The sequence below is a fragment of the Pinus tabuliformis genome, chromosome 3_1 (assembly GCF_031772625.1).
Source record: "Pinus tabuliformis cultivar Carrire ecotype Pingquan chromosome 3_1, CPIR1, whole genome shotgun sequence".
In the NCBI taxonomy this organism is placed as follows: Eukaryota; Viridiplantae; Streptophyta; class Pinopsida; order Pinales; family Pinaceae; genus Pinus; species Pinus tabuliformis.
Genome location: NC_142301.1, coordinates 185,982,019 through 186,054,107, shown reverse-complemented (window position 1 = coordinate 186,054,107; position 72,089 = coordinate 185,982,019). Strand labels below are relative to the sequence as shown.

The 72,089-nt window shown below is 36.6% G+C and overlaps 1 pseudogene; it reads right to left on the bottom strand.

Annotated features, from left to right (window-relative positions):
- Positions 1–52,256: 52,256 nt before the first annotated feature.
- Positions 52,257–54,602, bottom strand: LOC149186422 (G-type lectin S-receptor-like serine/threonine-protein kinase At1g34300; annotated as a pseudogene).
- Positions 54,603–72,089: the final 17,487 nt, after the last annotated feature.

Below are 72,089 nucleotides of genomic sequence, written 5' to 3'. Positions count from 1 at the left end.
TGGGAAGTAGTTCCCAGACCCTAGACAAGACAATTGTTACTTCAAAATGGCTTTACAAGATAAAGCATGCAGCAAATAGAAGTATGGAAAAGTATAAGGTTCATTTTGTTGCTCATGGTTTATCCCAGAAGGGAGGTATAGACTATGATATTTGCACCTATTGCCAGATGTACGACCATGCGCTTGATCTTAGCACATGTGGCTTCACTAGGATGGAACCTACATCAGATGGATGTCAAGACTGCGTTCTTGCATGGCTCGATCAAAGAAGAGGTCTATGTGGAGCAACCCAAAGGATTTGAGATTTATGATCGAAAATCTCATGTATGCAGGTTGAAGAAAGCTCTCTATGGGCTGAAGCAAGCACCCCGAGCATGGTATGAGAGGATCGATAGCTACTTGATGAAGCTGGGATTCACTAGGAGTGAAGCTGATCCTAACCTTTACTTTAAGGTTGAAGATGACAAGCCTCTCATACTGGTATTGTATGTGGATGACCTCTTTCTAACAGGTGCAAACCCTCTCATTCACAAATGTTAGAGGGAGATGGTTTTTGAATTTGAAATGAAGGACCAAGGACTTGAAGTGTGGCAGAAGCCAAGGGAAATTTTCCTATCTCAAGGAAAATATGTGGTAAACATATTGGAAAGATTCGGTATGATGGACTGCAAGCCTGTGACTACCTCGAGGATCTTAACTTTTAGAAGTTATATGGTACTGATGTCGGACCAGACTTGGGAAATGCCTCTGAGTTTCAAAAACTCATTCGCATTGATGTTCTTGGTGAACCTCCGTCTGAACATATGTTTTGCAGTTAGCATTGTGAGCTCATATTTGGTTGAGCCTCACTGGATTGATGCCAAGAATCTTCTGAGATGTCTTCAGGACATAATCTCTCATGGATTAAGATACACTGCCGGAGATGTGAGACTACTTGGATATACTGGTGTTGATTGGGCAGGCAGTGTGGTGGACTGTAAGAGCACTTCTGGGTACTGTTTCACCTTGGGATCTTCTTCAATATCCTGGATGAGCAGGAAGCAGAAGTCGGTAGCTTTGAGCACCGCCGAAGCAGGATATATTGTTGCTAGCATAACCTCGTGTGAGGCAGTCTGGCTGCGAAAGCTCTTCAGTGAGCTGTTTGGATTTACATTAGATACCACTGTGATTCTTTGTAATAACCAGAGGTGGGATTCGATTATTGAGGAATCCCGTATTCGTCAATTTCTCTAGCAGATAGACATCATCTGGGATATGGTAAGTTGATGAGCAAGGAAGCTCCATCACATTAAGATGATGTACAGGTTGATACACCTTGTCAAAGCCCTGAGGAAAGATCTAATCTGTGATTTTCCAAAACGACTTGGAGTCGACAAGAAACCTTTGTACAAGGGTCCTGCATGTTGCATACATTGAGCTCTGGGAGCTCTAAGGGCTTGCGGTTCCTACTGGAGCAACATATGACCACAGGGTGACTCACCCTCCCCTGGTGGTGCACACTGGAATAAGATGATTCGCTCTCTTGTGGGACAAGATGATTCGCTCTCTTGTGGAACAGGATGATTCGCTCTCCTATGTAGTAGGATCATTAGTTCTCCTGTGAGGCCTGGATTGATGTGTTCTCCATGGCAGCTTGGATTGATGTGTTCTCCACGGCAATTGTAGCAGGATTGATGTGTTCTCCTGTGAGGCCTGGATTGATGTGTTCTCCATGGCAATTGTAGCAGGATTGATGTGTTCTCCTATGAGGCCTGGATTGATGTGTTCTCCATGGCAATTGTAGCAAGATTGATGTGTTCTCCTGTGAGGACAGGATTGATTAGTTCTCCTGTCGAGGCATCCTACCCATGCAGTCTGGGACTCATGGGAAGTACCTCTCATCTGATCAATGAGCAGGGAAATGAAGTTAGGGACCATAGTAGTACTGATGGACGCATCGTTGTAACTACCATACTCCCTATGCTAGGATGACCTCCATTGATCTAGGATCAATGATACTGGTCTAGGACCAGTGGTAGGAGTTGTACCATACTGTGACGCTGACTTTCGGTCGGTTGAGACTGGTCTGGGATCAGTGGTACATACTATGAGACTGACTTTGAGTTAGTGGAGGATGATATTGGTTTGGGACCATTGGAGTTGTACTCACTATGACGCTGACTTTGGGTTGGTTGAGACTGGTCTGGGACCAGTGGTAAATACTCTGAGACTAACTTTGAGTTAGTATGATACATCCTCGATCATTTCTTCTTCTTCATAATTCGGACAAAAGCAGAGCAGAACAAAACAATGCAAGAGCAGAGCAGAACAGAGCAAAACAGTACAGATCAGTGCAGGCAAAACAAGACAAAGCAGAACAAGCAGAATAGAGCAGAGTAGGGCAAGGGTCAGGCTGTACAGGGCAGTGCATTTGATGGATGAATAGTAACGACTGATAGACAGATTGCAAGTGAAGTTCTCCATGGTTGAGAGGGAGTGTTAAAATTGGCAAACAGGGAAAAACTTCATGTGGGTCATCTTATTCATGGCTGATAATATTTTTATTAGATTCCTCTCGTCGAGAGGTGTAGGATTGATATAAATATCATCCAATTCCGATAAGTATTCATGGAGATATGAATTTATTTTGATTATGGAATTATTATCAAGCCGACCTACAACTCATGTAGGCTCAGAAGCCCAACAGTCGCATCTAATCACCCACCAACGTTGTGTATAAATATAAGAGGACTTTTCCTCATTTAGACTCACTCATCTCATCACATCTCTCTCTCTCTACTGCGCAGATATGAGTCTCTTCTCTACTGCGCTGAAATGGGTCTCTCTCTCTCTCACACATGTGAAGCCGGAAACTGCTGAAATTGAAGCTGCAACTGCAGAAGTAAAGATTGACTTGCGTGGCCTAGAAGATCTCCTCTTTGGAACTGCGTTGTAGGTTCATCTAAACCTCCTTTGAAAGCCGCAACTTTTGGTGGTGGAATGAAGTCAATCCGACAAACGGTTTGCAAGATATCGACTGCCCTAGCTTGAAGCCGGAAACTGCTGAAACTGAACCTACAACTGCAGAAGTAAAGATTGACTTGCGTGGCCTAGAAGATCTCCTCATCTGAATTGCATTGTAGGTTCATTTGAACCTCCTCTAGAAGCTGAAACGTTTGGTGGTGGAATGAATTCAATCCGACGGTCGGTTTGTGAGATATCGTCTGCCCTAGTTTGATAATGAAGCTGCTAATGCTGATGCTGCTGATCTAGGGTTTGCTACTGCTGATATGAATCAGATTTATTGTACTATTTCTCTCTGCTGAATTATTGAAGATAAAAGAAGATTTGATCAAAGGGTTTCCCCACACATTGTGGGGTTTGTCCCTGGCTAGCCGCCACATCTTGTGTCTCTTGTCTTGGCTTGTTTTCTGTCGATCGTTTAATGTTCTATATGCACTTTACTTTATGTAAATGTGATTGATAATCAGTGGAATATAATAAGAAAAAGAAGTAAACTGTTATAAGCATAGAACATACCATAACTTAACAGTACTGCTGTCTAGTTCCCAGATTGGAGATCTTGCCTTTAATTGATTTTCATTCACATCAGTTGACAGGGGAAAGAGTTATCATTACTGCATCCTTGACTGATGATTGTTGTAGTTTCTTAAGTGAATGATTTAGTTACAAAGCATTTAAGTTTCTTGCCATTACATTTAGAGTTTGTTTCTAGCATTTATTTACTTTTGTAAAGGACTATACTGCAAGAATTACTCTTGAACAAGTGACCGCCTTAGACTGAGTACACTCTTGAGATAAAAAAATCGTACCTGGATTGATGATTAATGTAGGGTAAATAGAGGTTAAAAATACCCTTTTTACTGCTCAACAGCTTGCAGGAGGACCTAAACATCCAGAGGCTAGAGACGGAAGCACGGGAGCTACAACAGTGCTACGATGAAGTTAAGGGCATAATGCGAACCGTCATGTTGACACAAAGGTTAGCCAAGCTACATGAAGCCAAGCAGCTGAAGGAACAGGTGGACGCAGTGCTGCACAAGGAAGCAGTGTTGAAGGCACGACTAAATCCATGGCTGGAGGAATCTTACACAGTCATAGGAAACATCGAAGGCAAGCTTACGAATCTGCAAGCGATGCAACAAAAGCTTCAGGCTGATAGTGCAGGAGTAGTAACTAAGAAGACAGTTAAAGATACAAAGCAGGCAACAACTCAGGGCACGATTGAGGTTGTGGTCATCTGGGTCAAGCTAGACGGGCTTCGCACAAAGAACTCTGCAGCTATCGAGTGACTCGAGGGTGAGTCACATTGTTTGTGTTGGGGGATTGTTGGGAGGGGGATCGCCCAAGGGCTGTTTTGGGGCTAAAAGCCCATGTTTAAGTCAATTTTTGTAATATAATTCTAAAGATTCTGCATTTTGTGGTCACGGAGCATGAAGGTGTTATGTGTCAAAAAGGGTAGTCCACCCTTAGTTTTGTAAAATAAGGTTGGTTGTAAGAGATCTACCTATGGTCCATGGACCATGGGATTGTATAAAAAGAGCTAAGATCTAAGTTCAACATTAAATAGCCAAACAAATCCCTACACTATTGGCCCTTTTGGCATCAGCTCATGGAGCGCAGACTGAATTCTCACCCGAAGTAGTATGGGGGGATGTTGGAACCAAGTTTCCGCACCCTGAGATGGTTGTGATGTTGTTTAATTCCCTCTATTCCTACCTTTGTGCAGGTTGCTTCGCTCTAGGGCTTGCAAGATGAGCCCTCTATTCCATCCTTCCATACCACTACAAAAGGGTACAATCGACCTTCACGTAGCCCTAACCTGTTTCTCAAGTACTTTTGCGCTGTTATGGTAGTGTGCCATGTAGATTCCCTAATTAGTCTAAATGATTTTCTTATCTCATCAAATACTTAAAGTTAACACTGAGTAAGAATATACTCGTAATTGCGTTCAATTATTTAATGTAATTGAATTCATTCGTGCATCATATAATCATAATAAAGGAAATTCATACATAAAATATCCAAACGCATCAACATAACAAAGACACAGAAATTGCAGAACATCTCCTTTTATTAATATCTTCCAAGTGTTACAACCTTTGTCTGCCCTGCGCACACAAGTGCAGGAGTCTGCGCACTCAGCTATGAACTTCTACCCCGGGTCTCTGTGCACTCAGTAGCAGAGCCTCTACTTACGCTACAACCCAAGACTTAGACTTCTTTCTTCCAAGCTATGACTCCATTACATCGTGTGTCATTCTATATTCTTCTAACTACTTAGAGCTTAGCTCTTTTATACAATCCCGACTTTACTTTACAAAACTAAGGGCGGACTACCCTTTTTGACACATAACACCTTCGTGCTCTGCGACCACAAAATGCGGAGTCTTTAGAATTATATTACAAAAATTGACTTAAACATGGGCTTTTAGCCCCAAAACTACCCTTGGGGAATCCCACTCCCAATAGTCCCTGATGCCTCCATGAAGATGAGGAGTACCTCTTTGATGCACCAAGCTTCACGAAGCGACTAATTAGTTTTTATTTTGATTGAAATATTCTCTTAATTAGTTATTAGTTTTTAATATGGTACTTTATCTTAAGGAAATTTTATATATGTAGTGTTATTTGATGTTAATAAATGATTTAATGTAGAGTTTTATTTTGTGTGTGGGAGTAATGTATATTTTTATGTTTGTTTATGTGGTATTTAAGTAGGGTTGAACTTAACTCTACCCCAAACATATATGTGATCATGGTCTTTTCGCATTGCTAGTTTTTTTTTTTGTAACTAGCACAACCACACTTACCAATGTATTTGATACATGCCGATAGGCATATATCAACCACATTAATTATTACTAAATATATCTTGGTAAAGACTAACTATTTCTTATTATTATTAACAATATAAATAATAACAACCATATTATTGTATATTTATAGTTTAATTTTATATTATATATTAATATAATATTATGTTATTATATAATATTATATTAATAATTATCTTTCAATCTATAATATAACATATAACATAACAATATCATTTATTAATTATTAATAATATTGATTTATCTCCCAACATTATGCTATGGTCAATAATGATTATTTATTTATTAATATAATTGTACATATCTTTTATATATATATATATATATATATATATATATATAGATATATATTTATATATATATATATATAATTTGAGTTTAGTGATAATATAACTATACAGGAAGCTCTTCACTCCATTAAGATGAAGCATTTAAAAGAAGCCATTCTCAAAATTGATCTCTCTAAGGCTTTTGATCGGGTAAGTTGGCTTTATCTTAGAATTCTCCTCACACATTTAGGCTTCCCCCTCTCATTCATTCAATGGATCATGTGTTGCATTACTACTGTATCTTTCAACTTTCTTATTAATGGTTCTACCTCCAATTTCTTTCATGCTGAGCATGGTCTCAGACAAGGGTGCCCCCTTTCTCCTCTCCTATTTTTGCTCGTTATGGAAGGACTAAGCAGATTGATATTATAGGAAATAAGGGAATGGAATATACAGGGACTCAAGATAATAGACCAATGTATAATCACTCATCTCCTATTTGCAGATGATGTGCTTATCTTCCTTAATGGTGGCATTCATGATTTCTCTACTTTCTATGATCTCATGCTACTCTTCAGTGCTGCCACTAGGATGGAAACTAATAGGCTAAAATCATCCATTACTTTCTCTGCATTCTCTCCACAGGAAACTCGATATGCATATCAGAAATTCCCTTTTCAAAGACACCTATTGGAAGACAGACTTAAATACCTAGGGTTTCGCATCAAATCTCATGGGTATAAAATTGCAGACTCGATTTGGCTTGTGGCCAAGGTAGAAAACAAAATTCTCAACTGGAATCACATATTTTTATCTAGAGCAGGGAGATTGGTACTTTTTAATTCTGTATTGGAAGCTACCTCGATATATTGGATGTCTTTGCCATGGATCCCTCATGGTATACTTTCTCGCATCTAAAGAATATGTTGTAAATTCCTTTGGAATGGTCACAAGGAACGAAAGCCATTTTCCTGGGTGAGATGGAGTTGTCTTGCATTGCCCAAGAAATGGGGAGGATGGGGACTTAAAGACCTTCCATATTTTGCACATGCACTAGCTGCCAAAATGGGATGGCTCATTCTTAATTCCCGCAGTCTATGGACAAAGGTGGTATTATACAAATACATAAGGAAATTAAATGTTATGGAATGGATTCGACTCCCATCACGACATAGACAAGGAATTCTGATTATATGGAGGGTTATCCTTCACACTCTTCGTATCATCAGGAACGACCTTACTTAGCATATTAAAGTTGGCACATCAGTTAGCATTGGTTTGGACGTATGGACTAATTGCAATAATATGTATCTCCTTCTACCTGATCTCATACATTTTCTCAATGATAGGGGTATTGCTACAATTGCTCATATTGCAGACATGGAAAAATCCACTATTTTCTTGTAGGCATGGAAATCTGCAGCCCATCTTGGTATACCCGACCAGTGGTTACAAGAATGAGAGGGATACATCTCTACATTGATCGAATCACATGTCTTCATAACAAATGATGATGACGAGCTCGTCTAGGCACATTCAACACATGGATCATACTCCCCCAAGGATGGATATCCCATCATACATGTTGCTCACAAGCCACCTATTTTGGAGGGGTGGTGGTGATCACTTTGGAAACTTAAGGCTCCCCCTCGAACCTGCCTTTTTTATGTGGAATATTTTAATGAATAAGACCCCCACTGGAGTAGTTATGAAGAAACAATCCCACTATGGTCTGACCTAGTGCGTCATATGCCATCAAGAAGAAGAATTGAATGAGCATCTCTTCCTTCTTTGTCCTATTGTTAGTCTCATATGGGAACAAGTCTTGTCCTCCCTAGCTATCACACAAGGATGGTTCTATCATAATATCTTGGATGCATGGAACCACTAGTGGGCTGGGTCCACAAATTTGAAAAATCAAAATCTCCCTCTGATTACATGTTGGTCTATTTGGTTGAATAGGAATAGTATCATCTTCAACAAAAAAGAAATTCGGTGGCCCTTAGTAATTTCTCAGATTATCAATGCATTTCCTGAGGTTCCTAATGATGACCATACTCCTCCTGTCCGTTTAGTGATACCTGAAGCTATTAACCATAATCAACCTTGGGCCTATTTTGACGGATCTGCCCAAGAACATGGATGTGTGGGGGGGGGGGGGGGGGGGGGGATTTTACTTCACTTATCAGATAATCATTCTTACTGTATCCGAATGGGATTAGGTGCTTGTACTAATAATTTTATTGAACTCATCACACTCAGACACCTATTACATGTTACATTGGCTCATGAATGCAGAGAATCACAGATTTTCGGGCATTCCAAAATCATTATAAATTGGTTCAATAACACATCTACATGTCATGTGCATTCACTCAGGAACATATTGGATGATGCCATGCATTTAAAAACACAATTTGATTATATTTCTTGTCTACACATTTACAAGGAACACAATTAGGTTGCAGATCAATTATCTAAGGAGGCCTCAAACCATCCCAGAGGTCTATGGTTAATTCGAGAACAAAGGGAGGTAGAGCATTTTCAGTACTAGCACAAGCCATACATCGATCAGTTTCATCATAGGGCTGATAGGCCCTAATTTTATAGCTATTACACTGCATTACATATCAGCTATCTAGGCATTATATATTTTTGTATAAATCATTTTTACTGAAAATTTAGTGTATACCCTCTGTGGGTAATTTTTGTATAGACTTATATTTTTTAAGACTATGGCCACAACATATAGCATATTCCTTTAGCCATATACAACATGTAATTTTCCAATTAATAGAAAATTATGATTTTTCCCTCGGATAAAAAAATATTAACTATATATTAAAGTAATATAAAATATAACATTACTTATATCTATATCTATATATATGTATATTAAAAATAAAAACCCAATATTTTTACAACAAGGTAACTTTATGGTTATTTATTACATTGTAATAAATATAATGGTTTATAATATCTAATCTATAGCACTAGTATTAATATAAGTGTTTATAATATGGGTTTTTCTAATATCAAGCTTCTATAGCATTTATATATAGTTTACACTTAGGAAGAAAGAGGAGAAATGATTGAGCTCCATATCATTGTAATATATATATCTTCAAAAGACACTGTTAAATTTCCATAGTTTTCAAAATGTATGAATACTTTATAGTAATTTTTGTTATAACTTTCAATACTTTCAAAAGTTTCCAATAAATTATCCATTGTATTTCTCAATAAATTTAATCAATTTTTCATCACTCTACACTTTGAAATAGGTTGTTTAATGTTTTGCCAATAATTGTTTTTATATATATATGTTTACATACATACATACATACACACACACACACACACACACATATATATATATAGATATATAGATATATCTTAACTATACATATACCATATTATAAACCCAAAGGATCAATAAACATAATGGATTTTTAATATTATAAACCATAGGAATTAATCAACCCAAGGGATTAACATTATAAAACTCAGGGACTATATTCTAAATTCAAGAGATTAATATTATAAACCCTTGGTATAATATTAAAAATCTAAGATAATTAAGGCTCATTTTTGTAACCCCCATGTTTGGCAAAAATTATTCACCAAAGCTTTTAATGTTGGCCCACCAAATATTGACCTATCGAGGTTTAAGTTCTGCTGGGTTTGTTGAAAAATGTAGCAAGAAATTCTCAATTCGATTTTGCCTTGATTAAATTGAGAAAATTCGAATTTCCACATCAAAAAACAACTTGGATGATGTTAACTTGTGTGACATGGCTTGTGTTGCCCAGTTTACTCATTAAATTTGAGTTGGAGGAGTTAGAATTCAGTTCAGCATGTGTTATTACTAATTTTTAGAAATTAAGGTCAGTTATCTTAGGTTGTTTTCAGTTAAACTAGTTCCAACTTCTAGAGGAACTAGTGGAAGGTCAGTTAAGCAATGGGACTTTTGTCAAACTCAGTGATCATCCAGTTAACTGATGAACCAATCTAAATATCTAGTCCATCCAGAGAATTCGAGTTGCGTAGTTGAGATGGATATTCCAAGGTAGTGTAACATCAGTTGCAGACTAGTCTTGAGTGTACAAGTGTTGCATGTAGTTAGAGGATCAACCTAAATGAATTGCACAATCAGTTCGAGGAATTTACTAAATAATAGGGGCCTAATTTATCAAGGAACAATGCAGGAAATAGGAGCTCAAGAAGAGGAAAATTTTGACTAAGTTTGGGTTAGAGCCTTTCAGTGATTAGAGAGATAGGTTATGCACTTGCAAGGTGTGCTCAGTTGAGCAAAGAAATTGTAATACATATATATTCTTCTTATTTAATGTAAGCAGGAATTGGGGTTTTTAGAAGTTTTCTTTCCCTGCAAAAAATACTTTTTGTATGTGTGTTATTTCTTATTCTGAGTCAAAAATTTTTATTCTAAATTGTGAATTAATGTCCGCAGAGCAGTAGAGTAGGTTTGTGTCTTGTGATTTTGATTAAAACTTCATAATCAATTGCAAAACTACATCATAATTTATACATGGTATCAAAGTAGGATTCACATTAGAGTAGGATTCGAATTCGTTCTCAAGAGGTTAAATTTTGGAGCTTAGTGCAGCAAGATTTATTCATTGCTGAAAACATGGCCTTCAACGGACTAAGCCTAGAGCATGCCGTGGAAGACACCTCTAATTTGTTTTCATGGAAGGATCGCATGGAGGAAGTAATGGATGACAATGGATTGCTAGAATACATCAAGTCAGATGTTGCAAACCACAAGCATCTGATGCCTAAAACCTTGATGAGTGGAAGAAAGATGTAGCCAAGGAGAGGAGAATAATATTGGTAGGAGTACGGGATCACATTGTCTCAAATCTCCATGGAAAATAAACTTCATTCTCAATGTGGAAAGTACTGACATAATTGTTTAAGAATAATAGTGACCACAGGAAGTTGGTACTCAAGGATAAACTTTGAAGTATAAAGATGTAGAAGAATGACATAATTCTGCAACATCTAAGAAATTTTACAATGTTTTATGGTGAACTTGGTGAGGTCAGTGTTATTTTCCATGAGGAAGACTTGGTAAGCCTAGCCCTTCTAGGCTTTCTCACGAGATGGCATAACTATCAAGATTCAATGAATGGGAGGGATAAACTGCCTAATTGGGCATGCTTATGGTCTGATTTGGTACAAGAGGAAATAAGGTAGAATACCAGAGATGGGACTTCATCCAAGGGTGGAGATGAAGAAAAATTTGGATTGCATGGAAAGGAAAAAGGGGGAAAGGGAAGAAATCTCAATCCAAACTAGAATCTAGTTAAGGGTGAAAGAAGAAAGATTTCTCCAAAATTAAATGCTTCCATTGTCATGAATTCAGGCACTATGCCATGAAGTATCCACACAAAAAGGCAAGAAAGAAGACCTCAGGAGGAGTAGTAGGTGAAGCCTTGGCTTCATAGTTCGAGCTTGACTTTAACCTCATTGCATGCATGTTATGAAACCATGTCACAAAAAAGATAGAAAAGAAAGATCAACGTCTTAGAATTTAGCCGCTTCGAGGGGGAAACCTCCTTTTCATTACAAAAATCAACAATTCTTGGATGATACAAATGATAAAACCTCCTTTCTATATATAGGAGTCTAAGGGGTCACAATATAATCAAAGCCAACATAACAATAATAATTTAAGGGCACAACAATAACAATAGGGGCTATAATGACAATAGTAATGGGGGAATCACTAGTATTAAAGGGACCTAACATGTTCCTCTCCTTCAAAAAGGTGTTGTCCTCAACACTTGAGTAGTTCTAGATGCTTTTGTATAAAATAATCATCCTCCCATGTGGAATCTTCAGCGGGTAAGTTCTTCCACTTGACAAGATACTCTGAAATTGATCGATTTCTTGTTTCTGTGACTGCTTCAGGTTCCAATATTATTTTTCCTTCCTCATCAAGTTTTGCCAATATTGTTTGAATTGGGATCTTGTCACCAATAACCTTCTTTAAGCATGAAACATTGAAAAGTGGGTGCACTGGAGGAGTTGCAGGAAGCTCCAATTTGTATGCCATAGTACTAATATTTTGCAACACCTTGTACGGACCATAATACTTTGGTGATAATTTATTATCCTTCTTAGCCTTCTTGAGGGACATTTGTTTATATGGTTGTAGCCATAGAAATACCCAGTCACCTATATCAAAACTTATTTCACTGAGATGTTGATATGCTTGTTGTTTCATTCTATTCTATGGAGAACTTGTTGTTCATGCTCGATGTGATATTCCACTGCTTGAAACTTAGAATTTTCTCTTAAATATGATGTGATGGATGGTGGGTGATATCCATAAAGTGCCATAAATGGGGTCATTTCTTCTGTAGTATGGAAGGAAGTGTTATACCACCATTCAGCCAAAGGCAGTCATTTGACCCATTGTGTCTGTTTATCAGATACAAAGAAACAAAGATATCCTTCCAAACATTTGTTTACTATCTTAGTTTTCCCATCAGATTGAGGATGATAATATGATCTATGAGCTAACGAAGCACCAAGGCAAGAAAATAATTATATCCAAAAATTTCCAGTGAAAATGGGATCTCTTTCACTTACAATAATCTTTGGGTTTCCATGTAGCTTTTGAATTGTTTCCATAAACGCAATAGAAACTGTATTGTCTTTAAATGGATGAGATAATGCATAAAAGTGTGCATACTTGGTAAGTTTATCAACTACCACCATGATGACACTCTTTCCTTCGGACTTGTGTAAACTTGTGATGAAATCCATTGAAACCTCCTCCGTTGAATTGGAATGGATAAAGGTTGTAATAAACCTAAGGTATTAATTGTTTCAACTTTATTTCATTGGAAAACCAAACATTGTGCCACAAACTTTTGAATATCAGATTTAAGGCCATCCACAAAAACTCCTTCTTAACCATGTGGTAAGTTTTTAAAAATCATGACTGCCCTCCTAAGGGATAGGCATGCAATTCCATAAGAATCTTTTGTTTGAGTTGGTAATTCTGACATAGGTATAAGCAATCTTTTCACCATAACAAATCATTTTTCTAGCTAAATGTATCAAATGTACTGGGATCTTGTTGTAAATTTTGGATGAGTGCCTACACTTCTTCGTCATTCTTCCATTCACGCCTTGCTTCGTTTATCCAATCCGGTTGGATAACAGAAATGGCATAAAGAAATGCTTCCACATCCTCATCCTTTCTTGAGAGTGCATCTTCCACAACACTTTTCTTCCCTTTTTTGTATATCATTTCAAAGTCATAACCCAACATCTTTGTGACTCATTTTTGTTTCTCTTCTAAAGATAATCTTTGTTCTAAAAACTATTTAATACTATCATGATCTGTTTTTAAATTGAAGTGTCTTCCCATTAGGTAGGGTCTCCATTTCTTGAGTGCATGTAGTATTGCCAACCTTTCCTTCCCATAAATTGCTTTGTGTAGATATTTTCCTTTGATTGGACGACTTTCGAAAGAAATGGGCCTTTCTTCTTGCATTAAAACAACACCAATTCCATTTCCTTATGCATCACATTCCACAATAAAGGTTTTTGTGAAGTCTAGCATAGCTAAGATCAGTATTGGGCACATTGCCTTTGTAAGATTTTCAAAGGCCTTTGTTGCTTCTAGAGTCCACAAAAATGCATCTTTCTTCAATAATGTTGTTTGAGGTGCTGCTATTCTCCCATAATTCTTAAAAAACTTGTGATAATACCCTGTCAACATGAGAAATCCTCGCACATGCTTTATGGATGTGGCGATTATCCATTCCTTAATGGATTTAATTTTCCTAGGGTCTACGTTAACACCTTCATGAGATACAATATGACCCAGATATTCCACCTCTTGTACTCCAAAGAAACATTTGGATATTTTCGCATATAATTGCTTCTCCTCCAATGGTTTGAGAACCCTATCAACATGTTGAACATGATCCTTCCAAGACTTGTTATAGATTAGTATATCATCAAAAAATACCAACACAAATTTTCTAAGGAATGGTTTTAAAATGGAATTCATCAAACCTTGAAATGTATAAGGTGCATTGGTAAGACCAAAAGGCATGAAAAAAAATTCATAATGACCCTCAAAAGTTATAAATGTTGTTTTCAGAATGTCTTCAGTCTTCATTCTGATTTGATGATATCCTGAATGAAGATCCAACTTGGTGAAGTAAATTCACCCATGTAATTCATCCAATAGATCATCAATGACAGGAATGGGAAATTTATCTTTGATAGTGAGCTTGTTGAGCTCCCTATAATCCGGACACATGTGCGATGATCCATCCTTCTTGTGCATCAATACTACTGGAGCAGAGAAGGAACTTTGAATAGCTTGAATTATACCATCCTCTATCATTTCTGCAACCATATGTTCAATTTCACTCTTTTGGGCACAGGGATATCTGTAAGGCCTGATGTTGGAGGAATACTTCCTAGAATCAAACGAATAGCATGATCATGATCACGAATAGGTGGGAGACCTTTGGGAGTCTCAAATACCTTGGAATGATTGTCCAATACTTCTTGGAGATCTAGAGAAATAGATGATTTTGATGTGGGAACCTCTAGCGAACATAATTGTGCAATTAGTCCTCTTTGTTCTTTCTTTAACATATTTTTCATTCCATTAGAGCTGATTATCTTTCCTAGTTTCCTTGCGATACCTCTTAATTCAACTTCCTTTCCTTCTTAAGAAAATTTCATGAAAATTTCTTGAAAATTAAAAGCTATTGTACCCAAGGATTTTAGCCATTAGACTCCTAGTACAACATCAACACCATCCATTGGAATGGAAAGCATTGGGATATTCAATACATATTCTCCCATGGATAGCTTGATATTATGGAACTTTATAGAGCAATTTATGGTTCCTACACTTGAAACCATCACTTGACACTCTGGTGCTAGATATAGGAAGCAATTCAATTCCTTGGCTATATTACAATGAATAAAATTATGGGTACTTCCTGAATCAATCAACATTATTACCTTTTTCTTCTTGATATTTCCTTCTATCTTGATAGTTTGAGGAGTGATAATTTCGGCCAATGAATTACAAGATATGGTTGGATTCATTTCTTCTTTCTCTAGGGTTTTTTCCTGGTGTATATCCTCCTCTTTTGACATTTCTTGTTCCTTTTCTTCCTCCTCTTAACAATCTATTTAAAAAAATTTCTTCTCAACACACTTACGACCTTTAGTGTATTTTCTATCACAACTGTAACAAAGCCCTTTTTCTCTTTTTTATTCCAATTGTTGGGGTGTCAACCTTGTAGGTTGTGGAAGGCTAGGGGAAACAACACCTCCATCCTTATAGTTGTGAGTGATAGGCTTCCTTGTTACCATAATTTTGCTTTCCATTTTTCTTGCCAACCTGAATGCCTTCTCCAACGAGTCAAGTTCCCAAAGGCGACCTTCATGTTGGATGTTATCCTTTAAAGTCCCTATGAACACATAAATCATATGCTCCTATGGAATATCTTTTACCCTTATATTCAATTTTTGGAAGTCCTGAATATGCTTCATCATTGAACTCTTTTGTTTGAGGTTTATCAATTGGCTAAAAAAAGTGTTTCTTTCTGTATCCTCATAATGTGCTATCATTTCTTCCATAAAAAATTCCCAAGTGACTATTTGTTTACAATAGCAAAGCCATCGATACCATACAAACTGATTTGGCTTCAAATATAAAGTTTCAATGCGTACCTTTTTTGTGTTTTGCACATTATGGAGATCGAAATATTGCTCCATCTGTAGTATCCATGTTACGGGATCCTTGTCATCAAACTTCCTCATATCTTTCTTTGGAACATGGTGGGTCTTCAATCCAACATTAGAGTCTATGAAATCATGATTAACATTTCTTTTGTTCTCATCATGAGTTTCCTTTACTACCCTTTCACCATTAGTAATCATTTCTTGTAGCAACTTATTCCAATATATATTCAAATCTTCCATCTTAGCATCCATGCCATTCATCTTAGCTTCCATGTCATCTATCTTAACTTTCACACCATTCATATTAGCTTCCACACCATTCATCTTAGCTTCGATTACCTTTTGTGAGAGTGAAATTTGGTTCACTTTGTCTCGTAATTTTGATATATCATGTTGCATTTCTTCCTCTTCTTCATGACTCATTCTAGAGCTTTCAGGTTGCTTATTAGGTGTTTCCATTTTCTTTCTTCAGGGCATCAATTAATGATAATTATGCTACACTAAGCCCTTTGAACTTCACCCTAATTTTTCAACCCAAACTGATGCAAAATTTTAAAAAGACTATACACCTTTTTTTCGATTTGTAGAAGCTCGATATTGAATTTGTTGCATCTCTGTAATTGTGGGTCTACAAGGTCTGTGATTTTTTCCTGTGGTAGCCCTCTAAGTCCTCTTTGTAATGTCACTAGTCTGATAAAAATTGGATTCTCTAAGAAAGAGTGATGCCCAATCTCCCAAGATGACCTGATTATATAATTTTTCAGTAGAGCGAACTTGTACGACGTACCGCATGTCACTATTTCAACCTTCGAATCTGAAAAAGATATACAAAAAACTACAGTCCGTCCCATTTCTGTAACTTCTTACAAAATTTCAATATGATGCTCAAAGAGAACGTTATGAAGATTTTCCCAAGGTCACCTGTTTGGAATGTAATTTGGGAGTTTGCGAAAACCATAACTTCCTTAGATCATATCTACGAACATATAATGAGACAAGATCGTAAATTCGGACCTGAGGTTTAGAATGATTTTGGCTCAAATGGGTTTTTTTTTTGCATTTGAAACATTGCATAACAAAATTGATAGTGAAAATGCCACGATGACTTGTTTGGAGCAGAAAAACCCTAGAATCCAAACCTCTGATACCAAATGTTATGAAACATATCACAAAAAGATAGAAAAGAAATATCAACGTCTTAGAATTCAGCCTCTTCTAGGGGGAAACCTCATTTACATTACACAAGTGAACAATTCTTGGATGATACAAATGACAAAACCTCCTTTCTATATATAGGAGTTTAAGGGGTGACAATATAATCAAGGCCCACATAACAATAATAATATAAGGGCACAACAATACAATAGGAGCTACGATGACAATAGTAATTGGGGAATCACTAGTATTATAGGGACCTAACAATGCATGGCCAACACAATAATGGGGAGCATGTGGTACTTGGACTCAGGTGCATTTTTCCACATGACAGGATGTAGAGACTTTTTTAGTGACCTCGAAGAAAAAGATTTGAAAATGCACATCAAGATGGGGGATGATGGAAGGTATGGTGCGATTGGGAGTGGTACAGTCACCTTCCAGAGGGAGTCAAGGTCCCCCGTCAAGCTCAAGGATGTCATGTTCATTCTAGGACTAAAGAAAAATCTCATCTCTGTTGCAGTTTTAGGAGACGTGGTTATGATGTCATCTTCAGCAAAGGAAAAGAATTTATGAAATACATAGCCACAAGATGGGTGAAGCAGAATGGGGTTCGTGTGACTAACTTGTATAAGCTAGATGTGGAAGATTGTGATGCATTAAGCACAAAGGCAGAGAAGGTGTAGAGCCACAATGTCGGTGAACTTTGACACAAAAGACTTTTCCATTTTCATAATGACCCCTTGAATATCATGCAGCGGATAACCACAACCCCCCCCCCCCCCCAACCCACCAACGGAGCACTTGAGCAGTAGTATGTATGCAAAGGATGTAATTTAGGGAAGTACAAAAAATATACATTCCATGATCGAGACAACAAAACACATGAAATCCTTGAAAGGATCCACTCTGATGTTTGTGGACCTTTCTTGACATCCTCCACTACCAGGCACAAATATCTTGTCATTTTTATTGATGATTTCTCACATAAGTGTCATATCTGCTAAATGCAAAAGAAATATGAGACATTCTCCAAGTTTGTAGAATTTAAGGCACTAGTTGAGAAAGAAACTAACAAGAAGGTGAAGGCTCTCAGGAGAAATAATGGAGGTGAGTATGTGTTGAATGAATTTAATAATTTCTGTGCAAAAGAAGGCATTTGACCAAATTTTGACAGCATGCCATAAACCACAATAGAATGGGGTGGCTGAGAGAAAGAATCATAGCATTATGGGAGTAGTGAAGGTGATCTTGCATGACCAAGGCCTACCTCTTCACTTGTGGGCCGAAGCATTCAACACAGAAATCTATTTGCAGAACCAAAGTCCTCATCGAATTCTGGTCCTGATTACACTAGAGGATGCTTTCTTGAGGAGGATGTGGGATGTGTCACACTCTAGTATTTTTGGAGCTTATGTTTACTACCATCTCTCCAAAGAATCAAGGATGAAGCTAGAGTCGACAACATAATTGTGGTATTTGTGGGTTACACAAAAACTCCCCACAACTACCATGTCTACTTTCCGTTCCTCATAATCAAAATTGTGTGAAGGTATATAAAATTTGATGAGGAGAAATCCATGCAGTGCTCTCTTGAGAGGGAGCTTCAGATCCCACGAGAAGGGGAGATTTTAGCTCCAAAGGAGAAACCTCAAGAAGTTGTGGAGAAGCTGCAAACTGAGGAGCGGAGAGGGGAGACAACCACTCATGCAAAACCATCTAGAGAAGGCAAGAAAAGAACCATGGAAGCTGAGAGACTTGTGTAGGGTGTGAGGGAGAATGTGGGTGCTCCTTCAAATCATTCTAGATAGGGAAGGTTACTAGTTCAATACACTAGTTATATGTTTCGAATGACTGAGCTTGTACAAACTGAGCCATCCTCTTTTGAGGAAGCAATAGAAAAACTTGTATGGGTTTATGCAATGGTGGAGGAATACGAATCCATTGTAAAGAACAATGTTTGGGAAGTGTTCACAAGACTAGTAGATAAATCAGCTGTGGGTTCGAGATGGATCTTCAAGGTAAAGTAGGAAACAAAAGGAGCATAGAGAAGTACAAGGGAAATTTTTTTGCCAAGGGGTACTCTCAAGTTCAAGGGATTTATTATGAGGATATGTTTTCTCCCATAGCAAGGTACCTAGCCATTGGATCAATTCTTGCTCTGGCTGCATAGATTGGGAGGAAGATCCACTAGATGGATGTAAAAACAAAATTCCTCAATGGAATTATTGAGGATGAGGTCTACATTGAGAAACCAGAAGGATTTGAGACTTTTTATTGAGAGTCTCATGTGTGTAGACTCAAGCAAACATTGTATGGTCTCAAGCAAGCACCCCATCTTTGGTACATCAGGATCGATAGTTATCTCACTGGTTTTGGCTTCACCAAAAGTGAATCATATAGAAACCTCTATCATGTTTTGGTAGAAGGTAAATTATTGATTATTATCTTATATGTTGATGACTTGATTTTAACTAGTGATGAGCAACTGATCAGATCTTACAAGAAGGAAATTGCAAGGGATTTTGAAATGGAGGACATGGGTCTCATGCACTACTTCCTCAGTTTGGATATATGGAAAGGAGATGGGGAACTATTTGTATCTCTAGGAAAGTATGAAAATGTGATACTACAAAGGTTCCACATGGAGTGCTGGATAGGGGTGGTTGATAATCCCTTTCATGCAGAGGGGGAGTGTTAAAAAATGCAACAAGAAATTATCAATTTCATTTTGCCTTGATTGAATTGAGAAAATTCGAATTTCCACATCTACAGGCAACTTGGATGATGTTAACTTGTCTAACATGGTTTGTGTCACTCGCTTTACTTAGTAATTCAAGTTGGAGGACTTAGATTTCAATTCAACATGTGTAATTGCCAAATTGTAGCAAACAAGGTCAATTATCTTAGGTTGTTTTCAGTTAAACTAGTTCCAACTTTTGGAAGAACTAGTGAAAGGTCAATTAAGCAGTGGGACTTCAGTCAAACTCAGTGATCATCTAGTTAGCTGATCAATGAACCCAAAATAACTAGTGCATGGAGACAATTTGAGTTACCTAGTTGAGGTGGAGATTCCAATGCAGTGTAACATCAGTTGTAGACTAGTCTTGAGGGTACAAGTGTTGCATGCAGTCAGAGGATCAACCTAAACGAATTTCACAATAAATTTGAGTAATTTCCTAAATAATAGGGGCCTAATTTCACAAGGAACAACACAAGGAAATAAGAGCTCAAGTAGAGGAAACATTTGACTGAGTCTGGGTTAGAGCCATTCAATGAGAAGAGAGATAGGTTATGCACTTGCAGTGTGTGCTCAGTTGAGCAAAGAAATTGTAATACATATATATTCTTCTAATTTAATATAAGAAGACGTTGGGATTTTTAGCAGTTTTATTTTCTTGGGAAAAATACTTGTTACATGTGTCTTATTTCTTATTGCATGTCTAAAATTTTTGTTCTAGACTGTGAATTAATGTCCATGGAGCATTAGAGGAGGTTTTTGTCTGGTGATTTTGAATAAACATTCATGAGAAATTATAAATATACATCGTAATGTCTACAGGGTTTGCAAGTCAACACCAACATTCTACAGGTACATGCCATCAAATCTTACCTTAGCCTAATCTGGATGCAGTGTCTCCCCATAGTGAGAAGAAAGAGTAATGAAAGGTCGTCATCAAGAGTGGGAGGCCCATGAGTGGCTTGGGGAGGCCTCCTCTTACAGGAATAGGGTAAATTTCTCAAAGATTGTTGTTGGTGGTGAGATCATAATTGTCCCAGGAGGATCCAATATAGAAGAATCATCGGTAATGGGGGTTTAATGGCCTGAGGATGAGGGAACTTCTTGTGGAAAGCAACCAAAAACCCTAAGTTCATGATCTCCAATAATCACCAATAGTAAACTTGCCAATTTGTGAAGGATCATGCCTTGGTCTATAAATTCATGGGCATCTACCTAAAGGAATAAGAGACTATACAATGGATCCAAGAAAAATGGAACCTGAAAGGATGAACGGAGTTGTGTTTATGAGCTAAGGGTTTCTTCATAGTTATCTTTTCAAATATGGAGGAATAGAAATGGGTGTTTGAGAATGATCCGTAATTCATGAAAAATGAGGGCTTATTTATCAGGTACTTGGAAGAGTGCTATAACATAGAAAAGGAACAATTTTTTGCAGCATCAGCATGGGTTAGACTATTCTCCTTACTATAAAGATTTTGGGAGTAGGATATTGTTGAAGGTATAGGGGATGAAATTAGAGATTTTGTGAAGATCTTGGAAATTAAAAAGTGAAAAAGACATGCAGCCTTTTCCCATATCTATGTGCGCATAAACATTTCTCAACCCTTGCCTGATTCAATAGATCTGGAATACCATGATATAGTTTGGATGTAGCCCATTAGCTACAAACATGTTCCAATTAAATGTCATCATTTCCATGAATATGGCCATCTTTTCAAAGATTTCCCACTCACAATATCTGAGGAACAATGAAATATGACATCTAAGGATGAAGAAGGATTCCAACTTGTGGATACAAGACGTTGAAGAAATTTACAGAACCAACAACCTAAAAAAATCAACCACACAACCCAACCTTCCAAAGAAACTATGACTCCCACTACAGCTCATATGAAGTTGCATAAAGCTATGGGAGATGGAGAAACTCAGACAGGACAACTGGAATTACAAATCATGGAAGTGAACCAACCAAACAACAAAGACATAGAAAGACTAATGTCCAAGAGAATAACACTGTAGGATCTGGAGGAGGACTGTAGGCTCAAGGAGGTTCTCATACACACCAGCAAAGTTTTAGAGGTAAAAGAGAAGAATAACATATTAGGAATGAATGAGAAAACAATGATAGAATTTTTCTGAGTATGGATAAAGGTAGATATTAAGGATATTCCTTCCAACTAGTTGATCCACTTTCAAAACCTCTTTGGCTAATGATGCGCTCACCTGGAATACCTAGAAGCAGATCTACTAGCCCAAAACGATGGCAAGGAGGGGTAGCAACAAATTCTATCCCAACCATACCAACCCATTGTTGAAAAAGGGAAGAAGGGAGAAAGTCGACAAAGGAAGCCATAAGGGATGAAGGGGAATTATCGGTCAATTCTATGGAAATGGGTCAACTGATGAATTACTTCCCTAGAACCCTTCATCTTCCTCAATGAAAATTTTTTCATGGAATATTTGAGGTTTAAATTGTGAAGGAAAGCTTTGTTCTTTGAAAATAAAAATAAAAAAGGAAAAATAGGATATTGTGCTTCTTCAGGAGACTAAAATTGTATATGGAAAAATGAAATAGGTCCTTTAAAGGTGTTGGGAAGGAGATGAAGCCATGACTCTATATGTGAAAGCAACAATGGGGGTAATTGCCATTTTTTGGGATCCACAATAGATCGTATTTCAAGATTGGGTAGGAGCTACACACAACCAATCGGGCAGGTTCAAATGCATTAGATCGAAAGATTGGAATCGCTTAACGACTCTATATGGGCCTGTAATTCTCAGCCTAAAAGCCTAATTCCTAAAAGATTTACATGTTATCTGGGACTCCCTCTAGGTTATTGCATGGAACGTAGGGGATGACTTCAATTTTCTCTGCAATCTGGAGGAGAAAAAGGGCGAAGTTCAACAGGAAAATTTGATTTCAGATATGTTCATTGACACAATTTAAAATATGCAACTCATGGATGTGGAGACATGAAATGGAGTCTACACATGGAATAGAAGGAGGGGAGGTAAACACAAATTCACCAATAGGCTTGATAGATTCCTTATCTTGGAAGACTTATTTATCCAAGATCACTACATGGAGGCAGTCATCCTTCCAACTCTAGGATCAGATCAATGGTCGATTAATTTGGACATAGACTTGAATTAATCCTCAAAAAATAGACCATTCAGGTTTGACATCTTCTGTCTTAGGCACCCAGGGTTCGTGGAAAAAATGGAATAATGGTGGAAGGAAATAGAAGTACAAGAGGGGAAAATGATGCAAACCTTCCAACATAAGCTCAAGGAACTAAAGCGAAAAATGAAAACTTTGAACAAAGAAGATTTTGGCAACATCTTCTCCAAGAGTAAAATGATAGAAGAGAGTGGAATTAATCTAGAGCCAAATCATAAAGGAAGGTCACAATGAAGCCCTAGCAGAGGAGGAAGGAATACTTGTACATGAGAAAGAAGAGCATCTTCAATAAGAAGAGGTATTATGGAGATAGAAATCACTCATACAATGGTTGCAAGAGGGAGAAAGAAACTCCATATTCTTTCACCAATCTATCATTAGACATAAATAAAATAGTAGATTATTTCTCTTACATCAAGGGAGGGAGTGAGGCTATAAAATCACCAAGATATGGCTCAAGAGTTGATATTTTACACCTCCAATATTATGTCTGAAGGAATGCATGATAGATCAAAGGCCATTTAGTAGATTATCAAGCACACCCCCCGTTTGATCTTAGAGAAGAAGAATGTGATGCTGATGAGGTGAATCTCATCTGAAGAAGTAGAACCAGTAAAGGATATTCCCATTAACAAATCACCAAGACCACATGGGTTTACTTCTGAGTTTTTCAAGGCCTGTTAACACTTCGTGGAGGAGTCCCACAATCTAAGGCATATCTAGTCATGTTTGAATGCAACTTTCATCACTTTAATCCAAAAGAATAATGAAACCAGTGGCCATAGATGATACTGTGCTACTTCTCTATGTAATGAGATCTATAAAATCATATATTTAGTTATAGTTCATAGTTTTAAGCTCCTCTTGCACCATATCATTATCCTTGAGTAATATGACTTTGTGGAGAGAAAAAAAATTATTTACAGTATCATTTCTGGCCAGAAAATCATCCACCCTTTAAAAAGAAACAAAAAAATAGGCATGTTGGTTAAACTATATCTCTCGAAATCTTTTGACCACCTAAGCTAAAATTTTCTCTCGAGCATTTTTAAGGATTTTGTATTCACTGAAGACCAGATCCATTGGATTCAATCTTTGATCTCGACTCCTTTATTTTCATTTATCTTGAATGGATCCCCCACGAACACCTTTTCGTCATCCATGGGGCTGTGTCAGGAGGATCCCATTTATCCTTTCTTGATCATTATAGCAACTAAGGAGTTGGGTTGCCTCATCAATGGAGTAGGCCACACTGGACTGATCAAAGGCCTCAAAGTTCAAGGATCTCAGCTCTTAATGAATCATCAATATTTTGTTGATGATAACTTGTTATATGGAGAGCCAATGGTCCGAGAAGCTAATTCCCTGGGAGACATCTTACAAGATTTCCAAGAAGCTTCAGGTATGATCATTAACAAAGAAAAAATAATTTTTTATTTTTTTAAAACCCCTAATCAAATTTAGCACCATCTGGCTTGAATTATGGGATTTTATATAGATACACTCCCAACAAAATACTTAGAGGTTCCCCTTGTGGAAATTCCCCTAAGAACTGGATGCTGGAGGGAGATCTATAGTAGGTTCAGAAAGAAGCTAACAAATTGAAAATTCAGATGCTTAATTTAGTGATCAATGCCACTCTACTAAAGGTGGTTCTCTAGGAAATTACCATATACCAATTGTTGTTCCTCCTCACCCCCAAAATTTTTTACCATGTCATTGTTGCCATTTTTCACAATTTTTTGCGATAGGGAGCCAATATAGAAAGGAAGTGGGTGATGGTAGCGTCACATAAAATTTTCCTCCTAAAACCAAATGGGAGTTTGGGGTTGAGTGATCTAAATGTGCTCAACAATGTCATGGGGCAAAAATTATGGTAGTGATGGATTTAGGGAGGTAATAAATAGTGGAAACGCATATGGACTAAGAAATATGGTTAGGGGTGGAACCCAATATAAATTCTAAGAATGCAAAAGATACCAATGGCATCGACATTATGGAACCTGTCCTGATGGAATGGTCATCTCATTAGAGAAAAATTCTTATGGTAAATCCATGATGGGACCTCTGCTTACATCTAGGGGGGTTCATGGTAACAACTGCCACGTATGCACAGGAAAAATACTTTGTTGGGGATAAAAATAGTGCTAAGCCATCAAAGAACCTGGCCTGATGGAATGGTAATCTCATCAAAGAAAACTTCTTATGGTAAATCCATGATGGGACCTCTACTTACATCTAGGGGGGTTCATGGTAACAACTTCCACATATGCACAGGAAAAATTATTTGTTGGGGATAAAAATAGTGCTAAGCCATCAAAATACAAATATATTGATCAATTACTTGAGAGGAATAAACCCTCGGGATGAATGGAGAGTTTGGTAATCTGAAGAGGACTAGTAGCTCAAGGAAACCCTTGAGAATTTGTCAATCTTTAAAAAAATGCTATAGGCCATAAGAATCCTTATCACCTCCTCCCCTGATAAAATAAGATCGATATATTGGGAATTAGAGTCATTTTCGGTCAAGGAGGCCTATCATATCATGGTGAACTATAGTTCCTTTCCTCAAGAGAAAATCTATGAAAAAGTTAAGGGGTTGAAACTTTGGCCAAAATTTTCATATTTTATAAGGTTAGTTGGGCACAAATAGCTTCTAACGTGGGACTAATTCCTCAAAAAAGGGCACGTTCATCCATTAAGATGCCCAATCTATCAAATGAGTGAGGAAAAAATATAACACTTATTAAATACATGCCCGCAGCTGACATCTTATGGAAAGAGGTGAAAAACACCTTTGGCAACTTGGATTGCACATGAGACAACTTGTTTAACAATATTGAGAAATTGAGGTGTTAGATTCAGTATTTTCATACTGCCATCAGTGATCAAAACTCCACTTTTATATCATATTAGTGTCCCATGTCGAAAATTTTATCATTCCACCTAGGTCATCATGTAAAAATTTACTCACTGATGGTAGCCCTAGTAAAAAAAAACCCACTCACCTACACTCCATATGCCTCCCTTGAACTTTTCCCATGCACTCTTGGTAATTTTACCCTCCCTTCCCCAACTTCCATGTCATCTCCCACATCCAAGTCATTCATTTGTCTCATGATCAGTTGAAACTATGCTTTTTCCTATACGCCATATTGATTTCAAACATGGTTTCCAAACCAATGAGGACGAATTTTCAGAAATGGAAAGAGTTTTTTTCTTCTAACATCCTCATTTACAAAAGCCTTTCTCATTTTTCTAACATCTATTGTGGTTTGGGATATAAAAATGAAGTTTTGCAGACATATTTTCCAAATTTGACTGTTTAGACATATGTTTGCAGAACATATTGTGGCCAATAAGAGATGAATATTGAGACATTGGAGGAGGTTTATGTTCCTAATATGCCGAAGTACAATAACCTACTTCACAGTTTACATAGATATTATAAAATTAGAGATACATGTACATCTTTATGGCCTATTTTTCACACAGTGTAAAGTCCTATTTTAGTCACCTTTTTGCAGAGAATATTGTGAACAAATGGAGTTGACTGTTGGGAAAATGAGAGAGGTTTATCTCAAGAATATATTTATCTAAAATAACCTCTCTCACATTTTACATATCTATCTCGGATTGAGATATGCAAAGGGATACCAAGACCCTATTTTGCAGGATTTCGGGAGGAAAATGTTGAAAGAGAGTTAGCCACCTGATCAACTAAGAGTTGCAATAAAATTCGAATTTCTCTTCCTTTTCAACAAAAATACATAATGATAGTGCCAAGTAGATACATTAGTTTTGAATGTCCTACATTTCATTTCTATTTGTGTAAAACAATTTAGGATATTTGTAAAAAGATCTTGAGATTTATCAAGATATTTTAGTTTAAAATTTGTATAAATACTTCATCATTCGAAGTAAGAAAGGGTTGGAAAAAGTTGGATGTTTGGCTTTTGATCAAAGACACTAGTGTAATCAATATTGGGAAGAATTTAATAAATGATTCGCAGCAATTTTGATGGAATACCTTTGGTATGGAATTTTGACTTAGTTTCTTCTTATGTTGTGTATGTTTGAATCTTTTGTACTCCCACGTTGCATTTCACTTCTATGATATGTTGATTTTCAAGTTGATCAGTAGAATACATTTTATATGCTCTGTTTTGGGGAAATCTACATAGTTTGTCCATTTTCTTCAGTTTAGAAAGAATACATGCTTGTCTTTCTCTTTCTAGCACCTCACTAGTCTTATCCATCTTACTTCATAGCCTTAAAGTGTTTCAATGCCTACCTACCTTGCTCCATCACATGTCTGCAATCATACCCTCATTTTCCCTAACCTAGTCTTTTGACCTAATCCTCTTCCAACAACCAACCAAAATCAAATCAAACAACCCTTTGCACTTTACATCTAGCCTAAAACCTTAACCTATCCAGCGCTCTTGGTTGTGATCCTTTGGAGAAAGCCCTCTCTGGCTTGGTAGGGCTAGATACCAAGCTAAAAGATTGGTATGTGGTTACCTCAGCTGGAGTCTTCCTCAGCCTTGGAGATCCAAAGGAGTGATAACATATTGGCGTTGTTTCCAGGGACGAAAGCTCTATCTTCCCTGGGAAAGAATGACAATGACTTAGATCCGATTGTTGATGGTGGACAACAGTCGAACACAAGAAGGTTGAATCATCCACTTGTCAACTCCATTGTTCAAGATCTCTAGCTTCAAAGTTCAGAGCAACTTCACTACCAAAGAACCTAGAATTCAGAGCATTGATGGTAATCACTCATGACATGGTATGTGGAAAATCCTTAATCTGGTGAAATATTACTATCTTTAAGGAATGAGTTAGCAGAATTTCAGATTGATCACAATTTCTCAACATCAATCTTTCGTTGTTTCAAATCCAGCCGACTCACACCTGAAGGTAAAAATTGTTTTCTTGGTTTCATTTCTGAAAGAGTAGAAAATGTGAACAAACTATTAGATGTTCATATTGAATCATATGATTTCCAAGATCCTAAACAGTTCTTGGAAACTCTCCCTCCTCCCAAAGAAGAAAAGGTAAGGGTTCCCTTGGATGGTTGGATTAACAGATGTTTTGATTTATAGAAGGGATGTGACAATCTCCAGCTGAGAGCATATGTTAATGAGTTGGGGCAGCAGATAGAATTTGGTTTTTGTGATCCTATAGCAGCATATATGGAATATTTTCTTAATTTGAATGAGAAACTAGATTTCCTTTTACAGAGCTAGAGGTATTATGTGTATATATTGCTGGTGGAATTTCCAATTATGTTCTAGTTCAAGCACCGTCAAACAACCTTATCATTACAACAACTGTTGGATTGGTTGATTTGGAACTTTAGTACCAATTGATTAAGGGATTTTGCAGTAGATTAGTGTAGGATAAGTTTGCAATAAGCTTGCTAGAAAATCATCCTTCAACATCTAGTTTATAGTTTGCAGTGCGTGTTTTTCAGTGTTCAGTTTGGTTGTATGTTTTTTACGGTATTGGCCCACGTGGTTAAGTACTTGGTCTACAGTGTTCTTGACACCTCCAAGGAGCTTCCATCCCTAATAAGGCTTATGTTAGAGTTAGTATTTTCATACTGCCATCAGTGATCAAAACTCCTCTTTTATATCATATTAGTGTCCCATGTCGAAATTTTTATCATTCCACCTAGGTCATCATGTAAAAATTTACTCACTGATGGTAGCCCTAGTAAAAAAAACATCACTCACCTACACTCCACCCTAACTCCCTTTACCTTTTCCCATGCACTCTTGGTTATGTTACCCTCCATTCCCCAACTGCCATGTCACCTCCCGCATCCACATCATTCATTTGTCTCAAGATCAGTTGAAACTATGCTTTTTCCTATACACCATATTGCTTTCAAACATTGTTTCCAAACCAATGAGGATGAATTTTCTAAACTTGAAAGAGGTTTTTTCTGCCAACATCCTCATGTACAAAATCCTCTCGTAATTTTCTAACATCTATTATGGTTTGCGAAATATAGATGAAGCTTTGAAGACATATTTTCCCAAATTTTCCTATTTAGACATACTTTTGCAAAACATATTGTGGCCAATCAAAGATGAATCTTGAGAAAATGGAGGAGGTTTATGTTTCTAATATGACAATGTACAAAAAACTACTTCAAAGTTTACACAGATATTATAAACTGAGAGATACATGTACATCATTACAACCTATTTTTCATACTGTGTAAAGTCCTATTTCAGTCATCTTTTTGCAGAGAATATTGTGAACATCTGGAGCTGAATGTTGGGAAATTGAGAGCAGTTTATCTCAAGAATATATTTATCTACAATAAACTCTCTCACGTCTTACATATCCATCTCGGATTGAGATATACAAAGGGATGACGGGACCCTATTTTGCAGGATTTTGGGAGGAAAATGTTCAAAGACAATTAGCCACCTCATCAACTAAGAGTTGCAATCAAATTCAAATTTCTCTTCCTTGTCAAAAAAAATCCATAACTATAGTGCCAAGTAGATACATTAGTTTTAAATGTCCTACATTTCATTTCTATTTGTGTAAAACAGTTTAGGATATTTGTAAAAGGATCTTGATATTTTTATCAAGATATTATGTTAAGAATTTGTATAAATACTTCATAATTTGAAGTACGAATGGGTTGGAATCAAGTTTATGTTTGGCTATTGATTAGAGACACTAGTGTAATCAGTATTGGTCAGAATTTAATGAATGAGTTACATCTATTTTGATGGTATACCTATGGTATGGAATTTTGACTTAGATTCTTCTTATATTGTATATGTTTGAATGTTTTGTACTCCCATAATTCACTTCACTTCTATGATATGTTGATTTTCAAGTTGATGAGAAGAATACATCTTACATGATCTGTTTTGGGGACATCTTCATAGTTTGTCCAGTTTCTTTAGTTTAGAAAGAATACATGCTTGTGTTTCTCTTTCTAGCACCTCACCGGTCTTATCCATCTCACTTCATAACCTTAAAGTGTTTGAGTGCCTACCTACCTTTCTCCATGAGATGTCTGCAATAATACCCTCATTTTTCCCTGACTTAGTCTTTTTGACCTAATCCTCTTCCAACAACCCAACCAAAATCAAATCAAACAACCCTCTGCACTTTACATCAAGCCTAAAACCCTAATATATCTAGCCCTCTTGGTTGTGATCCTTTGGAGAGAGCCCTCTCGAGTTTGGTAGGGCTAGCTACCAAGTCAAAAGGTTGGTCTGTGGTTACCTCAGCTGGACTCTTCCTCAACCTTGGAGATCCAGAGGAGTGATAATAGGAGGAAGGCCCGTTTCAAAAATCCAATCATACATAGAGGCTAGGTGTTAATGTTAGGATTCCTCCTAGGGAACATTTGGAAAGGTCATAACAAAACCATCTTTAAATATCAAGAACCATCGATGTAGAAAATTCGGCAAAAAACCAAGGAGAAAATTTGCGAGACCATACTGACCGATAGGTGGACAAGTGAAGACTTGAAAGTAGTCCGAGAGGATGCTATGATCCTTCACAAATTGAACATTTTTTAGGCAATTATGTTCCATCTGCCTCCACCTAAAATGTATTTCCAAGTAAAGTTCACCTCCATTTTTATCCCCCTCCCCTGAGGGTTTTGTCAAAATTAGCTTTGATGGGGCCTCTAAAGGAAACCCTGGGGCAACAAGATATGGTGGAATAATCAGTGATTCTGATCATAACCCTTTGGGTATCTCTCTAGGGTATTATGGATCCACGACGAACAATGTAGTAGAGTGAACTGCTTTGGAAAAAGGGATCCTCCTAGATTGGAAGCTCACTTTTCCAAAGATTCAAATCTCAAGGGATTTAAGCCTTGTCATCCAAATGCCTCAAAATATTATCAATGGCTCCCCCTCTTTAAAAATAGTCAACAATTGATGCTTAGAATCCTAGGCCTCAAATATTAAGGATATTATTCATATGTTTCCATAGGTAACCACAGTGTATAAGAGTAGGGAGCAAGGTGGTACATTGGATTTCCATCAAGATATCACAACCTATTGACACTTAGCCTTGAGCTCGTTAGACCTAGACCTAGGAGACATATATGATATTACTCAATCGGTGGAAGAAGATAAAGCTTCCCCATTGGGGGTGAAAGAATGGGAACATGTACCATCTCGGGGCACTCACACCCTCATACATGTCAAGTAGATGGGTACAACAGGCCGAGTGGTCGAACAATGAATTTTTTGGAGGAAAGGGTATTTTTTATTCCAATAGGTGATAGAGGTAGGGAGCGAATTCATTAGCTGAGAAATGAGTAGTAGGGTCTCTGATGATAGTTCTCACTTTGTATGTTAGGAGGGCTCCACTAGTGATCCAAATGGGCATCATGCCATTGGAGAAGGTAAGACACTTGGGAAGAAGTTGGAATGCAAAAAATTCATGTGTTTATCTTGGACCCAAGGTCAGGATTGTGTCAAGTTTTGTTGTCCTTTCTTAGTTTTAAAGTTATTAATCATATAGCTGGCTTTCTCTCCCAATATTTGTCTCAACCCTTTGTTGTTTCAATATGTATAGAGATAAACTTATTTTCTTAGGCTCTGTTTAAGGTTAGTGCCTTTTTTTTTCCTGTAAGGTGGTGGAGAAGAAAAATTAAGGCTTCCTTGATGCTCATGTGTGTGTATTGGAGGATTAGGTATGTTTCTAGTATTTTTGGTTTGTGCATAGACAGGGTGGTGGGGTTTATGATTCTTTTCATAACTTGGTTGTTCCTCGGTGAATTGCTTGGGTCATTCCCTCCTTTATTTTTCATGGGTACTGAGGTTATAAGTGAGTTGTAGGTTCTTCCAACGCTAGTGTATTTTGCGAAGGGTGCCCCTTTGTTGGTGGTGAGCCTTTTCACGGTGTTCACTTATCCTAACTTGGTCTATTTCGAGTAGTAGGGGCTCACCAGACACTTTCGCTCAAGCCTCGCTTGATGCTAAGCCCTAGGCTTGGAAATTAAGGTTGGTTTATTAAAATAATTGTAAGTGGGTCTTGGTGTTGTTTGTTTCATGTAGGGATTATTCGTTAATGCGACATACCTCGTAGTGGCAGTGGCCACAGGGGGCAGCAGGGAGCACATGTGGAAAGGGAAGGGGAACAAATCAATGATGAGCAAGGTGGTATGGAGAAGGAGAGTGAAATTACATAGGGTCCAACCCTCTCTCTAGGATACATTATTCAGCCTCCCTCCCTTGGTATGCTCATTGACCAATTGAGGGATGTCCAGGAATAATTGGAAACCCTTTGTGAGCACAATTATGAGGATCAAAACAAGCATGTGGCATATATTAATGACATCTAGTACAATCAAAATGAGATATTGGAGTAGTTGTTGTCATTTTGATACAACCAGCGTTGGGAAAATGGAAGACTAAACAAGATAGAGGTAATAATGGTGCACATATACTTACATGTCCATGAAGGCCATGGGCCAGTGGTTGCTCCAGTTGATCCAGGTGGATATTGGTGGCCACCTGCCTATTCCACTATGACCCCCAACACTGTCTCTTTCAGTTTTTTGGTTTCCTTAATTGTAGCACAATTTACTATTTTTGGCATTTTTTTGCGTCCTAAACATCTGGAGCCATTTTGAGGCCCTAAACGATGTTTTTAGGGAAAATGAAGAGACCGAAAACATCCCAAATCGGCTTACCCATTTTACTTTAGTGTTCTCTTCAAGATCTTCGAAACGAGGTATTATGATAACCAAACAAAGATCGTATGACAAAGTTACGACCCCAGGAAGTTGATGTACCAATTTACCCAAATGGGGCCCATAGTTTTGGTGCTTCATCTCCTAGGGTTGGGTTTCTAGATGTTTAGGGTTTTCCATTATTTCTCAATAATAAATAGGCCTTTGAGCCTCATTGTAACACAATTTAGAGGCATGTAGCCACCACATCTCTCCTCAGAGATAAGCTACCATCACCTGAGCTATCTTATTTCCACTTTGTTTGTAAGCATAGTTCAATATTTTTCCATTAATGAAATGAAGTGTTTTTCTGGCCCATCTCTGTGTTTATGATTATATATGTAAGTTGTTGCATTCTTGTTTAAGTTCAAATCAGTAATGATCTAGGTGGATATTGGTGGCCACCTACCTATTCCATTTGGATCACCCACTCATCAAGCTTTTCCTCCTCCTCCTTGACATGAGATTTATAGGTTGCTTGTTGGTTTTGTATGATTTTTGCAATGTATGGCTTTTTTCCCTTGGGAAATAGGAAATGAATGGACACATCTTTTCCACTACTGTCTGGGCCCCCTTGCTAAGAAAACGACTTGGAGTGAAGCAGGGAGAGTAGTAGAATAATCTGCATCTTTATGATAATATAATGGTAGTTATTTTATTGACAAAAAAATTATTAAAAATATAAGAGATTAATATTATAAACCCAAGGGATTGTTAATAATATAAACCAATGGAAATAATATTATTAACCCATGGAATTATTAATATTACAACCCAAACTATTGGTCAACCCAAGGGATTAATATTTTTAATCCAAGGGATTAATAAACCAAATGGATTATTAATATTATAACATCAAGGGATTAATATTATAAACTCAAGTGATTAATAAACCCAAGGGATTAATATTATAAATCCTATGATTATAAACCTTAATATTATAAACCCTAAAGCCATATTATAAACTAGAATTTTAAACCCTAATTCTTTCAATGTTGCAAGGTGACATTGAATAAACTGAAATTTAACGAATCATTGTCACAATGATTGTCATACTCCTTGTTGCATTACGATGATGCTTGTCACACTGCGTCGTTAGTTATAGTTTTGCACCATTTCAATGTTACAATATTAAACCCTATTATTAAACTAAGTATTATAATCCCTATGATTAATATTATAATCCCTAGAATTAATATTAAAAACCATAGGTTTAATATTTTAAATGTTAAGATTATTATTATAAACCCTAAGATTATAAAACTCAATATTAAACCTCAATATTAAATCCAATATTATAAACACCATTATTAAAAACCCTAATATTTAAAATTCTCATACCAAACATAATATTATAAACCCAATATTAAACAAAATATTATAAACCCTATTATTATAAGCCCAATATTAGAAACCCTAATATTAAACCTCAATTTTTTAATGTCACATTGAGATGTTGAATAGATTGTAATGCAATGTAATATTGTGACAATCATTATCAAATTAATTGTCACATTGAGACAATTATTGTCATAGTGCAATGTTGTACACATTTTTGTGTCATTCCAGCATCACGATATTAAATCCTAATATTAAATTGAATATCATAAAACCCAATATTATAAACCCTGATATTAATATATTAAACCCCTAAGTTTAATATATTAAACCCTAGGATTATAAACCCTAAGGTTAGTATTATAAACCCTTGGGATTAATAAAATTAGCCTATGGTATTAATTTTATAAACCCAAGAGATTAATAAACCAAATGGATTAAATTGGATAAATTGAAATCTAATATAACATTTTGAAAAATATTGACATAATGTCACATTGCATAGATTCATGTAGAATTCAAACATCACATTATTATTATTATATTATTTTTAATAAACATTTTCAAATTGCCATTGTCACCATGTGAGTATGAATTTTTTCTATGCAATTGATATAAACCATATGTATTAAATCCTATATTATAGCCCTATCAAAGCCTAATATACATTGTAATATTAAACCCTGATATTATAAACTAAAATATTAAACCATAATTATAAATCCTATTTATTAAAATCTATATTATAACCCTATTAATCCCAATAATAAGTGTAATATTAAATCCTAATATTATACCATATACTAAAAACTGAATATGATAAATCCTAGTATTACAAACCTAATATTATAAACCCTAATATTGTACTCAAATACTAAAAACCCTTATATTATAAACCCCAAATGTTATAAACCATATCACAACCATGGTAGTAAATGAGGTTGATATAAATTGCAATGTAATGTAACATTGTGACAATGTTTGTTGCAATGTTAAACACTAGTGTTATAAACCCTATATATTAAATATTATATATTGTAGGCCCTATATTATAAACTCTAATATTAAACTCAATATTATAGACCTAATATTATAAACCCTACATTATAACCCTATCAAAGCATAACATACACTGTAATGTTAAACCCCAATATTATAAATCCTCATATGGAACCCTAATATTATAAACTCTATATATTAAACACCCAATATTATAAACCCTATATATTAAACACATAATATTATAAACCTTAATATTAAACCCAATATTATAAACCCTAATATTATACCTAAATATGAAGGGTAGACGAAGAACTGGCTAGGGTTCGACTGCTAGGGTTCTGACCACAACACAGACGGCGCAGTCTGCACAGATCAAGTTACCATCACGTGCCTGACCTCTAGCTCTGATTCGACTGAGCAACTCAGGGTTCTATCGAAGGACAATGGACTCACCCCAGGGGGGTCGTCAATGCCCTCCCCCAAAGTAAACTCCTCGCAGCAAGGACCTGAACGGACGATTCTGTTTGGCTTTGTTGATGAGGAAGTGATCAAAAAGGAGAACCTACAACAATATGGGCACAATGAGACAGGAAGTCAGGGGGACAAGCCTAGTGTCACGCACGGAAGGAAGGACAAACCAGAGGAAGTTTCGAAGGTCTCTTCCACTACATGCAAACCAATAGCCACAAAACGGCCCAGAATAGAGCTACCGGGATAGAAGATAGATGAAGGAATACAATACATGAGGGATCATGCCCTCATTGGGAAATTTATAGGGTTCTCGCTGTAAAAAAAATCCCTATATGGTTGGATTGTAGCGAAGTGGAAACCCAAAGGAGATGTGACTCTGCAGCTAGGACCAAAAGGTTTCTTCACCGCGATTTTCTTTTGCCTTGAGGACAAATACAGAATCCTGGGTGAAGGGCCTTACTTTTTCAACTCAGCTGGTCTATATTTAAGGGAATGGATAGCAAGATTTAATCCGGACAAGGAAGACCTCACCTGGGCGCCAGTCTGGATAAGAATGTACTCTCTTCTAGATGAATACTGGGATGAAGACATTCTCAAAGACATAGGAAATGGATTAGGGGAATACATAAAAGCAGCAGAAGAAACAAAAATGCGTAGATACACTTCCTACGCTCGCATCTGCGTCTTTATGCGCCTGGACAAAGCCCTGCCAGAATCGATAAGTCTCTCTCACCGTGACAATGAATGGATTCAACCCTTGGATTATGAACATGTCCCTTTTCGATGCAGAAAATGCCATGCTCTCGGGCATCTATTCAGGGACTGTCCCCTAAATGCCAAAGCTAATGCTCCTGAACCCTATGACTCCTTGACCCAGGATGGCTTCACCAAAGCTCCTAGCCGCAAGCGAATGCACAAAAAACCTTCAACCGGGAAAAAGCCCCAGCAAGAAAAAGCTCCCAACCCTGCTCTGACGAATAGCTTTGAAATTCTAGCTCAGACCTCGGAAGAGCAAATCTAGTTCTCCAAGCCCAGCTCCGTTCCCCCTTCCTCCTCCTCCCAGCCTCCTTTCTCAGCCTCCCACTCTGATCATCAAACCCCTAAAGTTGCACTGGCGAACCCCAAGGAAGGTCGAAAGGAACTAGCAGAAAAAGAAAATGAAATGGACGTAGATGGAACTCCAGACCCCCTCCAAATCTTAGATATTTACACCAAAGGAAACAGCCAGGTGCAACAGATGGATGAAGAACTATAAAGTATAGATCTGAATGGACTAGACATTTTAGAACTAGAAGTAGCATGCAAAAAGAAGGCTTTCGACAGTATCCCTGAGCTTCAACTCAACAAACTGGAAGTGGTCATCTCAAGGGCTTACCAGCAGCAACAGCTAGGCATCTAGCCAGGAAGTCTATGGGATGGAGGCCTTCCCCCAAAAGACTCCAAAAAGAGGGGAAGAAAAACTGATCTCCAGCGAACAATAACTAGGAAAAATCCTGGTGGACTCAGGCAGGTATGCTAAATTGACAAAGTACTATAAACCCTCTACAAATAGTGAATCATGAAGCTCATATCATGGAACCTAAGGGGGCTCAACAGCCTAGGAAAACTTAGAATGCTAAAAAACATGATAAAAATGGAAAAGCCGCAACTATGCTTTCTCTAGGAAACCAAGTGTAACAGCTCTACACTAGGTAGTATTCTCTCTAAAGCATGGCTAGGTTGTCAATTGGTGGCAGTGGATGCATCTGGAGAATCAGGGGGGCTTGCCATTGCATGGAACACACAAGTGCTTACTCTCTCTAATTTCCACGCCTCTCACCACCTCATCCAAGCTGCCTTCCACATTTTAGGCACCAATATTCATGGAAACCTCTCAAATGTCTATTTCCCACAGGAAGCAGGAAACAAAATAGCTCTTCTCAACACCATAGAAGCTCTGAATAACAATAGGAGGAATCATCTTTGGATTATTGGAGGGGATTTCAACATGATCACTAAGTTGGAGGAAAAGATTGGGGGAAGAAACATATTGGAACAGGAAAACACCCATTTCAAAGACTTCATCCAGAACACCTCTCTTATAGATTTACATTTCTGCAATGGCATTTTTACTTGGAGCAATCGAAGAGCAGGAAAGCATCAAATCACTTCCAAATTGGATCGTTTCCTCATATCAGATAATTCGGTTCACTTAGGAGGAGACAACACAACTTCCATTCTTCCCCACTAAGGCTCGGATCACTGGCCAATTGCCCTCCAGTGGCAACGACCAGGCAACTCCATCAGAAGACCCTTTCGCTTCGAAGAGTTCTAGCTCACTCATCCATCTTTCAAAGACTTTGTAAAAACAACTTGGATAACCTTCACTCTGCCTGAAGGCTCCAAGATGTTCCAGTTCCAACAGAAACTCAAATATTTAAAAAGCCATCTAAAATGGTGGAACAGTGAGACCTTTGGAGACATCTTCAAGGCACAACATTATTTAAATAAGGAAATGGTGGAACTCCAACAAAAAATAAGCACAGAGGGTCACACTGAGGGAACCCTGGAGCAGGAGCAGCGCATCCACAACCAGCTGGAGGAGAGGAGAAAGCAGGAGGAGATATACTGGAAGCAAAAGTCCAGGATCAGATGGCTGAAAGAGGGTGAATGAAACACCAAATTCTTCCATCGAACCATGGTTCAATGAAGAATGCACAATAACATCCCTTTCATTCAAAAACAAGGAGGGGAAAAAGCAGAACAACATGAGGAAATTGAGGAGGAGTTCCTTCATCACTTCAAGCAAGTTCATCTAGAGCCCAATGCAGACAGGCGACCTGCTATAGATAGAATTACACATAATGTGCCAAAGTTAATCACGGAGGAACATAATGAACTTCTCCTCTGCCCTATCCTTACTCAAGAGGTGGATACGACCATGTCACAGCTCAAGGATGGAAAAGCCCCTGGCCCGGACGGCTTCACCACAACTTTCTTTCACGCTTTCTGGGAGCTGATAAAAGAGGAGGTATGGAAAGTTGTAGAGGAGTCAAGAGCTGCTTCCCTCACTCAATTCTACCTTCATTGCCCTTATACCAAAAGAGGCAGATTCAATCACCCCGGACAAATTCAGGCCAATTACTCTTTGCAATGTCATATACAAAGTCATCTCCAAAGTAATCGCCAACAGGTTAAATCCCCTCTTGCCACTACTCATCTCTCCGGAACAATCAAGATATGTGGAGGGGAGACAGATAATGGATGGCATTATCCTCTCACATGAGATCATACACTCCCTAAAGCAGTCCAAAGAGGCAGGTATGATTCTAAAACTTGATCTTTCTAAAGCTTTTGATAAGCTCAGTTGGACCTACATACATCAAATGCTAATTTTCTTTGGATTCTGCCCCATGTGGATCCGATGGATCATGAGTCTCATTTCCTCCTCTTTCTTCTCTATTCTCATGAACGGGATCCCTTCACGCCCCTTCAAACCATCCTGTGGAATTAGGCAAGGTGATCCCCTCTCCCCGTCCTCTTTGTTTTAATGGCTAAAGGCTTAGGTCGTCACATTAAACAAGCCCTCCTCTCTCAGCGGCTAAAAGGTCTCTCCATCCACCTCTCCCCAACCATATCCCATCAGCAGTTTGTTGATGACACCATGCTCTTTGGTTACCCTTCTATCCAGGAAGCCTCCTGCTTTAAAGCCTTGCTCAATGAATTCTCTGAAGCCTCCGGAATCAGCATCAATAGCTCCAAATGGTAGATCTTTTTCTTTCACACCCCTTCTGTCGTTAAGACAGCTGTTGCTCGAATCTTGGGTTTCCCCATTGCATCTCTCCCCTCTCATTACCTTGGAGCCCCCCTTTCTGCGTCTGCCATAAAGCACTCCTCCTGGCATTCTCTCATTGAGAAGCTCGATTCCCGGCTCAACCTCTGGATGCACAGAGCTCTGAACTTGGCCAGTCGTGTAGTGCTCATAAAGTTAGTTCTTCAGGCAATGCCACTATACTTATTCTCAATCCTAGCGGTGCCAAAATGGGTTCTAAAAAGAATTAGGGCTGTTCAGCGAGGTTTCCTATGGGGAAACACGGCAACAAATCACAAATGGGCCCTGGTAAAATGGATCACTATCTGCACGCCCAAAGAAAAAGGGGGCATTGGTCTTAGAGACCCTGAGCATAGCAACACTATCATGAGTGAAAAAATCTGGTGGCAATGGCTCTCTAACCTAGAAAAACTTTAGGCCACAATCTGGACAGCCAAATACGCCAATCACAGACCCGAGGAGGAGCTCATCAGGTTCACTCCCAATGACAAAGGCTCGCTAATTTGGAATGCGGCCAAACAACACTTCCAGCTGATACAGCAGCATAGTTTCTGGGAAGTAAGAAATGACAGAAATGCACGATTCTGGACAGATGCTTGGAACCAAATGCCATAGCTCAGTCGTATTCTTAATCCACCTCCGAACTTCATTGGGGAGGAGCAGCAACAAGATAAGATTCGGCATTATTGGACCCCGGAGACAGAGCAAGGCTTCAGGAAATGGAAACAGGGCAACCAGTTAATCACAATTGAAAATCACCAAATCGTTGAGGAGCTGGAAAGGGAGATGCGTAAAAGAAGCATCAGACTTGACGAAGGCAGAGACATTCTATGATGGGGGTATCAAACTAAAGGAGCCTTCACTACATCTGAGGTCTACAAAATCATAAGCAATAACCCTGCTCCCCCTGACCCAATTTGGAGCAAAATTTGGGGGTTAGGATCATGGCCCAAAGTCTCCTACTTCCTTTGGTTGGTGGGACATCAGAGAATCCTCACATGGGATAAACTCAGGCGCAGAAATTTTCATGGCCCTTCCATCTGTTTTAATTGCAATTCCCATGAGGAAACTCTCCAACACCTCCTGGACTCCTGCACCTTAGCCAATCAACTATGGGAAAAGGCTAGCTTCAGATGTCAAAGAAGATGCAGACTAGAGGGCGATATCACCAACTCTTTATGTCATTGGCAACAGAATCCTTACAAAAGTGAAATTATCAACCATTTATGGAACATAATCCTATGGTTCCTCCTATGGAGCATATGGAAGGAAAGGAACAAATGCATATTGAAAGATCAGCGATCTTCGATAGATAGTATCTGGAGTACGCTTTGTGGGAATCTCAAAGAGACGCTGTTGCTCCGCTCATGGACTGAGAAGGACTTTCCGACTCTAGACAATGAGAAAGCCATTTTATAAAACTGGCAAATGCATCTTCCTCAAGGACTTCACAATAACAACCCTTCTAATGGCAGCAACCTTAAAAAAGTCTCCTGGACTGCCCCCCCAAAGCACACCTTCAAGCTTAACTTTTATGGGGCCTCAAAAGGAAATCTTGGAATTGCAGGCTTTGGCGGAATTGTAAGGAATCACGAAGGCACACCCCTACTGCTCTACTTTGGGAACATCGGGTGGGGTACCAATAACTCAGCTGAGTTAGAGGGGCTCTGGAAAGGACTCCTTCTCGCTTGGAAACACAATTTCCAACCCTTGGAAGTGGAAGGAGACTCCCAGATTCTTACAAATATGGCCAAGAATATCCTAAATGGATCTCATGCAAGGAAAATAGCTACCAGTTGGAGGCTCGAAGCGAGACTGGAAGCCTTAGAGCAAGCGCTCCACAGCAACAGGGCAATCACCTTTAATCACATAAAAAGGGAAGGCAACAATATCGTTGACCTCCTGGCCAATATAGGGGTGGAAAATGAGAATACTCTACTCACAGGGAAACTGGATATCATATCAAATCATGATCAAGCATAGGAATGCACTCGTCTGCTCCAAAGAGATGCGACTCCCCCGGATGCGGGTGACATCTTGGATGGGACGTGCGTTTAATTGTGGCCACATGCCAGCCATGCGTCGTTGCAAGGGAAACACATGGGCGCAGGCCTGTCTTTGGCCGTGAGGGAATCAAATGTTTGATATTCTCCAGAAACGCTTAAATGCTCAGTCCGGCACTTCACCTTGCATGGAGGTCACAGTAATGGCGAACGGGTTTCGAGGTTGAGACAGCTATGTCAAAAGCAATGGGGGGTTGGATCTCACTACGCTGGTTCAGGGTATGTTCATGGTTCATCCCTAGGGTATGTTTATGCAACCCCTGGAGCTGCGAGCAGCTCCAAGAGGCTATCTTTCTGTCTGGGTCAATTCACCGTCGGTCTATGGTATCCCCTGGTCTGGTTTGTTCCTCAATTACGCACTGTGTATCCTCCATCCGGACCCTGCAATTATGTTCAAGTCTAGACTACGTATGCTCAGCCATCGCAGCACCTCCCGTGGGGGGTCTTCTTGCCTTCCTGCAGAAGCTTCCTATCCCCATTGCTACCGTTGCAATTGTCATCATTCCCTTGATGCCCACCCCCTTCAGACCAGTCAATTCCTGGACTCAAGTGCTTCTGATTCTGCTTCAATGCCCGCCTTCAGCTCTGCCATTTTCAACTTCAATAGTTCTATGAACCGCCCCAGGATCAGTGCCCATGTCTCGGTTCTCTTCATCGAAGCCTCACAGGACGGCAGCGACTCTCTTGATGATCGCTGGAAGCGGCCTACGGACGGTTCGGAGACAATCATGGAAACGCCTGCGGCTACACGAGAGGATGTCTCAAATCGCCCTCTAGCTAAGAAGGAGATGATCAGCACAGGTAGACGCTAACATGGAAACTGCTCCCACTGCAGTGGAGGTGGAGAAATACGGGTGGTGTCGGGTGGTTGAGGAGGAACCAGATGAATAGCGGCGCCATCATTCAAGGTCTCTGTGGCACTTCTGTTTAGCCTTTCAGCCTCTCCAACTGCTCTGTTTATTTTTAGTCTGAAGTTTTTGTTATGTCGACAAACTGTCTTTGTGTGGGTCTTGGGTACCGGGCTCTTGTTCTTTGGGTGGGATGTGTCTGTTTTCCCCTGCGCAGGATTATCCTGATATTCTGCTGGCGCCCCTGCGAGGGCTGGTTTATTTTTGGTCTGGTTATGTTCTCGGACATTGTAGTCTCAGTTGTTCCAAGCTGCCATTATAGGCATCTGGTTCTTTCTGTCTTGAAATGATGTAACCGAATTCTGTTTATGTATATAATAAATTAGTTTTAACTAGAAAATGAAATATTATACCTAAATATAAAAAGCCTTTATATTATAAACCCCAAATGTTATAAACCCTAGCACAACCACATTAGTAAGTGGGGTTGATATAAATTGTAATGTAATATAACATTGCGGCAATGTTTTTCACATTGTGACGTACAATACAAGTTTGTCATAGTGCGACAATATTTGTCAAATCACGACATTTGTCACACAACTTTACCATAAATCTTAAGATTAATGTTATTGTGTTAATAATATTAAATGTTAATAATTTTTAAAAAAATATTGTGATTAATAACATATACCATATTAATATTTGTATTATTAAACATTAGTCAAACATAATCATACATAGTAATTTTCTAATGTTGGATTGTGATAATGGATAAATTGCAGTGTTTGACCAATTTTGTAATGTCTCATTGCAACATTAATTAAATTACAATGTACTATAACATTGCGACAAAGTTTTTCATATTGTGATGTTGGTTAGATTTTTGTATCATTAGTCAACTTTATTAATATTAATATTTCTATTCTTAAACATCTTTAAAATTCGATTGTGATTGGCCAAGGATGAGCTTAGCTGGCTAAGGTTGATAATGTTTGACTTTGGTTAACCATCGTTGACTATAATTGAAGATGGTTGAGTTACATTGACTCAAGATGACTATGAGTGAACTATGTTCACTATTATTAAATATGGTAAAAATAGGGTTGACAAATTTTGATCATAGTTAACTATTTAAACATTGTTAATAAAGGTTGAATTTGTGTGACTACATTTAACTAATGTGTTTGACTATATTTAACTATTAATATTAATAAATAATAATAATAACCAATTATCTTTAACCAAAGTTGAAGAATATTAGCTATTAAACATAGGCAAACATAGTCAACCATATTAGTAAATGAATGTGTTTTGAACCATATTAATATTAATACTAGTAATGTTTTTTAAACATTCACTATGGGGAGCATGTCTTAACCATGTTGATATACCATTATGACCATGGTTCATGATGGTTGACTATGATTTACCATGGTTGAACTTGGTTGAACATATTCAACCATGATTTTCCATATTCAACCATTGTTCATCACAATTGGCCATGGTTAATCATAATTGCAAATTCAAGCAGAGAGACCTTGATTGTGATTGATGAAAGTCAACCATGGTTAATCATTGTTGATCATCATTGACCATATACAACCACAAATGACCTTATTTAACCATGGTTGATCATGGTTGACCATTATTGACCATGGTTAACCATGGTCAATCATGATCAATCAATGTCAATCATCGCTAACCATGATCAACCATCTTCAACTATGGTTAATCAATGTTTGTGGTCAACCATGATCAACGGTGGTAATATTTGGTCAACCATAGTCAAGCTTGAACATTCTATACTCTACCAACTTGTAATGGCCAACTATACCCAATAATGATAAGAACGGTTGGATTGTTAATATTAATATTATAGAAATTAATAAATATTAAGTATTAAAATTAATTAATGTTAATATTAATATTAATGAGACTTAAAGTGAAAATATTAATACTGATAGAAAATGATCAACCAAAATTTCTATGTTATATATTTGTTATTAATATTACACAAATATTAATATTAATATTAGTGAGATTTAATGTAAAAATATTACTTATAATAACCAATAATAATGTTATTAAACATTACTATACTACCCTAATGTTATTATAAACTTAAAATAATTCTATTGTATTATTATTGAACCTAAACCTAATATTATAATTATTAAACTTAAAACTAATTTTACTAATATTAAATATAAACCTAATATTATTATTATTATTATTAAACTTGATTAATCACATTGTAAGAATTTGGTCGACATTTCGAACCAACTAATGTGGTTCATTCTTGTCCTAAGGATGAACCACATTAATTGGTTCAAAACGTTGACCCAATCCTTACAATGTGATTAATCCGAAAGACTATTCTCTACATCATAAATCACAAAAATCTAAAATCTAACATTATAAATCTAATATTAAAATTGATAATTTAATATTATAAATCTTTTATTAAACCTAATATTAATATTAAGCTTACTATTATTAAACCTTTTGTTAAACATAATATTATTAAACTTTTCTTAAACGTAACATTATTAAGTCTCAATTTAATATTAAAACCCTAAACCTAAAATGATTAAACTTAATACTAAAAAAATAATATCAAAACCTAAAACGTTATGTTATAAACTAAGATTACTTTATCTTATAAACAAAATAAAAATAATATTATACTATGTAATATTAAACTTAAAGAATGAACCTAAAAATATTCTATTATATTATAAATCTAAACCTAAAAACATTAAACCCTAAAAAATTAAACGTAAAAATATGACATTATATTATAAACCTAAATCTCATGTCCCACATAATTAAAACATTATCAACTAAGATCTATGTGTTATATAACTAGCAATTGTCCCAAAAGGTACAAAGAGAGGCCAATAGGATTATTAAATTGGAATTGTTGAATTTTTCTAGAAGAGTTAATTGGTTTGTGGAAAACCTTGTTTTCTTGGACTGGATCATTGTGCAATTACTTTTCTTTAGATGTTTTGTTTATATCTATTTTACAAGGAACACATTGAATGTCTTATTTCATTTTAGAGTAAGTTAATTACCCAAAATCAAGAGGTTAAGTTAATTACCCAAAATCAAGAAACCTCTATAGATGACCAAGCATATATGAAGCTTGCTAGTGACCAAGGCAATAACCACCGTGGCTATCCCTTACCAATATATTTCATTGAAAACCATAATTTAGAAAGTCAAAACATAATATTAGAAAACACGTTGATATATTGTTATTAAAAAGTTGATTCCATTAGAAACCATGATACCTTCATGATTGTGATCTCACGCTTGCTTGAAGACGACCATGCCTGAAGACGACCATCTAAACATGAACACGCATGCTCACCTGAAGACAACCATGCCTGAAGACGACCACATAAACATGAACACACATGCTTGAAAGGAGGAACAACACACCAGACACTTTTCAGATCAACTAATGAAGTATTATAAATTCTTGAAAATTTTGGAAGAGTTTATAGTGATGGTTTTGATCTTGTTGGAGACTGGTTCATAGCACATGTTATTGTGTTAATAATATTTGACTAAATTAAATGTCACACAACGAGAATCAATCATTATTTGCATACATAATGAAACACCATGGAAAATTATGCAGTGTGGTCAAAAAAGAACAGCATGCAGTTTTCAATAAAAAATTTGTTTTATATTATCTGCATACAAGAAATGATCCAATGGGTGCAGCAAGACCTCTACAAAAACTTTAAATAGAAAATTTGGGTCAACTAGCATGCGGTTACATAAAGCAGTGCTTCCTCGAATGGTTATCCCTAGAGGCCACGCCGCTTCGTATACAATCGAATCAGAATATAGCTGAGAAAAAAGGCATCATTATGCTAGTAATAAAGGTAAAATAAATTCAAGTATCACAAATATAATATTAAGCATGATTTAAACACACGAGCATACTTGTAAATCCAAGTATCTAGAAAGGAGCAATTGGCGTAAACCAGTAGCTTTGGCAACTTCTACCATATCAGATGGAAGAACAGCCCCTCGAGCCTATGCCTTTTCGAATACTTCCTCTGCATTTAAAATGGGTCCAAATTCATCTTCACCATCATTCCCACCTTGATCACCCTCATTGTCCCTACAACCACCTTTTCCCCCTTATCCTCCTCTAAATTTTCCATTGTCATTCCCTCCAAAGCATCCTCCTTCACCACCATTATCAGCATTTGAACCATCCTCTTTAATATCTGCATCGTTTCGTATTCTTGAATGAGCTAGGCTTAGATATCCTCCAACCATTTTCAAATGAGCAGTGACAACTTCAGGATCTTTAACTGATTCAGAATCAAAATCCATCTCGCATTCAACCCTGAAAGGCCTACCTGCCTTAAATCTTCCTATTGGAAAGTTTATAATTAACTCTATTGTATTTTTCTCTCCTCTACAACGATTAAATCTTTCGGTTCCAAATATGAGGGGCCTTTGAATTTCAAAACTGAGGGCATTTGAAACTCCATTTTTGCTTGAATTTCCAAATTTAGCTTGACTTGTAAAAAGTGAAAGGCTTGCAACCTCCATGCAAGTACTAAAAAGACAGCTAGGCATATTTAAACTCCACAATATGAAATAATGGGGAAATGAAAAAGAAAGACAATCCACCACTCTGAATATCACAATTTATTCCAAACTCTTAGCCTCCTCGAAGTCTATAATTCTAGACCTTAAGCTAGGGGTGAAATTTATTTGAGCACCAACTTCAATAGCCTTGAAGTGTTTCGTTGGAGTACACAAGATTTACAAGGGCCCTATCATACCGCCAGAGACAGCTTCTCCCGAAAAGGAATACAACGAATCCGAATTTGGCCTTGTGAAATAAATGCACGAATACACCTGCAACTCGACACTCAACTCTGACTAGAAAAATAAGAGATTTGATGCGCATAAAGTCACTGACTATCTCGTGTCAACTCGAAAGCATTGAAATCATTGAACAAAATGATGCGTGATACTATAATTTAAATGTGCAGATTAGTTGCGCTTCGCTTCCTCTCAAACAACCTGAAATTCAGGATTTTGCCTAAAATGAGACATTCAAATCCAAAATTTGAGAAATCGTCTATTAGTTAAGTTCAAATACGATAATGAATGACCCATGCAGCTATAGAGCTTAAAAGCACAAATTTCTTATTTTTCATTATTTAAAACTTCAATGATCCCAAAAAGTAAAGCTCAAGGAAAAAACTACTAGATGTCTCAGGAATGATGTGGAGAGAAGAATTGGACCTCTCTTATGGAGAATCACTCCAAAATGCTTTCCACCTTGGAGAGTTTGAAGGCGCATGGTAGGGCACAACTCACTGCCTATCAAAATCAAACCATGCTTTACACAATTGTTTCCGAAGGATGGAAAATGAAGTTGGGAAGGCCACAGATTTGATCGATCGCTTGCTAACGCCGCAGCATTGCCTCGATTGTCTCCTCTGCAAGCCCAGCCTCTCAAGGCAAATCAGAGAATGGAAGTCAAATTTCGAAAAGCTCTTTACAGAGCTTCAAACCGACATTTCTATGTCTTAGAATGCTCGGGGGATTCCAGGCTCGCTAATTTGGAATGCAGCAAAACAGCACAGAGCAATGATACAACAACACAGTTTTTGGGAGATAAGAGATGGTGGCACTTCCTAATTTTGGGTTGATTCTTGGCAACAACGACCCAAACTATTAGAAGCCATCCCTCCCCAAAATCATGAGGAACATGCTATTCATCAGAATGAAAAATTCTCTCAGCACTGGACTCAACATATCAATCATGGATGACTGTCCACGATCATATTGATTCATGTCAAATGAATTATTGATCAAATTCCACAAATTCGATTGGGGACGTACGTGGTGACTTACCTTGACGAAGTAACAACAAAAGAGGAGTAACATCATCGAAGGGAGTAACAGCACCTGATGAGTAACAACATCGGGGGAGTAACAACGCCCGAGGAGTAACAACACCACTTGAACACTTAGTCGAAATCACGATGGAGTAACAACATCGAAGGAGTAACAACACCTAAGGAGTAACAACACCAGAGTACTTAGACGAAATTTTCATCAACATGGAGTAACAACACTAGAGGAGTAATAGCACCAGAGTACTTAGACGAAATTGCCATGGAGTAATAGCACTAGAGTACTTAGATGAAAAATAGAGGGCCAATAGTACCCCATTTGCAACACCTTATGACCTGTCCGCTTATCTGCAAAATGTCCCCTGCAAGGGCCATCATGAGCAGCTTTCAGGACATCATAGATGTCATCCTCACTTATGCAACATAGGATTTGTTAGTCAGGTCCCGTGTAAAAGAGATATCCTTTTATCCATGAATAATGAGCACTATGATGGATAATCTTTCATTGTTCTTTGTAAGGTAAGCATTGAGGAACTTTTCCTATAGAAAGATAGCAATATTTGCATACCACAGATTGTGAGTAGAAATTGCAAACACATTTTCATATGGAAAACTATCCTCTATATGGGTACCTTTATTACTAGTGTCCATCCTAGACAAGAAATCTGCAACCACATTATATTTCCCTGACTTATCTACAATGGTAATATCAAATTCTTGAATTAACAACAACCATCTTGTAATATGACCAGGGGTTATTGGTTTATTTATCAAATACCTGATATTTTTATGATCAGTGTACACGAAAGTAGTATACCCTGTAACATAATGTTGAAATTTATTAAAAGCATAAATAACAACCAAGAACTCTTTTTCAGTTACCATATAGTTCAGTTCAGCAGGGGTCAAGTTGTTGCTGACATAATAGATTGCATATGGTTTCTTATCGTCCTGTTGCCCCAGGACTGCCCCTACTGTTGTTTGAGAAGCATATCTAGAGATGTGAAATGGGAACTTCCAATGAGGACCTCGTAATATCAGAGCTTTACAAACTAGCTCTTTGATTTCTTTAAAGGCTGCTTCACATTCATCTGTCCTCACAAACTCTGCATCTTTAGGTAGCAATTGAAAAAGTGGGAATGTTGTCTTAGAAAAATTCTCTATAAACGCCTGTAATAGCCAGCATAACCAATAAATATATGTAAATGTGTTGGTGTCTTAGGAGTAGGAAAAATCAATATTACCTCTACCTTAGCAGGATGAACCTAAATTCCTGCAGTTGAAAGCAGGTGTCCCAACACTATTCCTTCCTCCATCATCATATGACACTTTATTGTATTGAGAGAAACATGTGTCTGTATACATCTTTTAAGTACTTTCTCTAAGTTTTCTATACCTTCTTCAAAATAATCCCCATATGGGGTGAAGTCATCCATGTAGATTTCAACACTATCATTGATTAGATCAGAAAAAATTCCTACTATTGCCCTTTGAAAGGTAGCAGGTGCATTACAGAGACCAAATGGGAGGACTCGGTAGGCAAAGGTCCCCCAAGGACATGTGAAGGTGGTTTTATCCTGATCCTCAAGAGCTATTTGTATCTAGTTGTATCCACTGAATCCATCTAGAAAGGAGAAAAAATTCTTTCCAGCTAATGTATCAAGGACCTGGTCAATAAAGGGTAGGGGAAAATGATCTTTTAAAGTTTCCCTACCCTTTATTGACTAGGTCCTTGATACATTCGCTGGAAATAATTTTTTCTCCTTTCTAGATGGATTCAGTGAATACAACTAGATACAAATAGCTCCTGAGGATCAGGATAAAACCATCTTCACATGTCCTTGGGGGAACTTTGCCTACCGAGTCTTCCCATTTGGTCTCTGTAATGCACCTGCTACCTTTCAAAGGGCAATAGTAGGAATATTTTCTGATCTAATCAGTGATAGTGTTGAAATCTACATGGATGACCTCACCCCATATGGGGATTATTTTGAAGAAGGTCTAGAAAAATTAGAGAAAGTACTTAAAAGATGTATACAAACACATGTTTCTCTCAATACAATAAAATGTCATATGATGATGGAGGAAGGAATAGTGTTGGGACACCTGCTTTCAACTGCAGGAATTTAGGTTCATCCTGCTAAGGTATAGGTAATATTTAATTTTCCTACTCCTAAGACACCAACACATGTACATATATTTATTGCTTATGCTGGCTATTACAGGCGTTTATAGAGAATTTTTCTAAGAAAACATTCCCACTTTTTCAATTGCTACCTAAAGATGGAGAGTTTGTGAGGACAGATGAATGTGAAGCAGCCTTTAAAGAAATCAAAGAGCTAGTTTGTAAAGCTCTGATATTACGAGGTCCTGATTGGAAGCTCCCATTTCGCATCTCTAGAGATGCTTCTCAAACAAAAGTAGGGGCAGTCCTGGGGCAACAGAACGATAAGAAACCATATGCAATCTATTATGTCAGCAACAACTTGACTCCTGCTGAACTGAACTATATGGTAACTGAAAAAGAGTTCTTGGTTGTTATTTATGTTGTTAATAAATTTCAACATTATGTTACAGGGTATACTACTTTCGTGCACACTGATCATAAAACTATCAGGTATTTGATGAATAAACCAATAACCCCTGGTCATATTACAAGATGGTTGTTGTTAATTCAAGAATTTGATATTACCATTGTAGATAAGTCAGGGAAATATAATGTGGTTGCAGATTTCTTGTCTAGGATGGACACTACTAATAAAGGTACCCGTATAGAGGATAGTTTTCCATATGAAAATGTGTTTGCAATTTCTACTCACAGTCTGTGGTATGCAAATATTGCTATCTTTCTATAGGAAAAGTTCCTCAACTTACCTTACAAAGAACAATGGAAGATTATCCATCATAGTGCTCATTATTCATGGATAAAAGGATATCTCTTTTACACGGGACCTGACTAACAAATCCGATGTTGCATAAGTGAGGATGACATCTATGATGTCCTGAAAGCTGCTCATGATGGCCCTTGCAGGGGACATTTTGTAGATAAGCAGACAGGTCATAAGGTGTTGCAAATGGGGTACTATTGGCCCTCTATTTTTCATCTAAGTACTCTAGTGCTATTACTCCTCTAGTGTTATTACTCCATGGCAATTTCGTCTAAGTACTCCGGTGCTATTACTCCTCTAGTGTTGTTACTCCATGTTGATGAAAATTTCGTCAAAGTACTCTGGTGTTGTTACTCCTCCAGTGTTGTTACTCCATAGCGATTTCGACTAAGTGTTCAAGTGGTGTTGTTACTCCTCAGGCGGTGTTACTCCCCCGATGTTGTTACTCATCAAGTGTTGTTACTCCCTTCGATGATGTTACTCCTCTTTTGTTGTTACTTCGTCAAGGTAAGTCACCACGTACGTCCCCAATCGAATTTGTGGATTTGATCAATAATTCATTTGACATGAATCAATATGATCGTAGATGGTCATCCCCTTAGTTGGGGGAGGGTTTTATAATAAATACAAAGACACCATAATTAAAATTAAGTAATGACTTGTCATATCACTATTGAACCCTATGCTAAGTGTGTACACTCCACGATCCCAGTAATAGAAAGACACTACCTCCACTTTAAAAAAAAGAGACGATTATTTACAATTGGAATATAAATATAAACTGAATAGCTCATCGCATCGCATCATTGTATTAGTATTGTTTTGTTACCGCTATTGGAATTATATATCTAACACGTTAAAAACAATTCACATAATATGACATTGAAAATCAAAATAAAGTTACAGAAAAGCAAGACAATAGGAAATATAATCACCGCACAAAAGCAAGACAATAGGAAATATAATCACCACGGAAATGCACGACAAATAGGAAATCTAATGCTAAATAGAAAATTTAATTAACATTAAGATCTATAATCGCTGCAGGAAAGCAGGGAAACCAGAAAATCTAACGATTTGTGATATAAAATAAAATATATAATCAATATGAAGGCCAGAATCACACAGGATATCAAGAAATTGTTATTCTGTGTCATAATTTAACCAACAAAATAGTTATTTTAGCATATACTATTCACTGATTAGATGAGCTCAGTGCCTCTCTGCAGACTAAATGAAACACAAATAAGTTATAAAATTTAGATGGATAGGCGAATCCATATAGGATTATGACCAATCACATTCTCTACCATGAAGGTTATAGCCTTATAGCTAGTCTGTAGCACATGAAATAATAGTCTACAAATGCCTGCACATTAAATATTAGAGGAGCAGGAGGAGGCAGCTCATGTATGGGATCTCCAACTTCGCTTCTATCGGCGTGGCGGAAGTTGACAAAGAAATTGGGCTTTGGAGGTTGCGGAACTTCAAGGATTGCTTGCAGCATTTTAGCAACCTTTCCCATGGAAGGCCTTTCATCTGGTCTACTCGGAATACACCAAAACAATGTCTTCACCATTCTCCTAATCGCCTCCATCTGAAGGCCATCAATTCTTACCCCACTGAGAAGGCTTTTGTCAACCACTTCCTCTGCATTCCTCTCTAAAACCACCCAATCAAAAGCCCTCTTTGGAAAGAACCATTGATCACCCTCCACAGCTAATTGACTGAAGCATATATTCTTCCTTCCGCTTACAATTTGAAGAAGCACAATCCCAAAACTGTATACATCTACTTTTGCACTTATAGCTTCAGTTTTCTGCATCCAGTACTCGGGTGCCAAATATCCAGGAGTCCCTTTGATGTTTGACATGCTTAGACTGTGCTCTCTATCCACCAGCTTTGCCAGACCAAAGTCAGAGATCTTGGGACAAAAGCTCTCTTCCAGCAATATGTTCTCCGGTTTGATATCACGATGAGGAACCCATTCCAGGCACTCTTTGTGCAGGTAGACTATGGCTCTCGCTACCCCCACTGCTATTCGATATCGTGAGCTCCAGTCCAACCCAACTGTTTCTCCATCGCCCCTCTTATCGAACAGATATTTGTCTAATGACCCATTTGGTATATACTCATACACAAGCAGTCTGTGTTCACCTTCTTTACAGAAACCCCACATACGAACAAGGTTGAGATGATGGATTCTCCCTATCATTGTCACCTCTTCCCAGAACTGCCCTTCCCCTTGAGATACTCGTTTGAGCCTCTTCACTGCAATCTGTCTCTGATCAGGCAAAACACCTTTGTACACAGTCTCGAATCCTCCGCTGCCCACTTCATTGCTGAAATTGTTAGTCGCTGCTTTCAGCTCCGCGTATGTGAATCTCTTTGGTCCCCCGCTTGAAAGATTATGTAGAATATCTAAGCTAAAAATTCTGGTTATGTCTGTATTTTTGGAGTGCTGCCTCAGAAATGCCCAGAAAGCTAAAACTCCGCAGAAAAGCTCGATGCCAAACATGGAGAAAATTATGAAGATCGCGCATTGTATGGTTAGAATCGTTTGGCGGAAACGGCAGACTGAAGGCAGCCTCGCAAACATTTTCCACCATGGAGAGCATACCTGTGTATCGATTGTCAGTTGAGATACTTTTGTCTTTTGCAGACAGCTTCAATTACGTGCGCGCTTGCGAATCTGGAGACCAATATTCGTTCAGTAGTCTGTTGAAATGGAGAGCACAATATCCACTGCCATCCAATTTGTGTGTAAAACCCAGAAATGTGCAACTGTTCAAAGAAGTCGACATACATTCTTCCAATCTCACAATAGTCTTGATTGTCTGATTGCCTTCTCCACTAAAATTAACGTAATCTAGCGGGATAAACTGATAATCGACATTCTGATAATTAGGACTGCATAAAGGCTCTGAAAATTGAACAATTCTCTGGCAGCTGGGAGAATCAGTAATATCTGGAAGGAAGCCAGGTGGACATTGGCACCGCGTATTGTCATTAAATTCCGGAGTCTTGTAGATAGCGTTGTCTCCACAAGTACCGTGAATTTGGCAACGCTCTTGTACTGCTTCCCACACTACTTCCCAAGATGAAGAAGAGTTCCCCTTCCAGCTATAAATTCTGAGATTTCCATCGTGGTCTAAAGTTAATCTTCTTAAGGGATTGGCCGGATCCCCACTGTCTGATGCCATCAAAATCATTGGGTTGCTTGGACCGATAAGGTTCCCATCTTTTCTTAAACCAAGAGATCCATCAACACCCAGACTAATTGCTTCATTATTAACTGTCAAAGCCCAGTACCCTAATTTGCTCCTATTATAATACAAGGAGGGCGTTTGAGTTTTGGACTAAGAGGCAGAAAAGATATAAGCACCTGAGGCGTAGGTACTGCCATTTCTGGTAGACACCAATCTACTTGTCTGTGAGAAATTTTGTGTTGGAAGAAGAGTAAAAGTAGGAGAGTCGAAGCTCTACCAGAAATGGATATTCTTGCTTGTCTTGAACACCAAATTCCCTGAGTCTAACAAAACCAAACCCATTCCAACATCGGTTCCATTGAAAGTGTTGATCGGCCCACTCCATTTTCTCCCTTCGGCCTCAGAGTCTAATAATGTGAGATTTCCATTCTCAAGGGTCAAGGAATAATTGTAACCTACTAGATGATTTCTATTAGCCATCCATGCCATGGTCCTCTGAGGATCGTTGGCATACCATGCAGCAAAAGCATAATTATTTGGCGAAACATTATAGAAGCCGGCAAAAAATATCCCATTTGGACAAACCAGGTATGTGTTATTCCCAGGCTTTCAACCCAGATTTTTCAACTTAGTAGAGGGGACAACTAATTCCTTCCTCTCACCTCCTTCCCCACAACCCAATAAAATGAATAACTGCATTAAAAAACATTTAAGGAAAAGCCGCGGAGTAGTGCCCATTCTTTCTAACGTACCAGAACCCAAACTTTCTCCTTCGTTTCACGAATAGAGGTGGAGATCCCTGGTGCAACACATGACACTAATTCAATTGTATCATCAACTACTATACAAAGCAAATTTAGCATGTCCTGGACATTACAAATTTTGTCCTATAAATTTTGTAATTCAATTCTATGCAATACTATGTATGTATACCCCGAAGTTCTATATAATTTAGGGAGAGCCAGTTCGTATAAGTTAAGTTAACGAGCAATTTTAAGCAGGGGCTCCTGTCACGAGCTTGCTACTTGCTGCGTCTCTTCGTATGACTTTGTCGACTGACTGCTGGTGAACCAATGGTGAACCTACTCAGAACTGTCATGCTCTTATGACCTCAACAACGGCTTCCTCACCTAACAACGGCCTTGGCGTCCCTTTGTTCCTTTGGCGAACTTCCTGCGAACTCTGGATGAAGGCACAAAGACAACTACTACCGTAGCAGACAATATTAATGCGCAGACAATGTATTCAGATACAGAATGGTGTACTCATTTTATTTCAAAATGGATGTGACTTTGTTTACAGAAGAATTCTTACAGAGAGATTTCCTTACAGAGATTGACTATCTTCGCATTTACCAGGCTTTATGCTGTTCGCATGGAACAAGCAATACCGGAGGCTACCTGGCAAAGGACAGGCTCTGCCTCAGAATCAAACTTCAACACATATACTAACTGGTCGACTCTCTATATGATTCGGCCACTTTAATTAGGTTCTCACTAGTGCTAAGCACACTGATGCACAGGCTCCCAAATCACCTAAGGACTTAAGTTCTTCTCGTGATGCAAGCAGATCAGACAGAATCTCCGCAGATGCAGAGCAGGAGAGGCACTCGACTCAAACACACAAAACTCTAGACTCAATCTAAACTCGAATGCCTCCTTAATGAGAGGGGACAAACATTACTGTAGGCCATCTGTAAAAGGTGGATAGAATCATTACTTTTCGGATAGTGCTAAGGCGACGTCCGCACAAAGATTCCCATCAAAGGAAAGGAATAGTTTCTTTCGGGTAACGCCAGGGAAAATTTGATAGTAGATTCTGTCCGGAAAAGCAAATCCTATGGAAGATAACAAAGTGGATGCTTTCTTTCAAATCCCACGAGAAAATTATTCATGCCGATAAAACAAAGTGGATGCTTTTTCGTAAAAGACCACAAGAAAACTATTATTTACATTGTGGATGCTTTGGTACAGCAAAGCCCATGGGAAATCTAGTCACAGTTAATCCCTTGTGACTGGTCTGTATTATTTACATCAAAAAATAGTAAGGTTAGGGAATCTGTCCCTTTTATACTGCATTGTGTCCCAAGCTTTTGTGTAAATCCTGTGGACAATCATGGGCTTCCCAAGCACAATCTGGTACTGGACTTTGGTTAATACAAGCCATTCCATGTGTTCTCTAATATATTCTTCAAGGGAATTATTATATGGGGAGGACTTGTAAGTTGACCATTCACCTTCAGTCATTTGTTTAACAGTGTTATAAACAGGGTGATTACAGTCTGTACTACATTGCTCAATACATGGTTTGCAAAGATTTTTGCAATATTTTTCATGTTCTACATGGGCCATGGTAGTTCTGTTTATTCCATAATCAGTCCACCAGTCTCTAAACCACTTACATTGTTGATATCCTTGAAAATGACCAATGGCACTGAACCTGAGTCTGGTGTAGTAGGTTTCGATCTTGTCGTCAAGGTTGAGAAATTCCCACCAGAGTTGTTTGTAGTCTGCAAAGTTATACACTATATCTGGAAATATGATCCTGGGATCATTTCTTGGCCATCTGGTAGCTGGTTGGGTTCTAACATGGCTTGGTTCATTCCAGAGATCTCTTGTCCTGTATATACAGACATACCTTTCATACATTCCTGTGCTGCGTCCACCATGGCACCAAATAGTGGCAATGTTGTGAAAATTTTGTTCCAAAGCCTGTCGTGCAAGGTCACCATCCCGTCTTGCTTTATCATATATCATATCATGAATGCACTTTCCTCCTTTAGGGTATATTTTTCTTTCTGGAACAAAGTGTTGGAGGTCAGTGTGTGGCTGCAAATTGGCGTCTAGCACCTTCGTATTTCGGAGCTGCCACATGGGTTTCTAGTTTCTTTTATAGGTTTCCCAGTCTTGGTCATCAAGCACGGTTCTCAAGCCTTCTTTTTTCTAGTGTTGGTCCCATACTGTGATGATCATCATGACATGATCTTTTGTTTCAATGTATTCTATGCTAAGAAAATCAGGCAAATTATTGTCTTTTCCTTTGATGTTCTCTACCTGAAAATCAAAGTTTGCAAATAAACCCTGCCATCTGGCAAACTTGGCTTCTCCAGCCTTCTTGATGTCTTTTGTTAACACCTTCTGCAAAGCAGATGCATCAGTTCTTAGAAGAAAAGGTTTATTAATAAGATAAACTTCAAACTTACTGATGCGGTTCCATGCTGCCTTGACCTCTTTCTCTATCGTGGAGTAGTTCAATTCGGCTGGATTCCATACTCTTGAGGCAATTTGAACAACTTGCTCTTCTTTTCCAACCTTTTTCTTTAGAATGCCACCCCATCCAATATTACTTGCATCGGATTCAACTATTTTGTATGCAAGATCATCAACAACATACAAAATGGGCAAGGATTTTACCTTGGCCTTGATGTCCTTGACTACTTTTGTATGGACTTCTGTCCATTCACAAGGATTCTTCTTTAGCCTTTTGTTAAGATCTTTCTATCACTGGCGCAGTCTTGATAAAAATTGTTGACGTAATTAAGGCAACCTAAGAACCTCTACAGTTGGTTCTTATATGTGATAACATCTGGAAACTTATCTGCAAACTCCAATGCATGCTTTTGTAGAGAAATCTGCCCATTTCAGATCGTATGGCCCAAAAATTTGATAGTGGTTTGAAATACCTCTATCTTCTTCTTGCTAAGCACTAAACCATTGTGCTTAACCAAATTCTTAAAAATATTTACATGTTTAAAATGTTCCTGAATAGTCTTAGAAAATATTAATACATCATCAATATATACAATCAGCCAATCAAAATATGGCTTGAAAATATCATCCATTACCTTTTGAAACTTTGATGGAGCATTCTTGAGTCCAAAAGGCATGACATTCCATTCATAATGTCATGATGGTATGCTGAAGGCAGTTTTAAATTTATCTTTCTCGGCAATGGCCACTTGCCAAAATCTTGCTTTCAGATCGAACTTAGAAAATATCTTGGCACCTGCTATCCTTCTGATCAAGTCTCCTTTGTGTGGGATTGGATAGGTGTCATCAGGCAAGACTGAATTTAGAGGCTTATAGTTTATGACTAATTTGGGAATGCCTCTAATCTGTTCAGCGCTTTTGTTGACATAGAAACTGTAACAGTTCCAAGGACTGTTGGATTCTCTGATCAATTTTCTACTGAGGAGCTGCTGAATCTCTTTCTGGCAAAGATCTTGGTACTCTATGTTCATCGGGATGGCTCTGCTTTTACAAGGCTTGCCAGTGTATCCTTCCTTATAAGGGAGCTCCACTGTGTGCTGCTTCTTGTGCCAAAAGGTGTTAGGTTCTTCAAAGTAGCATTCTTCTTTTATTAGTTTCTTTAAATCTCCAATTTTGTTCTGGATCTGGGGCAGCTTAAGCTGTTCTTCTATTCTCAGCATACATTTCAGATCTTTTAATTCTGATAGTCTAGCTTCGGCTCTATCCAGATCTTGTACAGTGTGTACCATTGTAGAAATTCTAGGATTGGAGATATATGGGAGTTCAATTTTCTTTCTTGTCCCTTTTGAGGTGGGGACAGAAATAAAATATCCAGCTTTACCTCCTTTGAGTCTAAGTGACCCATGAGGTTCTACTGCTGCAAGAAAGATATTACCAAGCATGCAGTCTACTGGAATATGAGCTACTACAAACTTCATATAAATACAACGGCTTTCAAAACAAACAGATGCTTTGGGTACTTCGTATCTCAGCTTTTTATTACCCAATCCTACCACTTCTCTTTCTGTAGCACCCCAATATTTTGCTGGAATATTTTTCATATTCAAAATGTTAATATCTGCTCCAGAATCAATAAGAGCAATCATTTCAAACATTTTCCCTTTTATGCAGATATTTATCAGAACATGGTGTTGTTGGTATGAGATGGTTAACAATCTCATGTCTCTGAATCCAAAATTTGGATCCTTCATACCTTCAGCAATTTGTACTTCTTGATTACTGCTATGAGAAGCAGTATCCCATGGCTGATCATCATCATCTTCTTTTGCCATCTGTTTTCTTTTCTGGATTTCTACAACTTGAGCTTTTAGTGAAAAAAATTTGGTTTTGAGATTATGAATCTCTCGACTAACTTCTCCTAGAGTAAGTGATATTACTCTTTTTGGCTTCTACTAATGCCTTTGGAATGATTTTGTATTATTTTCATATGATGCATCAACAAAGAGAGATTTCTTACCTGGACTGTTTGAAGCTTTTGCTTTTAGCTAATCCATAAAAGCTTCCGTCAGGCGGTTTTTCATTTCTCCATCCTCCATGGCACGAATTTGTTACAGGATTTTTAGCTCTTCTTCTTCCATTGTGGCCATAAGGACTTTTTCCTTCTGGGGCTTAGGCTGTTCCCTGTGTTCTTCACTTGAGTCACTGAAATATTCAGAGTCAGAATTATATTGGACATGACATGCACATTCTTCAGAATTAGAACACAAACAATCTGAAGAAATAGAATCTGAATATTGCCCCATCTGAGCATGGAGTTCTTCTTTAGACAAAGAACTAAATGAATCATAAGAAGATTCATTTATTTAGTGTTGCTGAGCAATTTCTCTGATTGTGACATTCTAGCAGCATTATGTGCTGTGAGCATGAGAACCGCATTTCATACACACAATTGGTCTTCTTCCTTCTTGCTTTACCTGTTTGTTTCTTTGGGCAAAGACTTGGGACTTCTTTCTCTTCTTTAGTTTTGATTCTTCACCCTCTAGACATCGGGAGGAAGTGTGTCCAGTTTTCCCACATAGCCAACAAGTAATTTTATTCCATCAGTCTTGTTTATGAGTATGCAGATGGATATCAAGGGGATTGTAATAATGAGTTTTGGGAACATATTTATAATACCCTCTTTTTGTTCCAGAGGCTTGACCACGCCTCGGCTTTGAATATCTGCCTTTGCGCTTTGGGTAATTTCTTCATTTTTTGTAGAAAGTTTCTTTAAACTCTCTTTTGGCTTTTTTCTTAGCCTTCCTTTTCTTTACCAAAGGATCATCCAATGTTAATCCATATTTACTGCATATGGTTTTTCTGTCACGCAGTCTGGAAAGCTTTTCCAGAGACTTATTTACCTTTGAGCTAGTGCATAGACTGACCAGTGTCCTTGTAATGAGAGAATAAATTTCTCCCCATGTGTATGACTCAAAAGGTAATTGAAAGACTTCTTGCATTCTCATATAATCAACAAATTTAGATGGCAGAGCTGCAAGATATACCTGTTTCCATAACAGGTTCTTTGAGTCCTTGACTTCATATATTCTTTGCATCCAATCTCTGTGGAAGTCATCATATTGAGACATTTTGTGGCATTTTAAATTCATCAGAATGACTTCATTTTTATCAGCGATTTCCGTTTCACTGCCGCACCAATGTTCCAATATCATGGATGTAAGTGCTCCTATTATTTTGCTGATAACTGTGCCATCATGATTATGAATCACATCTCCTTTCTCATCTTTTATCACTTCTGCTTCCATTGTTTCTATGAGATTTGGAGATGATTCTGTCTCCCACCAGCTGAGGAGTGTCCCTGTAAAACATTGAATAATTGTCCTGCAAGCATCAATTTCAGATTTCCCTCGCATACACATGAGTTTATATTCTGTATACATGATATCAATCATTTTCCTTATTTGGCCTACACTCATGTTATCTATATTCCACAATCTGTGGGAATCTGGAAAAAGATGTGTGCGCTTCAGGAAGTTTTCCTTTGCCTTCCATGTCAAGTGCTGGATATCTGTTGAAGCTGTGTTCAAGCGGTTCATATATAGGGAGGATTTGTGTATCCTGGTCTTTATGTTCCTTCCCTATGTCTGCTTCTTCATCCTTAAACAAGGATGCTATTTTGATCTTATTTGTAGCCTCAGTATCTGATGAAGACATGGATACTTCTTTAGGAAATAATTCAGGAAACCTGTCTACAGATTTCACAGGGTCCTAAATTCTTATGATTATTTTTACAAGAAAGGAGTTTGGAACTGGTTTTTCAATTTTAGACAGACTTATATTTTCAACTTTGCCAGTTAAACCAGATATAATTTGTTTAGTTGTGTCTAAATGACCAACTAACTTTTCTTCTACTCCTTCTATTTTATTCAATGACTCTCTCGCATAAGAAAGAATCATGCTAGTTTCAAACTGTACATTGTTCAAACATTTATTTACATCATTTAATGATACTTGGACAGTATCAATTTTTTCCCTGACTTCTATTGATTTTGCAACATTCATTTGCAAGCCTTTTACTGCAGTATTTTCCAGTTAAGTTGTTCACTCGCTTTCTAAATCCTACCATCAATGCCTAAGGCATTGTCATCTTTCTGGACCAAAGGGATGGCTTTGGCTGCATTTATGTTTTCTCCTATGACAATTCCTTTGTAAGGAGGAAAGGTCGTAGGGGTTTCAATTTTTGATCCATCAAGTGCAGTCCAAGCATGTTTGCTTGCTGAGGTGTTGGTTGAACCGGTAAAGACATTCAAGGGAGCAATATTATCTTTCCATGAATAGAAATATATCCAAGTCTTATTCTTCTCCATATAATGCTTCCAATCGTCAGCAAATTGTTTCTTCTCTGCAGGAGTATAGTTCTGATCGAACTCATCTGCTTGAGGATTAGTGTACAAATCCAAATTTAGCATGGCTTTCATCCATTGGGCACTAATCTCAGATTTCAAGCATCCATCCATAAGGGAGAATAACTTATGCATTTCCATTACTGCAGGCTTTTTACAGTCAGAAGGAACAGGGCGAAATCTGCAATCTGGAATCAGGCCATTTGCTTGCTCAAGGTATCCCAAACCATATCTGGGTTTGGCTGGTCTTATCAAACACATCATCTCTGTCAGCCTTATATCTTCTCCTTCGAGAGTGGTAAGTTCATGCATCATGAGCACATGATCAGGATCTGATTCATGTGGGAAAGGAATATCTGTGCATTTGGGATTTGGGCATGAATTTACAGATGTAGTAGGAGGAGTGATTCCAGTTCTGGGGTTATGGTTTGAATGGAGGTTAGACTCAACCAGAGTAAGAATATTAACAAATTCTTGACAATCTGGGCATTTGACTTCTAAAGAAGAATAATTTACAAGTTGGGCTAATTCATACAAAGAATTGTGTTTACAAAAAGATGAAGAGGAACAAGTTGTATCTACAGTGGAAGGATCTCTGTAATACTTGGATTGCTTACAGGCTAACTCTATTCTTCTCCGGTCAATAGTAGATCTTCTGGGGAATGAGATAAATGCAGAAGACAGATTTTCTGTAATATCAGCGGAGGTAATAGCCTTAGGAATGAGAGGCTTAGGATTATTTACAACCCAGTGTTCTAGAAATGTCAAGTCTTCCCATCGAATGGTTTGATGCTCAATTTTATGATTCTTTGCATCAATGAGGACAACTATACTTGACTTTGAGTCTCTGCTCGGCGTATGGCGAATGGCTGGCCAAAGGGTATTGGTGTGACGGAAACAACCCTTGGTCTGGATGGCTATATTATATCTCTTTTCTTCATATCAAAACCAGTTCTTTGAATCTGCAATTGCAGAATCTAATCTATGGTTTCATCAAAGGTATACACAGAGAAATTGGGGTAACAGTCAAAGTAGACTGGGCCATCGGATAATGGAGCAACAATCTCGCCTATTAGGGAATCTGTATATTTGTTTTGTGTCATATCTCTTACAGTAGCAAGCACAAAAGTATTTAAGCCTTTATGGGTTAAGGCATTGATCCCTACTCGGATACATCCTAAATGAAAATAATTTGTCTTTAGTCTCTTTGCCTCTGCCTATAGTTCTGTGGGTTTTAATAGAGATATAGTCTTTACATTATCTGAATTCTCCTGGATCTGGCTTACAAACTCTTTAATGCTTATTCTAGTGGCTGCAATCAAATGAAAAGCAGAAAGGTCACTATACACTTCTGAGGGAGCTATCTAGGGTAGTTCCCATTGGGCTGATGGCTGGGATTATTCATAAGAAAGTTCAGCAGAGTTTAAAACTCTACTGGAGCTACTAGCAAACATTTCCCTTAATGGATTTTCCTCAACCTGTGAATCTCTCTCTTCAAGTTCTCGAAAGCAAACAGACTTTCAGAAAGATTCCATTCTTAAATGAGTATTTTAGTTTGTGAATACCAACCTCAAGAACCAAACGTTACTGGCTCTGATACCAATTTTAACCAGAGGCTCCTGTCACGAGCTTGCTACTTGCCGCGTCTCTTCGTATGACTTTGTCAACCGACTGCTGGTAACCAGTGGTGAACCTACTCAGAACTTTCACAAGAAAAGGTTTCAGTAAGAGGCAGCAGTTAATGACATGAGGAGAAAGGTAAGCTCGACTCGTCAGTTCATGTAAAGGAAGGACTTGCATTGAGAAGCCACGTGGCACGCCCACACCGTCCGTTTGACGTGTTGACGCCATATCTGTGAAAGTATCTGATATCTATCAACTTGTTTTGTTGTTCAAATCTTAATTCTTGTAACCTGTAATTTTAGAAATTATTAATAAAGAAAAAAGCGACACGTTTGGTTGTGGAAATTTGTTTGTTGAAAACAATAAAATATTAAATATAGTTGAAATCGATTTGATAGCGGGGGGAAATTCCAACAATACTTTGACGTTGATGTTCGACATGGTGGTGGAATTGAGACGGACAGTTAGTGTAGGTTTAGTCAGACTTTTCTCTCTTCTCTTTTCCTTATTTTTCCAGTTTGGACATATACATACAGGTTGTTCGATCCCTATTATTTTTAAAAATTTAATTTAATTATTAAATGTATTATAAAGATTTAATTTTATAAAATATATATTTTTTTATTTTAATTTAAATATTAATAATTATTAAATCAATATAAAAATTTAATTTCATATATTTTTTTTGTTCATTTAATTAAATTGATTAATTAAAAAATTTCATATAAACAAATGTTATATAAAATAAAGCATAATTTTCTTGGACATATAATATTGAATAACACAACAATATGGTTAATATATGTGAATAGTATATATTATATTAATAAGATTAATATTAACTATTAATAATAATTACTATTAATAGTAATTAATAATAATATTAATAACAATTACTATTAATATTATTTATAATAATAATTATCTTTATTTTGATTATTAATCACATCATAAGTTGTTGGTTGACATTTTCAACCATCTAATGTGGCTCATCCTAAAGATAAAGGTGAAAAAATCAATCAAAATGTAGCCAAACAACTCAGGATGTGATTAATCACAAAGACATTATCAAAACCAATATAAATCACAAAAGTCTAAAATCAAACAATAATTGTATTATTAATAATTATATTACTCATAATAAATTCATTCATATAAATAAAAATTAACAATATTTATTAATACTAATTATATTATCAACAATTCATTCAATCATATGCTTATTAATAATATTAATAATTAAAATTAATAATAATAATAATATAATTAATATTAAACATTATTAATAATATTTATAATTATTATTATTAGTTTTTAATAATGATTTTCAGATTAATTATATTTTCAGTTGTTGGTTCACATTTATAACTAGCTAATCTAGTTTATTTTCAGGACAAAAGTGAAGATGAACCACATTGATTAGTTATGGTTGGACCAACAACTTAAAATGTGATTACTATGAAAGACATTATCAAAATCAATACAAATCACAAAAATCTAAAATCTAAAATTATTATTATAATTAAAAATAATAATAATATTAAGTTTATGAAAGATTTTTTGGCATAAATCACGAGATAATCCATTTGTCGACGCATTTCGAACCAACTAGTGTGGTTCATCGTCAGGACAAGTTGAATGAGGAGATCAGGCTTTGCATGTTAAATAGATAGAGCAGAAACTCCAACGCTTGTATGCCGTTACCAGGTCTTGGAATACAGCCGTTGGAGTTTCTGCTCTATCTATTTAACATGCAAACCCTGATCTACTCATTCAACTTGTCCTGACGATGAACCACACTTGTTGGTTCGAAACGCGTCAACAAATGAATTATCTTGTGATTTACGCCAAAAAATCTCTCTTAAACTAATATGGATCACAGAAGCCTCAATTCAACAATAATAATATTATTAATAAAAAAATTAGCAATATTTATTCATAATAATAATAATTCATTCATTCATATTATTAAAAAAAATAACAATTTATTAATTTATTTATACATAATAATTAATTACTTGAAAATTAATAATAATTAATTAATTTATATTTAATAATAAATTGATCATTACTATTATTTATTAAAAAATACAAATATGTTTTTCTTTAATATTATAAACCCTAAGATAAGTATGGTTTATCATTGTTGATTTCATTTTGAGACAATCTTTGTCACGATGTAACGTTGGACCATGGTTGACCATCATTATAAACCCAAAGGATTTATATTAAACCCAAGGATCAAGATTATAAATTCTATGAATAATATTATACCCTAGGAATATGAACGCTTATATTAATAAACCCAAGGGATTCATATTGTAAAACCAAGGGAATAATAAACCCAATGAGTTAATACTAACACTCCAAAGGGATTATAAACAAAAGGGAATAATATTATACCCAAGGGATTAATATTACAAACCCAAGGTATATGAACCCTATGATAAATATTATAAACCCTAAAATAAACATGGTTGACTACGGTTGATTTTCATATTGAGACCATCTTTGTCACAATGGGACGTTGGAACATGGTTGATTTTCATATTGAGATAATATTTGTCACAATGTGGCATTAGACCATGCTTGACCATGAGTGACCACTGTTGACCATGATTATAAACCCAAGGGATTTATAAATATCCAAAAGATTAATATTATAGACCCTATGAATAATATTATATGCTAGGAATATCAACCCTTAGAATAATAAACTCAAGGGATTAATATTATAAACCGAAGGGAATAATATTAAACCCAAGGGATTAATAATATAAACCCAATGTACATAAACCCTCAGATAAATATTATAAACCCGAAAATAAATTTTGTTGACCAAGGTTCACCATGGTCAGTTTTCTTATTGAGACAATCTTTGTCATGATGTGACGTTAGACCAGGTTGACTAAAGTTGACCCTGTTTAATTTTCATATTGAGACAATCTTTGTCACAATGTGACATTGGACCATGGTTGACCATGGTTGATGACCATTGATAAAGGTTGACCATGGTTGATTTTCATATTGAGACAATATTTGTCACAATGCGACATTGGACCATGGTTGACCATCATTGATTTTCATATCGAGACAATCTTTTTCACAATGTGATTTTGGACCATGGTTGGTCTTCATATTGAAAAAATATTTTTCGCAATGTGACATTAGAACATGTTGACCATGATTATATTATAAACACTATGAATAATTTCTACGGTAGGAATATCAACCCTTAGAATAATAAACCCAAGGGATTGATATTATAAGCCCAAGGGGTTAATACTAAAACCCCAAGGGATTATAAACCCAAGAGATTAATATTGTAAACCCAAGGTACATAAAGCCTAAGATAAATATTATAAACCCTAAAATAAACATGGTTGACTAAGGCTCACCATGGTTGATTTTCATATTGAGATAAGCTTTGTCACAATGTGACGTTACACAATGGTTGACCATAGTTGACCATGTTTGATTTTCATATTGAGACAATCTTTGTCACAATGTGACATTGGATCATGGTTGACGATGATTGACGATGGTTAACCATGCTTGATATTCATATTGAGACAATATTTGTCACAATGCGACATTAGATCATGTTTGACCATGGTCAACCATCATTGATTTTCATATCGAGATAATCTTTCTCATAATGCGGTGGTGGACCATGGCTGATTTTCATATTGAGGAAATCTTTGTCATGACTTGACGTTGTGTTGATTGGCAAAAATGTCCATCGTCAAAATTACGGGAGACCAACCAGTTGGGAACTTAAAGCATCTCCTTTTCTATTAAAGATGGTGGTTTCAGCTAGTTAGGGTCCAATTACGTTGTTATCTAATACTAACATAAATATAATCTAATCTAAAACTAACCTAAAATAAGAGTTAATCTATTTACACCTATAATACATCATGTTACATTTCCTTTATATCGATCTTTAAAGATGTAAATTAAAGGAATAGATCAACATAAAGGTTTGATCGAATTAAGGTTGATCAAAATGCAATTAAATGATTTGTTTGCCTCTTTAAGGGAGGACTTGATGCAAATTAAGATGCAGATGTAGAACTAATCTAAAACATGAAAAACCTATCTCAAAATAGGATGGGATAACCCTCTCCTAATTCGAGAGCAATTTAACTAAAACAGGGGAAAGAATTGATTTGGTTCATCATATGATTTTGTATTAATTAAAAGAAGTAGTTCACATTAACTAATGCAAGTGAAAGAAAAATAATCGTGCAAATGAATAATAAATAGTTATCAGACACCATAGGAATACTTCAATGTATTAAGTTTCATTTTGATCTCATTCTACCCTGCAAAGATAGCTTTAAAAAAGCTTCAACAAGAAAACGTCAATGACACAACAATAGTGCATAATATCAAAGAAACATAATATTGTTTAGAATAAAGATCAAAACCAATAATGAAACTTTAACAATGAGAGAATAATCCTGAGTTTCGGTAATAGTACACAAGAACAAGAATTAATTAAAACCATGTCAAAGTTTTACTACCACAGTGCTGAAAGTAGCTCTAACCCTTAATGAAAGTTCTTGCAATAGTGCAAAGTCCCTTTATAACAAAGCCATAACTTCTCTATAATCTCTATAATAAAACTCTTTGCACTCTACAATAGTGCAAACACAAATCAAATTATTACAAAGAATCCCCCTATGCGTGGATCGCGACCTCCTCTATGTCATTGACGACACATGTATTTATACAAAGTTACAAATTTAACAGATCCCTTTGGTTTCTCAGCAAACAAGAAATAAAAATTAAATGAATCTCGAGGCTTTTGTATTTAGTAAAAAACAGGCCAAATTTGGGAAAACGTTGCAATGAAGTGTTTTTATTTAGTTAAAGAATTGATTTACCACTCACGATGTTGGCCCTTTTTTAGTCTCTATTACAACAATATTCCTAATATAGAATTGAATTGTGTCACAAGGCAGAGAGTGTTTGGAAATCTCAGATCGAGCTGATACTTCCTCCTTATCGACCCTGGGTTCATCCTTGTTTTAGTCAAACAGAGCTTATTAGTTATAATATTAAACTTAGCAGAAAAAAAGCAAACTTCTAGATAAAACAAACTTCCCGCAAAACCATTGAAAATAGACTTTTCAAATATTATTACAACAACCCCATATGAAAGTGACAAGTGGCAAGGACCTAGTGGTATTGGAGAAAAGATGATCCCAACTTTTGAAATGAGACAACACAAAATATTGGTGATATTGGATAACTCCGATATGGAGGGGATGTGAAATCATAATTAATTCGCTTTAATAACTTTATCACATCCATAACCAAATCGACGATCAGAAGATTACGTCATATTGACAATTTTACATATCTGCCATTGAAAATAGTTCTGATATGAGAGCAGATGTGATATTTCGATTAGACCAATTTTAATACACATATCGAGTCCACTTATCGGAAGCAATAGTATGTCGGAGATCAGAGATCAGAGGTGAATGGTTATCAGAGGCCAGAGGTCGAAGGTGCATTGGATTATTGCATATCGAAGATTAGAGGCCTTTAGGGATACTGGCGATCGGAGGGAGTGGAAATTATAGATTGGGGAAATATGATATCCAAGATCAGAGATCGGAAATTTTAAGATATCGCAACTTTTAAGCAGTGGCACACTCTGCAAAACTCCAATATTTGTGTTTCTTCAACATTATTTTATTATATTTGTTGTGTGTTATTCACATATGTTTTCACTTTATATTCAACAACCTTCTGTTATAAATATTTTCAACTCCGATAACATAAAGTTCCGCTATTTCCATATGTTGTAACATGAGCTTTGTCTTGGGGGATATTTACTATTAATTAATCTAATTAAGAAAAAGGATAATTACAAGTTTATTAACTTTAGAAAATGAATATTTAACTTAAAAGTCTAAATAGTAAAACTAAGGCTAAATTATAAAATAAAACAAGGGTAAATGAAAAGAAAATTAGACTTGAAATGATGCAATTACATTCAAAGCCTACATGTAACGCAAAAAGGGTCCCCATGTCTATTATGATAGAATAAAATGGGGGTGTTGTGTTTTCACCACAACAATGGCGACACACTAGGGAGAAAGAATTATCTTTGTTGTAAAGATGTGGAGCTTAGTTTAAAAATGGAGTTATAATTAGATAATTTGAAATGCTCAAATTCAAATATTCTAACCATTTTTTCCCTATAATATGTTGTCAAATAAATATATATACCATTATTGTTCATAAACTTGTAAAAATTTACCCCATGAATCCAATGTTTCAGCAAATTTATATGTACAACGGTCATCTTAGTTAGGCATCCGTTTTTTAGTAAACAAGCTAATCAAGAAAACATAGTATTAAGTTAACTTCCGTACCATATGCATGGCCACTATTGCCATAGCGTTGACACGGATGCCTTTTAACCCTTTTAGGGTCCAGTGTCCCATCTATTAGGAATAAATGCATAGTTGCGAAAGATCGCCATAAGCTTATTTGAATCCCAACTGAATACCATTGTCCTGGTTTGGTAACCAACTAACCACAATGAAATTCACAAAATATAACATGGTGAACAAGCCGACTCATGATGAGACCTCTTGTCCTACAATATTGCGATCGAAATCCATTACCTTGGCTTGGTGACCAATAATGGTAATGTCACAATGTTAGAAATTATGATCATGGTAGGTTGGCTCATGATGAGACCTCCTACCCTTCAATTGACAATTTTGTTTTTATGTTTAACTATGGCTACTGTGAATCTCATAGAGATTACTTAATAGAGGGGTGGCATACCGCTCCTTAAGAGAAAGGGATGATGTAAAAAGCTTTAAGATAACTACTACTCAATTGACTATACTTGCTCCCAAAAGAACAGATGACCTTAAGTAATTGTTGTTAAATGTGTTTTACTTTCTTTTAAAGATAGGGGTTAAATATAGTTCATTAAAAAATAACGGAAAGATTTAAACTTAAATATCCAAGGACTCTACTTGGTTAGGAAAGCTGAAAGTGAACATAAAAGAAATCATCTTCATTGAAGTGATCCTTAGATATTAAGTTATGTTAATATAAATTAGAGCAAAAATGTCTCACCCAATGATTATGCCAAGATGAAAGAGAAAACATTACTCCATTTTATTGTGAAATGAAATGAAAAGACAATCCAAGTAAGCCTAAATCAGAAAGAAGCAAATCAAGAAAATGAACCTTGAGATACATCTTACAAGATAATACAGAGAATTGACATAAAAAATAATATAAAAATATCAATTAAATGAGTTGATTTTCATACTTGTTAATTATAAAAAATAAATGCTAAATTTGTAACAAATCTAACTCATAATAAATTTTGGTAAAAGCTATAGTGAACCTATTTAATGGGTTTAGAAAATATAAATAATGTTATAAAAAGTAAATACTAAATTTGCAAATAAGTCAACTGATAGTAAATATTGGTAAAAACTATGGTTAATCACTCACAAAATATAAATAACTTTATGTAAAGTTAAATGAAATGCTAAAACTTTTTAAAATATATATATAAAAATAGAAGTAGAATTTCTAAACAAATAATTTTTATATTATATTTTGAATACTATAAAATATGTTATTATAATCATAATTAAAAATTTTATTATAAAAAATATAAAATATTTTTTAAAATTTTTCAAAAAATAATTTTAACATTTTGTTATATGTTATTTTCAAATTTCTATTAAAAAAATTTGATTTTATAAACTTGAAAGGGTAGTTTCTTGGGTCACGGTTTTATATATACGAAAATATGATCATTTTTACTAGTATTTTAATAATAATTAAAAAATATGCTTATTTTTTATTTTTAAATTTGTTTAGCAATCTTTAGAATGTTTACAACACATATCTTAAAGAAATTGGAATTAAAAAGCATAAATCAATAGAGAAATGGGGGGTCGCGGTTTTGTCACTACCTAAAAATTTATGTAAAATATTAATGATACCTTTTAAAGAAAATGAATAAATTAGATAAAACTTATATGTTAAATTTTAGAAAAAATATGACATGAAATTGAATTTAAATTGACAGTTTTGTCTTCTTTTACCACCACCTAGTTTTTGATGATTTTGTAAATTTAAGAGTAAACATTCCAACTCCATTTATTTTTATAAAACTTCTTTGCCACAAAAAGGGAAAAAGTGATACACGTTAACATGCTTTTACCCAATATTTATTAATACTAATTATAATATCAACAATTCATTCAATCATATGCTTATTAATAATATTAATAATTAATATTAAATATTATCAATAATATTTATAATAATTATTATTAGTTTTTAAATTATGGTTTTCAGATTAATTATATTTTAAGTTGTTGGCCCACATTTATAACTAACTAATCTAGTTTATTTTCAGGACAAAAGTGAGGATGAACCACATTAATTAGTTATGGTTGACCAACAACTTAAAATGTGATTAATCTAAGACATTATCAAAATCAATACAAATCACAAAAATCTAAAATAAAAAATTATTATTATTATTATTATTATTATTATTAATAAAAAAATTATTCATATAAATAAAAATTAACAATATTTATTCATAATAATAATAATAATAATAATTAATTCA